This window comes from Benincasa hispida, chromosome 9 (genome assembly GCF_027475165.1).
Source record: "Benincasa hispida cultivar pf3 chromosome 9, pf3_genome.v1.1, whole genome shotgun sequence".
In the NCBI taxonomy this organism is placed as follows: Eukaryota; Viridiplantae; Streptophyta; class Magnoliopsida; order Cucurbitales; family Cucurbitaceae; genus Benincasa; species Benincasa hispida.
In genome coordinates this window covers 9,568,960-9,641,048 of record NC_143486.1, presented here as the reverse complement: position 1 = coordinate 9,641,048, position 72,089 = coordinate 9,568,960, and the positions used below count along the sequence as shown (strand labels likewise).

The 72,089-nt window shown below is 32.8% G+C and overlaps 5 protein-coding genes and 1 pseudogene across 9 annotated transcripts; 2 read left to right on the top strand and 4 right to left on the bottom strand.

Annotated features, from left to right (window-relative positions):
- Nucleotides 1-15,618: 15,618 nt before the first annotated feature.
- On the bottom strand, nucleotides 15,619-16,449 carry LOC120086546 (MAPK kinase substrate protein At1g80180 pseudogene; annotated as a pseudogene).
- Nucleotides 16,450-40,453: 24,004 nt separating this feature from the next.
- PSF1 (partner of SLD five 1) lies at nucleotides 40,454-43,804 on the top strand. Its single transcript, XM_039041383.2, has 7 exons — nucleotides 40,454-40,594; nucleotides 40,688-40,829; nucleotides 41,458-41,525; nucleotides 42,732-42,845; nucleotides 42,962-43,127; nucleotides 43,220-43,372; nucleotides 43,452-43,804. Exons 2-7 carry the CDS (start codon nucleotides 40,755-40,757, stop codon nucleotides 43,476-43,478), a joined length of 603 nt encoding a protein of 200 aa, XP_038897311.1. The 5' UTR covers nucleotides 40,454-40,594; nucleotides 40,688-40,754; the 3' UTR covers nucleotides 43,479-43,804.
- Nucleotides 43,805-45,633: 1,829 nt separating this feature from the next.
- On the top strand, nucleotides 45,634-47,238 carry LOC120086115 (uncharacterized). The gene is made up of 3 exons (XM_039042564.2): nucleotides 45,634-45,725; nucleotides 46,039-46,276; nucleotides 46,773-47,238. Exons 1-3 carry the CDS (start codon nucleotides 45,634-45,636, stop codon nucleotides 47,058-47,060), a joined length of 618 nt encoding a protein of 205 aa, XP_038898492.1. The 3' UTR covers nucleotides 47,061-47,238.
- A 225-nt stretch (nucleotides 47,239-47,463) lies between these two features.
- On the bottom strand, nucleotides 47,464-49,825 carry LOC120085314 (zinc finger CCCH domain-containing protein 39-like). Of its 4 annotated transcripts, none has more exons than XM_090317247.1 (4): nucleotides 49,615-49,820; nucleotides 49,458-49,523; nucleotides 48,576-49,359; nucleotides 47,464-48,040 (listed from the first exon to the last, which is right to left on the bottom strand). In XM_090317247.1, exons 3-4 carry the CDS (start codon nucleotides 49,225-49,227, stop codon nucleotides 47,982-47,984), a joined length of 711 nt encoding a protein of 236 aa, XP_090173373.1. In that variant the 5' UTR covers nucleotides 49,228-49,359; nucleotides 49,458-49,523; nucleotides 49,615-49,820; the 3' UTR covers nucleotides 47,464-47,981. The 4 variants fall into 4 exon arrangements, with proteins under 4 accessions (XP_090173373.1, XP_038897170.1, XP_038897168.1 ...); XM_039041242.2 differs by having other exon boundaries at nucleotides 47,464-47,997; nucleotides 49,615-49,814; XM_039041240.2 differs by having other exon boundaries at nucleotides 47,464-47,997; nucleotides 49,458-49,814.
- Nucleotides 49,826-52,112: 2,287 nt separating this feature from the next.
- On the bottom strand, nucleotides 52,113-55,855 carry LOC120085140 (Single hybrid motif superfamily protein). Its single transcript, XM_039041016.2, has 9 exons — nucleotides 55,471-55,855; nucleotides 54,485-54,673; nucleotides 53,902-53,981; nucleotides 53,408-53,467; nucleotides 53,040-53,282; nucleotides 52,874-52,936; nucleotides 52,563-52,631; nucleotides 52,389-52,434; nucleotides 52,113-52,301 (listed from the first exon to the last, which is right to left on the bottom strand). Exons 1-9 carry the CDS (start codon nucleotides 55,478-55,480, stop codon nucleotides 52,231-52,233), a joined length of 831 nt encoding a protein of 276 aa, XP_038896944.1. The 5' UTR covers nucleotides 55,481-55,855; the 3' UTR covers nucleotides 52,113-52,230.
- A 3,746-nt stretch (nucleotides 55,856-59,601) lies between these two features.
- LOC120086594 (RNA-binding protein csdA-like) lies at nucleotides 59,602-62,672 on the bottom strand. Of its 2 annotated transcripts, none has more exons than XM_039043324.2 (3): nucleotides 62,540-62,672; nucleotides 61,293-61,706; nucleotides 59,602-59,870 (listed from the first exon to the last, which is right to left on the bottom strand). In XM_039043324.2, the coding sequence occupies exons 2-3, from the start codon at nucleotides 61,700-61,702 to the stop codon at nucleotides 59,795-59,797; spliced, it is 486 nt and encodes a 161-aa protein (XP_038899252.1). In that variant the 5' UTR covers nucleotides 61,703-61,706; nucleotides 62,540-62,672; the 3' UTR covers nucleotides 59,602-59,794. The 2 variants fall into 2 exon arrangements, with proteins under 2 accessions (XP_038899252.1, XP_038899251.1); XM_039043323.2 differs by having other exon boundaries at nucleotides 61,293-61,725; nucleotides 62,540-62,651.
- Nucleotides 62,673-72,089: the final 9,417 nt, after the last annotated feature.

Sequence of the window (72,089 nt, the reverse complement as noted above, 5' to 3'; positions counted from 1 at the left end):
TCTTGATTTTCAACTAAGTTTAACTTTTGCTGATCAGAGAAGTTGTCCCTTATACTCTTATTTTTCTTCTTATTTTTTTCTTTCATATTGCGTCGATCTTGGAAACCCATATTCATTTTGGCTTTCTCCCACGGGTGTCATGCGAACATCCAACTACGAGTAGGTCCCTTTCACGACTTAACTCTTATCAGGTTGGGATTGTTTTGGAATTTCCCTTGCGTTGACATTGGAGTTTGTATGAACTCTTTTATATATATATATATCAATGAACGCATTTTTCTAATGACCGCATCCACTTGATCGCATCTGCTCAGACTTTCCCCACCCCCAAATTTAGAGATGTGCAAGGTCCTCATTGCATTGTTTTGGACAAAATAAACAAAACACTTAGTCAAAATTTTGAAAAGAAGGTTTGAGCAGAGTTTTGAAGGATAAAAGGTAAAGCAGTGGTATTACTACGAATTATCTAAGTGTTAGTCAGAAAATACAAAGTGTGGGAAATGTTTCTAAGGGTATGCATATAACTCATCATGGCATCGCAATGAATAACTCAAAAGAAAAGATAAAGAACATCGCAATAATTGACAAAGGATGATAAATAAGAGGCTAACGCATACGGAAAGAATTGTTACTCAGTTGTATGAAAAGAATTACAAATAACGCAATATAAAATTTGAGCATGTACAAAGAATCAAGAAATAGCTTCTATACATAGAAATAATGAATGGAATTATCTTTTGTATTTAATTCAGACGGGTGCAAGATTACAGGTTAACACCATGTTTCCATTAACGCAAATGCATATTTGCAGAGGACGGGCAACACGCATGTATCATCGCAACACACTCCTCAATGCAGTGCATTTCTGGAGGACGGGCGCACGGTATTTCTACTGGCGCAACACTACCTCAACATAGTGCGTTGTCGCTAAGGACGGGCAAAAAATACATACGAGCGCAACACACCCCTCAGCGCAATGCAGTTGGGTTGGATGGACACAAAATGTATCGTGTTATCACAAGATGCACCCATCATCGCAATGCATACCAATTTTTATTTTTCCTATTTAATTCATCAATAACGCAAGTCGAGAAGACTTTGCGATGTTCATCATTTTATTCAGTCATTCACAGAAATGTTAAGAATAGCGCTACTAATGCATAAAAGTAAAGAAATTAAACATGATATGGAAATACACAATTAAATTGAAAGTAAACACGTAAAGCAGTAAAGGTTAATTCTAATAAGCAGTAAATAACACAATTTAAAAATTAGTAAATGAAAGCTATAAAGAAAGCATTTAAACATAGATATAGGGATGCTGATTGAAAGAGTTTTTCAGAGTTACCGCAATAGCATCCCCGCAAGCGGTCAATCCTGCTTGCCTAAATCGATGGTCTCCATGCGGCGATCCACATCACCCCCATAGTAGGGCTTAATTTGTTGACCATTGAGTTTAAATGCATTTCTCCCATCTTCGGTTGTTAGCTCCACTGCGCCATAGGGAAAGATAGTCTTGATGTGGAATGGCCCAGACCAGCGGGACTTCAACTTCCCTGGAAACAATCACAAACGCGCGTTAAACAGAAGTACCTGTTGACCCTCAAAGAATGTCCCGTTGCTTATGTGGTCATCATGCCATTTCTTGGTTCTCTCCTTGTTGAGCTTGGCATTTTTATAGGCGTTCATTCGCCACTTGACCAGCTGGTTCAATTGCAACTTCCGGAATTTCCCCGTGCTCGCTAGATCAAAGTTCAGCTTCTTGCTTGCCCACATTGCCTTCTGTTCCAACTCGAGAGGCAGATGACAAGCTTTTCCAAAGACCAGAGCATATGGGGACATGCCAATTGGAGTTTTGAAGGCAGTCCTATATGCCCACAGTGCTTCATCGAGCTTGGGTGACCAATCTTTCCTGGAGGTACTAACTACCTTCTCCAAGATAGTCTTGATCTCTCTATTAGGAATTTATGCCTGCCCATTGGATGGTGGGTGATATACGGTCGCAACTCTATGGCTGACATTAAACTTGGTCAACAGGTTGGTGATGATGCGGTTGATGAAATGTGAGCCTTCATCGCTGATTAAGGCATGGAGCGTTCCATATCGGGTAAAGATATTCTTCTTGAGAAATTTCGCCACCGTGGCCGCATCGTTCTTAGCACATGCGATGGCCTCAACCCACTTCGATACATAGTCAACTGCGACCAGAATGTATTAATGACCTTCTGAAGGCGAAAATGGGCCCATAAAGTCAATTCCCCATACATCAAATAATTCGATTTACAAGATTGAAGTCAAGGGCAGTTCATTTCTTCTAGACATGTTCCCTGTTCTCTGGCATCTATTGCACTGCACAACATGGGCATGGGCGTCCTTGAACAGTGTTGGCCAAAAATAGCCACTCTGTAGGACTTTTGTTGCGGTCCGCTGCCCCCCAAAATGTCTTCCATAAGGGGACTCATGACAAAGCTCCAAAATGTGCTTGGCCTCATGCTCAGGAACGCATCGACGCAAAATATGATCAGGTCCAAGTCGATACAAGAAGGGGTCATCCCATAAATAAAACTTGACGTCACGCCTTAGCTTCTTCTTCTGCTGGTATGTGTACTCTTCTGGTACTTGGCCACAAACGATGAAATTTACAATGTCTGCATACCATGGAATATTAACGCATACCGACATCAGCAGCTCATCAGGGAATCTTTCTTCAATGTCTTTTTCTTTCTCCTAAACCTCACAATTTTCTAATCTTGACAGATGATCTGTGACTTGGTTCTCGGTACCCTTCCGATCCTTAATCTCTAGGTCAAATTTTTGCAGGAGTAGCACCCACCTTATCAGTCTCGGTTTTGCATCCTTCTTTGTCATAAGGTATTTGATCGCAGAATGATCAGTATACACCACAACATTTTTTCCAATCAAGTACTGTCGAAATTTCTTCAGCACAAACACCACTGCGAGCATTTCTTTTTTTGTGGTTGTATAATTTTCCTGCGCATTATTCAACGTCTTGCTAGTATAATAGATAGGATGCAAAACCTTATCCTTGCGTTGACTCAAGACTACGCCCACTGTGTATCCACTAGCGTTACACATCAACACAAACGGTTGCGTCTAATCCGGCGCAATCAAAATAGGTGCGGTGATGAATGCATTTTTCAGCGTATGAAATGCTTCGGCGCATGCATCATTAAAATCATATTCGCGGTCATCTTGAGGAGCGCACTTAGGGGCCTTGAGATCTGAGAAAAGTTACGGATAAATCTTCGATAAAACCCCGCATGTCCCAGAAAACTCCTAAGTGTTTTCACATTGACTGGTGGTGGTAACTTGGAAATTGCGTCGATTTTTGCTTGATCAACTTCCAATTCTGCCCTTGATATTTTATGGCCTAGTACAATTCCTTCTTCAACCATAAAGTGGCATTTCTCCCAGTTCAAAACGAGTTTCGTTTCAACACATCTCTTCAAGACTTTTTCAAGATTTGATAAACAGGAGTCATAAGTATTGCCAAAAACTGAAAAATCATCCATAAATACCTCAACTGACTCCTCCAAGAAATCTGAAAATATTGCCATCATACACCTTTGGAAGGTACCTGGTGCATTACAGAGTCCAAACGGCATGCGATTGAATGCAAATTTTCCGAATGGACACGTGAAGGTCGTCTTATCTTGATCTTCCGGCGCAATCGCAATTTGGTTGTACCTTGAGTAGCCATCAAGAAAACAAAAGAATTCATTCCCAACAAGTCGATCTAACATCTGATCAATAAACGGGAGTGGAAAGTGGTCCTTCTTTGTGGCCATATTTAATTTATGGTAATCCATACAGATTCTCCACCCCATAGTTGTACTTGTGGGAATTAACTCATTCTTGCTATTGGTGATGACCGTCATACCCCCTTTCTTCAGAACACATTGCACTAGGCTTACCCAGCTGCTATCTGATATGGGGTAAATGACGCCTGCATCAAGCCACTTCACTATCTCTTTCTTCACAACCTCCCTCATGGCAGGGTTCAATCGACGTTGCCTTTCTATCGATCCTGTTTTTCCTTCTTCCGGACGAATCTTATGCATGCAATACAAAGGACTGATCCTCCGAATATTCGCTACGGTCCATCCCAAAGATTTTGCGTTGTTTTTTCAGGATTTAGATAAGTGCGTCATCCATCTCTTTGCTTAGCGAGGTAGATATAATAACCAGTAAAGTGTTATTGCCTCCTAAATAAACGTATATGAGGTGCACTGGCAACGGCTTCAACTCTAACATGGGTGGTTCTTCTAAAGATGGCTTAGTACGTTGCGTTGTTCGTTCAGATAACTTGATTGTTTCAAAATCTGACTCAACTTGAATTGCGGCGCAATTCTCCTCCCACATTATGCCGATCCCAAAATCTTCTTCCTCCAATTCTTTTAGGGTCTCGTGCCAAGGTTCTTCCTGCAATTCCTCAACATATTGACAATTTTCCATATCACTTGGGTATTTCAACGCATTGAGAACGTTGAACTTAACTTGCTGATCGTCGACCTTGATGGTAAGTTCTCCTTTCTGTACATCGATCAGTGCTCGCCCTGTTGCAAGAAATGCGCAACCCAAGATGATAGGCACCTTAACATCAGCTTCATAATCTAATATGATAAAGTCAGCAGGGAAGATGAACTTATCTACTTGCACAAGTACATCCTCTATTTTGCCCTCGGGATGTGTTATTGATCTATCGGCCAACTGTAATGTAATTGTGGTTGGTCTTACATTGCCGATATTCAACTTTTTGAAGATTGACAAGGGCATTTGGTTTATACTCGCCCCCAAATCACACATCACATTTCCGACCTTCTTTCCCCCTATTGAGCAGGGCAATGTGAAACTCCTGAGATCTTTCATTTTGGTGGGGATATTGTTCTGAAATAGCGCACTGCACTTATATGTTAATGCGACCGTTTCATTCTCCCCGATCTTCCTCTTATTAGCAAGTATGTCATTGAGGAATTTCACATAGCTCGGCATTTGTTTCAAGGTTTCTATCAATGGAATGTTGATATGTAGTTGTCGGAAAACATCAAGGAACCTCTGAAATTGTTTACTCTCATCTTTCTTCCTCAGCCTGGACGGGAAAGGTGGAGGATCTCGCTGTACTTCCTATTCAATTGGCTGTTCATTGAGGTCCTGTGCTTGTTGTGTTTTAGGAGCTGGAGGTTGCAGTGATTTTGAAATTAAGTCTTGCTGAGACTCATCCTTTGTATTATACTTTCTTCTGAACTGGTAATTTTTTTGTTCGTGGTTGATTGGTCATCATTGATGGTTAAATCTATTGGTCTTGTTACTGAATCCGGTACTGGTGGCACAGGGATCGTCGTCTTGCCACTTCTTAATGTCACTACTTGACATTGCTCTTTATCACGTGGCCCTGATGCTCCCGAGCTGCTAGGCAGCGTACCAGGCACTTTATTCTTAAGTTCATTAGCAAGCTGTTCAATATGCTCCTCCAAATTTCTAAGGGAGGAGGCTTGCGATTGCTTAATTTCCTCGCTCTTCTCAATATAATGTTTAAATAATGTTTCCAAGGACGAGGTACTGCAAGAGGTGTCAAAAAAGAACGGTTGGTCGTAGGGTGGTATACTCTGAAGATTACCTAGACTTTGATCCTGATTAATGAAAATCAGAGGGTTGCCTCGATTCCCATGATAACTGTTCTGATGATTACCTTGGCCTCCTTAGTTGTGATTCCCGCCCCAACTGAAAGTTGGGTGATTCCGCCAACCAGGGTTGTAAGTGTTGCCGAATGATTCGTTATAAATAGAGTATACGGGTTGTTGATTCAATGAGCAAACTTCCACTAAATTTCCCTCTCCACATTGAACACAATTTATTGCGGCCATGTGTGACAACGCATTGGCTTGCGCTAAACCTTGAGAGAGATGTCCTTGCTGAATAGCCATCGTCTAAAGGAGCGAGGTCATTGTGGTCATCTGGTCTACCAGGGTGTTCATTGTATCAGCTGGTATAATGGCACCTTCTACTCTTCTTTGTTCCGAACCTCTTTCCTCATACCCATTATCTAACCACTCATCTGTATTTCGCGAAATGTGATCAAAGATGATCTTTGTTTCCGTATACGTCTTGTCCATTAATCCTTATGCCGCGGAGGCATCAGCAACTGCTTGCATTGATCGATCCAAGCCATTATAAAAAGTCTCCATCAGAATGCAATCGAGAATTCCGATGTACGGATAGTTCTTCACTAATTGCCGAATCACACCCAGGCAGTGCTCAAAGTTTCATAACCCTTCTGTTTAAAATTCAACACATCCCTCCGTCTCCTTGCGTTGACGGTTGAAGGGAAGAATTTATTCATAAATCTCTCGACCAACTGATCCCATGCATTGATTTCATTTAGCTCTAATGACTAAGCCCACCTCCTTGCCTCATCCCGCAGTGTATATGGGAAGAGATACAATCTAATTCCTTCTGGAGTCACACCAGGTATGGAGAATGCGTTGCATATTTCTTCGAAGCGGATCAAATGAGAATGTGAGTCTTCCCCTTGTAAACCTCCGAATTGTCCCGCATTTTGAATCATTTGAAGCATTATCAGCCTTATCTCAAAACTTTCATTCTTCTCAACTGTGGGTCTTGAAATTCCGGGCGAGAAGTTATAAAAATTTGGCGCTGCATAGTTCCTCATTAGGATGTTGCGGTCGGCAACAAGAAATACAGGGTCTTGCACTATCCAATTTACCCCTTGATTCCTATTAGGCCCCTCATTATTATTAGCCATGTTTCTTTTCTGCCTAATTCGGTTCTGATGTTCTCTCGCGTGAAAAATACACCTGATCTCTGGGTCAGCTTAGAATTTCTGGATCAATTCCAGTGCTCATAAACCATCAGACTACTCTTCACGATAAACAGCTAGTACAAAGAGATATGTCCTGCAAAATACCACAAAGTACTCAATACTAACCGTTACCAATCCCTGGCAACGGTGCCATAAACTTGTTGACATAAATTTATATCCTAGTTATGCATGCATTGTGATGATAGATAATGAGAATTTCTATGTGCGGTACTACATCTAAATATATGCTTGTAGTATGCGATGGAGTAGTGCGTGTCACAAGTTTCCTTGCGCTGAAACCAAGTATAATTCAAACGCAAGTTTCTCAGAATAATCCAAGGTCGAACACAGGGATTGTTTTTGTTAATGTGTTACTTTTGTGATACATGCGACCGATTTAACAATGAATAAAGAATTGGGTTTATACATGAATATAAATTGCGATGAAATAAAATTGCGTTGATAAAATAAAGTTGCGTTGATAAAATAAAATCCTAAACTAATATGATACAAGATACAAGATACATGATACTGAAGTCGAGACTGACTGTGAAGTTATACAAAGAATCGTGGTATGCGATGGCAAGTCTTTATGAATGAAGTAGAAGAGGAAAGAGTAATTAGTAAAAACAACGCAAGTTTGTCGATTGCATTAAAGATGCAACTAAGGTACCGCTTTCCCTTGGCGTACACCTCACGGTGATTGGCCGCATTCCCATATCTCTATGGTGAAACAAGGATGAACGTGATGAACGCAAGGTTGTTTCCATCTCTGGACATACTTCTTGCTTTAGTTAACGCATTCTTCCAACCCTCTCTCGATAGGCGGAATAACATCTTCACTTCTGCTCTCACAGGTGAAGATTCCGTCGAGCATGCTTTAGTTAAACTTAATTATTTCCTTAACACCAATTAACTCACTTGCTTAATTCTTGATAATTACCCAGGGAATTAGGAAAACATCATGGAGAAAATGGATTATGGATGAACAGAAAGAGATAGAGAGATGATAATGGTAATGATCATAAAATTTAATACTAAGATTAAGCGTTCGATACATGGTGTGAATGAAAGATTAAGAAAGATGAATACAAATGATGAAATAGAGATGAGAAACGAATACAAAAAGAGTGTCAACGTCTTGACACAGATCTTGAACGGAGATTATGCTTGTCGGCGTGTGAAAGTGGTGGAGAGGAAGGCTTCCCTCTCAGGCTTGCCTTCCCGGTAGAAGTGACCTTCATACAGAGCTTCAACTACGGGGATTGGAAGGATTCTTTGCCCGGAGACTCACCTCTCGGCCTTGTCTCGTGGTTCTTCTCAGATCTACTCTGGATCGTCGCCTCATACCAGTCTCTCTCTCATAAATCAATATATGCACGTCTCTATGTATTCAAGTATATTTTTCAGTGAATTTGCAAAAGCTATTTAGAGGCGAAGCTTGGCTCTTTGACTTTTTGGTCCCCACTGTATGGTTATGGTAGTTCCTAAAATGGTGGAGTGAATATTCTTTCTGTTACACAATCAACCCGTCAGAAATGCACAACTGAAAGTTGTACACTTGTCAGAATCCTCCGTGAATGCGTTGCTCTTTACATCTTCGATCTATCGCCGCATGTGGTGTTGTTTTTTATTACCGCATGCAGTTGAAATTGCGTTGATTGCTAAGCTCTTGATCGATTGTCGCATGCGCCACCATTGCATTGATCATCTCTTCATTCTCGATTGATGGGCGCAATGCGACGAGATGCGTTGTTCATTTTATCTTTGAGCCATGAACGCATGCAATGACTAATTTCCTGCAAAACAGAAACTGAAACATTCTATTCTACCATCACAATGGTGTTAGTGGGTGTATTGACGACATTTTATAATTTTCACATTTCTTAGCCAATTTCTATACTATCGACACAACTTTTCTTTCTTTTTGCTGCAATATCTAAATAAAACAGTATAAATAACTTGTATTTCTACAAGATATCAGTACATAAATTTCAGGAACGAAAAGCTGAGATTGATGAAGTGCTACAAGTGATGCGGGTGGTTTTGTCCATATTTAGTGGCGGTTTCTTGTCTCAAAGGAGGGAATGAGTTTTTTTTTTAAGTCAGAAAGGAAGAGAAAATGGAAGGGAGTTAGCTAGCGGTTTGTTTTTGGCTCTTTGATTTTGATGGCTTTGGTGTTGGTTGTTTGGTTGATTGTTTATGTTTGGTTTTGTTTGGCTGGTTGAATGATGTAATTTGTTTTTTTTTTTTCTGTTGTAAAGACTTTTGCTCATTCGGTTGTTACTGTTGTTGTCTAGACTTTATTTCTAACAACTCTTATTTTGATGATTGGTTACTAAATATTCTGCCTTAAAAAATATCAACCAAAGGGGGAGCTTGTTGGAGATTTGTTGATTGTCTTTATATTTTTTTCTAAGATAATTTTTGGTGGTTTTGCAGTTGTCACAAATAAAGTCTTAACATCTGCCTTAGACATGACTACTTCTTGGACATTTTATTTTGTTAATCTGGAATTTATATGTAGAATTTTTTATTTTTAATCTGAAAATTCTCAATAAATGTATATTGTTCAATATTTTCCTTTTATGGTGCAACCTTTTTTTTTTTTTTGACAAAAAGGGAAATATTTTTCCATAATTTCTTTCCTTAATTGACCATATTTTTAAAAGGAGAATAATAGCTTTCATTTAAGGTTGCCACATTTGTTTATCGTGAGAGAGTGTCTTTATTCTTGCTGGCCGGATTGTGCAACATGGTGTTTTGATCATTGCTCACTGTATTTCGTTGTGCAAATACATTGCTTGAGTAGTTCGAGAACTTGAAGATGATTTTATCTTAGGGGGAGCCTAAGGCATCGCTAAAGAGAAGGACTTCTCGATCTTAGAGGGAGCCTAAGTCTTCGTTCTCGAGAAGGACTTCTCCATGTTATGGAGGACCTAACATTTGTCAGTGAAGGGAGTTCACTGAATTACAAGGAAGATAATCAAGTGAAAATGAGTTTCACACACTTTCGAAAGTCGAAATGTTCAACACTAATATTATCACACTTAGGGGAAGTGTAAGTACAGTCTAGAAGGAGTCTCACATCTAGGGGAGCCTAGGTGACTTGTGAGTTGAACTCTACTTGAGTCATTGTAGTAGTCGGTATATTACAGATAAGTACTATGTTTTAATTGTTTAACTCTTTAATATTAGTGGATTATCTTTCCTGGGTACACTGCCCCACAGACGTAGGTGGTTTATCGCGAAACTGTGTTACCAACTTCTGTGTGCCTTTACTTATTTTCTTATTGTTAGTGTTTTGTTCTTACAGTGCTTGTTTGTGCTTTTCATTTAACATCCGTATTTCAAGTGACGAGTCATCCTATCACTTTTTCAATTGGTATCAGAGTAGGTCACCTTTATCTCAAGTGCTTCGATCATGGACGGAATCAAAGAAGGTGGCTCCACCACTCACCCTTGTTCAAGATGGAATAAACCATTCATACTGAAAAGCTTGAATGACTTCCTTTCTGAAATCAATTGATAGTAAAACATAGAAGACTGTAGTCATTGGTTGGTCTTATCCAACCACCAAAACTGATGATAAAAAGAAAATCTTGAAACCAAAATTACAATGGTCTGAAGCTGAAGATGAAGCATCATTAAGGAATTCTCGAGCATTGAAGCATCATTAGCATCATTATATTAATACTTTATTCATGTTTATAGTAAATTGTAACATTTATCTAAATTTAAAGTGTATTTTGAATCAGTTGATGACGAAAAGTGAAAATTATATGCGATAAATAGAGATTTTCTTTCTCGTCCTCTTTTATTAATTTATTAATTGGGGGAAAAGTCCCAGACAAAAGGAGATTAGGTTGTATTTTTATACGAATAGGGATGGACATTCAAATCTAAGAAAAGATAGCTTATGACCTATTTAGTAGAGAATTTGAAAACAGATGTTTGAAGATAAGGAATTCAATGAAAGTTGTATTTCATGTTTTCATATATGTCTTTGATAGCAGATTTGTAAATTAGATTCTAATTTAAACAATTGTTTTAAAATGGATTTGATATTATATATTTATAAATCATAAAAATAGTTATAGTTATCTACTAATATTTAGTTGATAACAAACTATTATTAATATGTTTATTAATATAATTTATGTTAAATACATTTATATGATTTTTATTTTGTAATATTATATAATTTATAATACATTACATAATCCATATTATAGTTTTTAGAAAATGAATTGAGTTTATAATATGGCATACTATATTTCTAAATGTTTTTATCTTTATTGAATATAATTCTGCATTTTAAAATTAAAAATTCGAAATAGAGATACAATGAAACTTGAAAATGTTGTTTTTCAGATTTTTAACTATTAAATCTTAAAATAGTTTTTAGAAACAGAATCTCAGTTGTCTGCCAAACACATATTTTTTTAACTCGATGAATCCAAAAAACATAAAACAGAATTTAGATTCTCTATCAATCAGGTTCTTAACATTTTAAATCAGTTTAAGATTGATTTTGATGACATCAAAAGTGATGGTAGGAAAATTTTTAAAGGTTCCCCCCTTGTGTTTGATAAAACTAATTGTTTATGTCTAGTTTGATATGGTTTTTTTCTTTATAACTCTAAATTTCTTACTTTGTTATATACTTTTTACAATATTATGACTCGACTCTAAATGGTAATAGTAACGTTAAGAAGACAACGTACCATATAAGTACAAAGTAAACAACTTCAATCATAATCAAAATACTTTTGAAAAATGTCCAAGTAAACATGATCAAAAGCAATGATCCAACTACATTAGTGATTGAAGCCTATTACGATTGATATACCAATGAAAACCTATTACAACTGCTACGTTTACTCCCACTGAAAATGTAATAGATCAATGGGAATAAAAAAGTGGGTCTCTTTTGATTACTTTTGGTGTTGTTTACTTATGTTTTGTATTTATATTGACACATAGGCCCCACATCCAAGTAATGAAATAACGTAATCTAATTGATGAATAAAGAGTACTCAATCCGATTGCGCTTGAGAATTACATCACATCATTATTATTATCGTTATAGTTACCATTGTGGCTAACATTATTGTTACGGTTACAGTTGAATATTATCAATTTTGACATTGTTATCGTTACCATCACATCTTGACGTTCAGAGATAGAGGTAGAGGTAGCGATAACAGTAAATTTGACAAATTTCATAATTTTAAGAAAACACGATCAAAATTAATCCAATTATGTTTGCGATTCAAGCTTATTACAATTGATCCATCAATGAAATTTCATTACAATTACACTTTCATTACGGTTTGGTAAATGTGACCTTATATCAATTTTAACTACAAATTACTAAACATGGCCTAAATGTATAACTATGTTAATTTAACATATTATTGCCAATTAAATTATAAATTTAATTTAAACCTTTAGAAAGTTAAAATAAAATAAATGTATATTAGATAGGGAAAAAAAAACAAGGGAAATTATTTAAAATAACAAAACTACTAAAAATTTGTGATAGGTTGCGATAGACTGTTATCTGTGTCTATTGTGTCATGATAGACACATATAGTAGTTTATCTGTCGCAGTCTATTATAGATAGACTATGATATTTTATTATTATTTATAAATATTTTAATTTATTTTTCTATATTTAAAAATAATCCTATTGAGAAAAAAATGATAATATGAGAAAAGAATATCACGAAAAAAGAGAGGAAAGAGAATGAAGCTTAGAAACCTTATTAATTATTAGTTTTGGAAGGATATGGAGGACGCCATTGACATTTTTCTGTAACAATACGCTTTCTCATGTCTATTCTAATATTTATTTCTTTGACCCAAACAAATACCATTTTAACCAAAACAACATAATTGAAATGACACATGGTATGGTATGCATTACCGATTAAAAATATGTGGTTAAAATTTTACAGTCTTATTATATTAAAAAAAAAACACGTGTTATTTCGATCTTCATAATCCTTCACTTTTCCTCCTATATCTTAAAATACTGATATGTATTTTTTTAGAAAAATTTAAAATTCGTTATTAAAACTCAACATATTGTTTAAAGTCCATACTATTACTAATATCATCGTTTTAAGAGAGAAAAAAAAACATTTGATATTTGCAATTACAACTATCGTGAATTTAATTTATACCTAACGGTACCGTTATCCCACATTAAAAAGATCGCCTTTTTGGTAGACAGTTGTTTTTTTTTTTTTTTTTTGGGACTATTTTACTACTTTCTTTTATTTATTTTATTTTTTACTTATTTCCGTTATAGTACTATAAGGTTTTTCCCGAGCAAACATATATTTTTAAAGATTTTGACCATTCTTATTCTCAATGACAAAATGGGAAGCATCTCATTGTTGTTAAAAATTTGAATAATTTTTCACCGATATAAAAAAAAGTAAAATAATATTTAGTAAATTTTAGTTTAAGTTTGAAAATATGGGTCGGGGTGTTTAGTAAATAAATAAAAAAAAATCTTATTTTAGATATAATAATTAAAATAGATTTATAATCAATTTATTTTTCAATTTTTTTATAATTTAAAATTTAAAATAATTATTTGCGGTCTTTTTAAATATAAAAAATATATTTAAAAATATTTACACTTTATACAAAAAGCTCACAAGCACTCTTTGGGTTCCTAATTATTTAGTATGATAAATTTTGTTTGTTATAGATTAATTTTTAAATATTAAAAAAATAGCCTTATTTAAAAATATTATGGAATACTTCTTTTAAAAAAAATGAGGCATTTAACTCATGAAAAATATAAAATAAATTTGATTAGGTGAGGAATATATAAATATATAAAATAAATCAAAAACTAAATATTAATGAAAAATTCTACCGGGTTTCAGAGGATACTGCTTTTAAAGTACCTCTGTTTTACCGTAAACAAACGGTATATAGCCTTAAGCCCAGCTTAACAGCTTTGCAACTTATCTAACCAAAATAACTTAAATTTGTTCTAAAAAAAGCTATTCGGGAGCCATAAGATTTTAGCTTTCCTATAAAAATTTTAACCGCTTAAGTTTTTTTTGGTAGAACAACTTATTTATTAACCTACCCATAATCACTTTTAAATTTGTTTTATCGTGTAAAAGCTATTTGGGAGCTTTCAGATTAACCACCAAGGCTATATGATAAATCAACTTGTTTATTAATCTACTCTAAATTGCTTTTAAATTTGTTCACTTATTTGATAAAAATTTTAAATTTTAACTTGCCTAAAAATTTGGTATCTTCCCTTACCCATTTCAAATTTTCATTCCATTAATTTATTTTCTCACATTTATTTCAAATTTTAACTAGTTCAATTTCTTATAACAATTTTTTTAAAGAATCTTTTATAAAAAATTTTAAATTAAACAAAATTAGTTGCAATTCAAATAATATATATTTTCAAATAATTATATTATAATAAATAATAAATTAATTATGAATATAGAAAGTAATTGAAATAATCATCTACTTTTTGTTCATATAGTTAAATTACACAAATGTACTAAACATCATAACCATTTTTTTCTAATTTAAAATTAAACTTCACCAAACACTATCTTATTCCAAATTTTAATCTGTTCAATTTCTTATGATAAATATTTTTAAAAAGAAAAATCTTTTATAAAAAGATTTTAGTTAAACAAAATTAGTTACAATTCAAATCATATATATTTTTAAACAATTATATTATAATAAATCATAAAATGATAATCTACTTTTGTTCATATAACTAAATGACACAAATTTGATATTAATTTACTAAACATCATAGCTAATTATTTTCTAATGTAAAATTAAACTTTACCAAACACTATTTTACTTTTTCACACCAGGATTTTTTTTAAAGCACGACTACCTCTACTTGCAATTATTTTAAAAGGTACGGATAATTTCAAACTAAGTCTTATTTTTTAGAAGGTCAATTTTATGATAATAGTACTTTGTTAACTTAAGTTCAAAACTCTACAAATAAATTTTGAGAAATTTAAAATATAACTTTGTATATTTTTTCCAAAAAGCAGAGTTCTTGTAGCCAAATACATTTTGTATCATCAATTTGAATGTCTTAAAAGCAAATGTTCTTTGGCCAAGCTTCAAATCCTCTATATATCTCCATTTCTTGAACTAAAAAACTAATTTTTACTTTTTGTTACAAACGTAAAAGAAATAAATTGAAAAAATTGTAAGACTAATTCTTAAATATGAAAGGATGGTTATTAATCACACTCTTCTATAGTTTCAAGTTAGTTCATTACCTCTCCAATTTTCTTGTAATTAATTTTTAGTCATTATAATCCACACTTTTTCCTTAGCACTTGTTCTAGCAATTCAAATACAAAAAGCCACTGGCACATCCAGTACCTCTCTCAACCTCCACCCGTTTGGGAGAAAACGTTTTATAAACAGGTTAAGCAATAAGTAACAACAATTTTACATATACTCCAGATATGGGGAAGATCTAAAGTGAAAACTTTTAAACACTAAAAAATATTCAATAAAATTCATACAACACAAACATTTGAGAGAAAAGTTAAAAAGAGTGATCATAGATAGGGAGAAGTATTTCAAACTTATATCTAAGCAGTTATTATTATTATTTTTGTAGTTATCTTGTGATTATTAAGAGTATACATATGTTAGTTTTTTTTTAAAAAAAAAAATGTCTAGTAACAAAATCAATAAAACACAACACATTTTTACATTTGAATAATTATCAATCAAATTTAGAAACATCAAAGTTTTGCTTCAATTGAAATAAACATTAAAGTTTCTTTTACCAATTATAAGAACCCAAACACAAAAGCAAAATTTGACCAAACCATAAACTCTTGATCTCTAATTTAAACAAAAACAAGCATCTCTCACTCTAAATTAAAAATTCCCCACCAAAAGAAAATCAAAATATTTACATTAGTTTCTTCAATTTTCCAATACTATCAATATCAACCCCTATTTTTCAAATAAAATTTTTGAAAAAGATTATCTTTTTAGCCCCTAAAATCTTAAAAGGTAACTTATTATTGAAGACTCAGGGACTAAAAAGTAATTTTACGAAATACGGTTTCCTTTCAATTTTCAAAACCTACCGTGATCGGCGCTTGCCGGCCACCGGCACTCTCTGTTTCTGGCCGCTCGATTTTCCGAAAGCGCTGCAGAGTCCACAAGCAGAAACTCTAGGCGACGGCGGTTCCACCGCCGGAGACACCGTCTCTTTACTCCGGAACCCCCGCCCTTCGCCGTGATTTGATCGGCTTGGGTCAGTCGTTTTGATCGGGGGAATATTTCTTGCGGTCCTCAGCTCCGCAACGGCGCTGGATTCTCCGTCGTCTTTCCCCGACTTTTTAAGCTCCTCCGATATGAACTTGTCGTCCCAAACAACACCGGAAGATCCCTGCCGGCGGAAGGACACCACAGATCTCTGTAGACCAGCCATGGTCGCCCCTTTTCTCAATCTGCTCCGTCTCTTTTTTGTTTTCTCTCTGAATTAAGTCTAAAACGACTTATCTGAAGAGGAGGAGCATATGATGGGATTTTAATTAGTTTTGGGAAACAGGGGAACTTAGTCAACAGATTTATTTTAAGGATTTTAATAGGTCAATTATTGATGCTTCTTCAATTAGGAGAATTTTTTAAAAAATAAATAAGTAAATAGCATTTTGGTGGAATATTTTTATTTCATTTTATTATAATATTTTACCGTCAATAAATCTTAAATCTAATTCGGTATGTTGTAAAATGAGGAGGAAATGTAACATATATTCAATGGTGTATTTCAAAGATCTTAGAATTTATAAGATATAAAAAGATAAAAAGATTTAGAAGAAGATGACAGAAAATATATTTAGGAACAGGGGACTTTTTAAATATAAAAAAAATATTTAAAAATATTTAAATTTTATAAAAAATATATATATAAAGATTTTAAAGATTTTTCTATTTATAAGAATTTTCCTCAATATCTTTATATATATATATATATATAATTCGAATATTTATAATATTATATATTTGATTAATCAGTTATAATTGTCCAAAAAAATAGTGTTTGAAAATAATTTTTTTGGATAAATATTAATTTTTATCTCTAGATTTTGAGTTTGTATCGGCTTAAATCTAAAACTAATAGTTGTATCAATTTAAATTCAAACTAATAATTGTATAATTTAAACTCTGAACTTTTATAAATATATCAATTTAAATCCGAAACTATCCTCAATTACTAGTTTAAATTAATACAATTATTAGTTTGAGGTTTAAATTGATATATTTATGAAAATTTAGAGTTTAAATTGAAACAATTATTAGTTTAATATTTAAATTGATATAACCCAAAGTTTAGAGGTGTAAATTGATATTTGTTCTAATTTTTTATCCGTTAAATATAATAATAATTTTTATATGAGACTTTTTTAAAAAAAGAAAAAAGAAAAATTAAAAATAAATTGCTGGGAGTAATTTTTAGTTTTATTAAAAATCCGGACGAAATGATATTTGAAAAGAAAAAAGAAAAAAGCTCCACACCAAAATATTTATATAGTTGAAAATTGTACTGTGATTATATTATTCTGATTTGTTTTTATCTTTTCGGTTTCATGTTAGTAGCAATTGGTTATTTTATTCTTAATCAATATTAATTTGTGTGCAATCAATTTGGAATAATTTTGATTTTGGAGATTTATGATTGTCTTTTTTATTTGTTTATTTATTATCAAAGAGATTTATGATTGTCAAATGGTTAAATATGAGATGTCATCTTTTAATTGGAAAGATTATGGGGAAAAAAAATATGGAGGATAACGAGATGATAATAGTTAGACTAAATTATATAAAATATCTATAAATTTTGTATTTTTTTTTTTTTTGTAAAAATATCTTTTTAACTTTCAAAATTTTAAAAAATGCCCTTAAACTCTAAAATGAGTTTAAAATATGTTGATAGCTAGTTTTGATGGAAACTGTTAGTATTTTATGTAAAAAAATACTCACGAATTTTCAAAAGTTTAAACAACACCTTTAAATTTTTTTTTTTAAAAAAAGTTTAACAATACTCTTACTGTTATACGAATAGAAACCATTAATATTGTTTTACTTCCCTATTTTTCATCTTTTTTCTCCCTTTTTACTCTTTTCTTCAGTACCTTTTTACTCTTTTTTTAAATGATTTGACATTTTTTTATCTAACATAATTAAATAAATAAAACAAAGAAAGAGAACAAATGTTGTAAGCCTATTTAAATGGTTTGAGTTAAGGTATTTAAATGGTTCTCTCATCTCCCTATTTAAATGGTTTGAGTTAAGGTATATGAAATATATTAAGAAAAAGAGAACAAAGAAAACACCAAGTCCTTTTAGGACTTAAATGTTTTAACAAAATTGTATATTAGTAATTGTATGTGTGTTAATAGCCAAATACATTTTTTATTCGATTACGATTATATATGCCCAAAAATGCAAGTGACTTTACATACAATCAACTATTTTAAGGAGAGATTTTAATTTTGAAATTTTGTGGGATTTTATGATTGAACTAAAACTTTGGTTGCTAAAAAATGTTGTAAGCCTAAGAAATGGAAAATTAAGAGAAAAATGAAAGTATATATATAAAAAAATGAAGATATCTATATAATTTGTTTTAAAATTGATTTTTTTCGAACATAAAAAAATTCAAACAAATTGATCGCTATATTAATGGTAGGAGTATTTTTAAATTTTATTAATTTCGAAGTTATTTTTACAACGAGGTATTAACGATTTTTGTTTATATACTAACAAGGAAGGTATTTTTTTTAACTTTTTTTTTAAGTTAAGAGTATTTTTGAAACTTTTGAAAGTTGAGAAATATTTTTAAACAAAACTTTAATGGTTTAAGGATATTTTTGAAATTTTTTAAAACTCAGAGATATTTTCGACACAAATACAAAGTTCATGAGTATTTTTTATAATTTAGCCTAATAATTAAATAGATCCATATACCCACATAAAAAAAGATATATCTATCTCATTTTCTTGAGTTGGAGGATAATTCTTAGTTGGGTTTGATTTTGCTGGTACAATAATTTAAGATGTAAGAATTTAAATTCCGAGACCGCTTAATTATAGAACTATACTTATGTTGACGATTCTTATTTATTAATATAATTCAAAATAAATAACATTTATATCTCAAACAAAAAATAATAATAATAAATAGCATTTAGGATTAAGCTAGTAGTAATCTTTTAAACATGATAAATATACAATTCATCAAGTATGTTATCTTTTTATATTACGTTATGTGGCATCTTCAAACAATATATACACATATAAAAATACAACGAATTTAAAAATAAATATTAATGGAAGAAGTTTTACGTTATATAAACAAGAAGAAAAACAATAAATTATACTCTTGACAATAAATTATACTCTTGTAATTAACTTAGAATATATTATTTAAATTAAAATAAAGTTGAAGTTTGAATGGTTGAAGTGACTTTGTAGAGTTTTAGACCGGTTTCGAATTTGTTTAAGTATACATTTAAATTATATGGATTAATTTACGGTATATTAAAATTGATGGTTTAGAAGATTGATCAATGTTTGACAAAAATGATTAAAATGGAATGATGTATATCATCTAATTAAATGTGAATATTGGAATATGTACATGTTTCAACTTTCATTTAAAATATATATATATATATATATATATATATATATAAAGAATAATATGTCTTAGGCTTATCATGGACTTTAAAAATTCTCAAAATACTTGTCACTTTAATTTGAATATCATAGGTGTTTGATACAACCTTCACGTGACAATATTTGTAAATTTATAATTTGATGAAGAGATAACTTGTGAAACAAAGAAAATGGCTCCAATTCCAAAGTCAGATATAATAACTATATTTATAGAGAAAATGAGATAGAGTTTACTTTTTTTCCTTATGATAAAAATGAGATGGATATTTCTTAATCCTAATAAATTAAGATTAGATATAATAAGATAATTGATTAGCTGACAATTGGACTTATTTGAAGTAAGTCCACTCTATCTTGTATTTATCTTCCCCTATTTTTTTTTTATTTTTTATTTTTGACATATTTCGTCATGTCCAATTTTACCCACAACAATGTATTATTTTATATTAGTTTTTTAAACAACAATTGTGAAATTGGAGATTGAAAATCCAACTTTGAGTAAGAGAATGTGTAAGAAATATTGTTGAGCTAAACTCATTTTAATATTGTTTGATATTAGTTAGCAATAGCACCATTGGAATAGTTGAAGTGTCATGCATAATAATTAAGAGACTGGTTGGGGGTTGAATTGAGATAAGATGTCTGAAGCTCATATGTCTGTAGAGTTTATATATCTATGGAGTTTATATGTCTGTAGTTGGGGTGCAAAGTTATTTGGTCTGAGTTCATATATATATGTTTAGGGTGGTTGAATTCATATGTCTGAGGTATTTGTTGCAGTTTTTTTAACTCCAAATAATCTGCTTTTATGATTATTATTTTTGTTTTGAAACTTTTTTATTCAATTACCCATCTTTGTTTGAATAAAATATGGATTACAATTTTTTTTCTTTTAATTTTTAAAATTTTTATTTCTTTCTTTATTTTTTTCTTGGTGTAATGAACAATAATTAACCAATTACATTTGTTGCAAAAATATGGTTAAGTAAAATGAGAAACCAAAAAAAAAAAATCAAAACTTTTGATTCCTAATTTTTCTCCATGAATTTCATTATCATCTTCTTCTTTTTATTTTTCTTCATGTTGTTGCTCTTTTTTTTACTTTGCCATGATTTGTTTAATTAAATCTCCCCCATCATCTTAGCAGCCAATGAAATCTCACCACGTTTCTTCAACAATTTCACTTTCAGTTCCTCTAAATTTGGAGAATCATCAGAGAACAAATTTTCACTTTTCACTAATTCTTGGTGGAATGTTTCAGGAAAAAATCTTCATTTAATGGTTTTTTTTTTTTTTTTGGTTCTATGTTACATACTTTTTAACCACATATATGTTTTTCGTCTAAATATTCTTAACACTCATTTGATTTGTGAATTTAATTAAATAATTTACAAATATTTATATATAAATATTGCACAAAAATATGATTATTTATATAAACAATAACCCTACAACATACTTTAATAGTCATCAGTCTTATAATAGTCAGAAGTGGTTAGTGAAGATGATTTTCGCTGGAGATTGTAGTCAGAAGTGGTTGTCAGAGCCTAAAGTTGGTATTGGAGTAGGTCATCGGAGTTTGTTGTCGAATGTAGTTTTCGGAGCCGGAGATCGTGCAAAGGTGGTCATCGAGTTGATCATCGAAGATGATTTTCGCCAGAGTTTGTAACTGGCGATGGTTGTTGGAGCCCAAAGTTGGTTGCATGAAGGTGATATTAAAGTTGGTTGCCAAAGTTTGTTGTTGAAGATGGCTGTCGAAGCCCCGAGTTGGTCATTAGTTTGCTCGCTCGAAGGTGTTCATCGAAATTAATCGCCGAAGGTGATTTTTCATCGGAGTTTTATAGTCGGAGATGGTTATTGGAGCCTACAAAGATGGCTGTCGGAGTTGGCCATCAGAGTTTATTGTAGGAGGTGGTTGCCAAAGCCTAAAATTATTCGTTGAGGTTGGTTGTGCGAAGGTGGTCGTCGAAGTTGATCGCACGAAGGATTTCATCAAAGTTAGGTCACCGGAGTTGTCATCGGAGGTGATTGTCGGAGTCCAAAATTGGCTTCCGGAGTTGATCGTGTGAAGGTTGTTGGAGCCCGAAGTTGGTTGTCAGAGTTGTCATTAGAGGTGGTTGTCAAAGCTCAGAGTTGGTCGCCATATTTGTCACCGGAGGTGGTTGTCAGAGCTTGGAGTTAGTTTTTGGAGTGTGACAGTGATAGCCGCCGACAGTAGCCAATAGGTAAAGCCATTGAAAACTTTGAAAGAAGGGAGAGTTGGGTTGAGTTAGTAAAATATATTAACTCAACTCCATTAACATTTAAAGTTTATGGGCCAAACGTTGAGTTGGTATATTATACCAACTCAACTCAACTCATGCTAGTGAGCCAAATATCACAATTGTAGACTTTTGTGTATGAGACAGGCGATTGTACGACACTTACTCTAATCCGGTGAGGAAATCAACCGTGTGAAAATCGAAAGTCGTGGACAACGTTGGTATATAACGTAGCCTCCACTCACGTTTTGAGAGAAAATGGAAGCATTGAAAATATCATTAAAGAATGCATTGAAGACTGACAGTTGCAAGAAAGCTTTGCATGCAAAAAGTTCATCAATACATCGGTCAGAGGACTAGTGGGTCTCCCCTATAGTGCATTCTAAGCAATTTCTAAAATGCCTAGTGTGCATATCAAAAGTGGCAAGCGGTCACTCGCATGAAAAACAACTTAAAATAAAAACAACTTACTAAACTAATTACAAGACTCAAAGATAGAATGGTTGAGGATGGTTTGGATATGCGGTCATGGGCTAACATTACCTTGGACAAGCATGCCAAGACATTGTCCCCCACTTAAACAGTTGATGTTTCTATCGACTGACGTAGCTTGAATTCAATGATTTTCTGCTTCCGAGCTTCTAAATCTTCAACATGTTCTCAACTTGTTTCTTCCACGAGGAGGTTCTTCCACTTAACTAGGTATTCGTGGACTCTCCGAGTGGGTCTTTTGGCTTTTTTCACTCTGTTGGCAAGAATCTCTTCTACTTCCTTCTCTTCCTGCTGCTTCAAGTCAATACTCGGTTGGACAATCTCATCACGGTGACCATCTTCAGCATTAGAATGATAGGGCTTTAAGTTGCTTACATGAAGTACAGGGTGGATTTTCATCCATGCAGGCAATGACACCCTATATGAAGTATTCCCAATCTTCTTGAGAATTTCCACTAGACCTTCATACTTTCTGACAAGATACTGATCCTTACGGCTTCGAAATTGGATCTATTCTGGTCTTAACTTTACGAGGACCTAGTCCCTTGCTCGAAACTCGAGAGGGCGACGCTTCCTATCAGCCCACTTCTTCCTATGATTGGAGGCATTCTCCAAGTATTCCTGAGCAATGTCGATGGTATGATTCCAATCTTTGGTAAAGTTGTGAGCTTGAGGATTTTTCCCTACATATGAATGGTTAACAATATGAGGTAATAAAGGTTGCTTCCCACTTACAACTTTAAAGGGGCTCTTTCCTACTAACAAGCTTGTTTGAAAATTGAAACAAAATTGAGATATGCCACAATTCTTTTCTCGAGCAACGACAAAGTGGCATAAATATTCCTCCAGCAAGCAATTGAATCTCTTCGTTTGGCCGTCAGTTTGTGGATGGTAACTTGAGGATATGTTCAAACTTGTCCCGATGAACGTAAACAGCTCGATCCAAAACGTGCCAATGAATCTACCACCTCTGTCGCTAACAATACTCGTCAGAACTCCCCACGACTTCACTATATGTCTGAAGAATAATTGGGTTGTCAGCTCAACAAAACAGTGTTTTAGCGTAGGTACGAAGGTTGTATATTTCGAGAACCTGTCAATGATAACCAAGATGGTCTCATGATCTCTCACATTCGGGAGATGGGTAATAAAATCCATGGATACACTTTCCCAGGGTCTAGTTGGTACAGGCAGGGGCTCTAGAAGCCCAGTAATTTTTCGCTTTCTAAACCTCGTCTTATTGACAGCTAAGACAAGTCTTGGTATACTGCATGACATTATAGGGAATGTCCTAAAACTCGCAATTTGTAATCATGTAAACATATTATATTTATCAATAAAAATATTATTGAAATTTCATTCTCTTATAAAACCCAATAAACGAACCTAGAGCTATAGTATGAATATCTTAACTTTATGTAGAGACATAAAAAAGGATCAAGTTATAGTATATAGCTTAAATGGTCTATAAGTATATCAGTGAGATTGGGTACCTTGTCCTAGGGACACTATGGATGTGACCCACTTTGTATACTGATACAAATGATGTGATCCCGAAATCGTTCATGTGGAGACATGTGAGTGGGGGCATCCTACGCAAAAGATGTTTGCATAAGAATGAACCACAAAATAGTCACTTTTCTTTATAATAGTCGTTTACTGTTAAAACTGACTATTTCAAATTCGATTACCTAGGGTAACTCGATCTTAATCCTGAGCTAACTATGAACTTTTGTTTATCCAAGATTATCCTTTGATTTGCATAGGTGAGAGTAGTTCAATAGCATTGCTCGACAAGCCTCCCATTTTGGGGATAAGACCAGATAGATAGTTGGGGACATAGTTCTACATGATGGAATTCACTTCTACCCAAATTAGGGTTAACAGATAGGTTGTTTTCTTAAGTACTGATTCCTGGTCTTGAACAAATGGGCCCCGCCCTCTCATGGCCGAGAGGGACATGGTTTATTAGTTTGACTATAAACCAATTGTTCAGTAGAGAATCAGAGGTGACTTAAGGAGCAAGATGTATTTATAGAGGTAAAACGATAATTTTGACCCAACTGTAAATACGAACAACCTGTGAAGGATTAACTTACTGATTATGGTTAAATCAAGTGAACATAAATATATTTACAGTGAGGAGAGTGTAAACATCGAGCTATAGTGGTATGTCTCGGTGGTTAACGAATATTGATTAATTCGGGTTAAAGAGTTTAACCAATTAATCTCAAATCGCTAGAGCTCATGATCGGTAGGTCTATAAGATCCCTCTACTAGCTTGTAAAAGATTAACCTTGGATTAGAAAATTGAGTGAACTTGAAATGTTCAATTTCAATTTAGGGTTTGAAATTTGAAATGTTCAATTTCAATTTAGGGTTTGGATAATTATATTCGATATAATTGACGTTTAATTAATTTGTTGAAATTAAACGTAATTGGAGAGTTAAAAATATTTAAATATTGATTACATGAATAGGATTCATAATTGAATTAGGTGTTTTATTAATTTAAGATTTTTTATTAAATTATTATTATTTAATTAATTAAATTTTTTTAATTAATTATTTAATTATATCAATTTCAAATTTCTTACATGAATAGGATTCATAATTGAATTAGGTGTTTTATTAATTTAAGATTTTTTATTAAATTATTATTATTTAATTAATTAAATTTTTTTAATTAATTATTTAATTATATCAATTTCAAATTAAGAAATTCAATTTTGAATATTGAATTTTGGTTTGATTTAATTAAATTAGAAATTGAATTATGTTGAGATTGGTGTCCTAATTCTCCCGGAGTCTCGTTGTTTGTAATTATACACATTATTTTACAAATAAAATAATTTTTATTTCATTCTGGCATTTACTCATATCCAATAAGCAAAGTTCCATGGTTATCTTATGTAAACTTAAGCATGTATATGTGATATACAAGTGTATCATGCTTTAAGTGATAACCTAGATAGGTCTGTAGTATAAGGATTAAAGTGGGATACTTGATCCTGGTGATACTACGGATACGACCCGCTTTGTAAAGATTTGTAGGTGTTGTAAACTACTACAAATGGTAAATCTTTACCATTCATGTGAAGATATGCGAGCAGAGGTGTCATATACAAAGAGTTTGTATAAGACCGGACCATGAGATGACTAGACTCTTTATATAATATCGTTGATACTGGAGACTTACATCTCACCTGAACGACCATAGGTGACACAACCTCAATCTTGAGTGTTTGGGAACTCCTGCCTTTGAGGGTGGTCCTTTGATTAGTATGGGTGAGAGTGGCCAGATTGCCAACTCAACATGCCTACCTTTTTGAGGACTTGTCTGATTTGGGAGTCGGGAACTCAATACACAAGATAGAATTCATTCATTCTCTGAAGCAGGGTAAGTAGAGAGATTGCTCCCTTAAGGGCTGATTCTGGGGCTTGAACATAGTGGTCACAACTTCTATTTGGAAGAGAGGACTCGGTCATAGTAGGACTATGACTTATGTTCATTAGAGGATTCAGTGGTACTTAAAGAGTTAGATGTCACTACAGGGCTATAACGATTATTGGCAGAGTTGTACTTACGAGCGATCTATGAAGGGTTGTTGTACTGTTGATTGGTTAAGATGGACACATAATACATCTGTAGTAAGGAGGGTTCAGCTGTTGGTCTTTAGTGGAGTGCCTGGCAATTACGAATGGTAGATCCCGTGACTAAAGATTTTAGTCAGTTATTCACGTACCGTTGGAGTTTCGAGCTACAGATCCATAAGATCCCATTGGTAGCTCAATGGATTCAAGTTGAGGATCAGTTCTTGGTGTTGATTTGAAATGTTCAAAATGACAAGAGGTAATTCGATTATATAAGATATGATCGGTATGGTGTATGAGATACATCTAGTGGAGGATTAATGTAAATGAGATTTACATTAAGTGTCATGGAATAGAAAAAGAGCTATGGTTTATATGTTTCATGAGATGAAATATTAAAACTATAGGTTATTAATATATTATGGTAATTTAGTTATCATTTATATTTATAATAATATTAATTATTGGATAATTATCTCTTTTTCTCTAATAACCAATTGAGTGGGAAGTTATTGGTGGTTTTCATAGTAACCGAGAGATAAAAGGAAAAATATTTTCCTAATTTTAGTAAGATTTGTAAAAATGTTGATTTGAGATTTCCAATCTCGGAAAATACTCACGAAGAGTTGTCAAGTAAATTAGATTTACTAAGCGACAACATGGAGTTAGCTAAACGATCGTGGAGTGTGTTTAGGCGATAGACACTCAGCTAAGCGATGAGCTAAATGATCGCAGCTTTTGCTAGATGATCGCCTAGCTTTTCCTAAACGATTGGGCGTCAACCTAGGTTCTTCCATCCCCCACTTGCTCAATCGTTTATATGATTGCAGTTCCTCCGTTTTGTTGCCTCAAACCAAGTTCACACAAAGCCCACCCTCTGGATTCTCACACCGAGAATATGAAGGTAGCCTTCTTGGTGGTGTCATAATCAACTCGACACTATCAAGGTTCTGTGGAGGTCGTTCGTGGTGTTCAGGACCTTAGCGATTGCTTAATTCGAGCGTGCAATGTTTGTGCAGTGTAGCAGTCGTGTTGGACGAGTGTTCGTGTGTTGTTGTGTTGTTGTGATCGAGTGTTCGTGATCAAGGAGCTTGAAGATGAGTCTTCAAAAGTGTGTTTCTCTTGTCCTTGATCTGTTGTATAACATGATGTAATTTCTGTATTTTATGCATAGCCGTATGTTTCTGTTTGTGATTGTAATTTTAAAGTTCATATACGATTGTACTTTGGAATGATCCTTCTGCTACTCGTTGATAATGGGCAGAAATGTACGTTATTACAGTACTAAGTTATTAAACAATGCAGGTTTGCATTGATAAAATATATAAGATTGCGTCCAAAAAGCATTAAGTTTGTAACATTGTGGTCGCATGCGTTCATCGCATAAAAACAGTTAACTTTTGTATTTTTGTGCAGAATATGAGTTGACGCAAAGCATAAAATGTGATCACAAGAAAGCAACGGTCGAGCGCAGTGTTACCGTAAGGCTTTGCGGTGATTTGTGCTCGCAAAAATCTGCTTAAGAAGGATTGTCGCATAGAGTTGTCGTAACTTGGTGGGCGCATTTGGGTGAAAAGCATAATAAATCACAATGGGACAGAAAACTGATGACGGTCGATTCCAAATTAAGTTGACAAGCCGCTAACGAACTACTGTAGCAAGTACACTCAACTTTTCAATGGCAAATATTCAACGCATCAAATAGAGAATTAATGTCATCCCATCAGTGCAATCATAAGAGAGAAGCAGCCTTTGACCTCGAAGCTCTATAAATACCGAAGGCAACCTTCAGTGAAGGAATTCGGATAGCTAGATAATTTTTCCTTAAATAGAAGTAGTTTTTCTTTTAAGGCGGAGTAAGAGAAGGGAAGAGACGCCAAAAGATCGCCCTGGTTAGCTCGAGAGAGAACCCAGAGGCGTGGAAAATCAGAGAGAGGGTCGAATCTCGCAAGAGCGAGATTATCTTTGGAACAGAGTAGAGAAGAACAGTGTAAAAAGCCTTGGGAAGCAAGAGATTGCTACCAGGCTCTTTATTCTCATCTTGCATTTTTATTTTGTATTTCAACTCTTTATCTATAAAATGGAACTTTCTATTCTACATCTGTTCACTCTCTTAAAAGCACGCATGAGTAGCTAATTCTATTGAATGGGTTGAGAAGAACTAAGCTAACATGATCTAGGATCTTCATCGCATGCGATTGTCTTGACTTATGTTGCACCCAACACCCTTTAGATCTACTCGAAAGAGAGTCTAAAGAAATAACCTAAGACTTGAGAGAGCTAAGTTAGAATCTAGACTCGAGAGAGCAAGATTACATCTGCATAAGCAAGAGATAGGGACTTAGAGATAAGCTCTGTTTGCCAACATGCATCGCATGCACCCTAGAGATAGGTTATAATATTATGTGGTTGCCTTGTTAGTGTGTGTGTCATTTGTCACCGCATAGACAAGAATAGAGGTTTATGTGTAGGCCTTATAGACTTATCGCATATATCACATGCGTTCTAAAACTAGAAGTCGTAGCATTTGCGTTGAAAGATGATTTGCTATTGTATGTGTGTTGCATGATCGCATAACATGAACGCATCCTAGGAAGTCTTAGCTGAACCCCTTCTCAACCCATTCCCCGCATATTCATCTCATCTTCCATAATATCAACTCTTTTCGTAACTCCGCCGCATACATTTATTTTATTACCGCAAACAACAACCCAAAAACAACTCTTGATTTATTGGTTACCGCAAAGTCTTCTTAAAAATTATCACCGCATACCGTTTTCCCAAGTCCCTGAGTTTGACCCTGGACTTACCAGAAAACTTAGCGGAATTTATACTTGGATTCTGCTGAGAAAACTTGTTGCCCAATGCATTTCCATCACCGCATTCCATTCCATAATTTCACCTCATAAAATAACGTATTACTCATGGAAATCCTCGTGTTCGATTTCCTTCAAATTAAACATTATTTTATTTGAAATTAGTTTTAACGGGTTTATCCAACATTTTGATGTTGTTAGTGGATTAATCCACAAAATTACACCTAGCCCACTAACTAAATGCAATTTGAAGTGTCAAATTGCTGAGAGGTTTAGTACTTGAATGCTTGAGCTTGATAGATACTTCAGTTTTCAGAGGATTGAAGTTCATGCATTCTTAATTTTGAAAAATTTTCAGCAACAACGGTTTTGCTCTCAAGCTTTCTCAAACCTATCTCAATCCCTCTTAATTCTGAGTTTCCAACACTCAATCCAAAGTTGAGAATAGTAGAGAAGATTCTCTTGGTGGTCTACTCAAGAAATTGAAGGTCAATTCTGTGGAACTTGCAAGGATTAAGTGGAATTCTTCAAAAGTATACTTGTTGAAACTCTTTTATGTTTTAAAACTTATTTTAACATGCTTTGTACTCAAATTAAGTGCAATTAGAGTGCTTAATAATTATGTTAGCTTCTGTTTTATGCATTTTTACTCTATCAGACATCGTCTTTCATATTGGGCAAAAAATAGCCCTTCTTCAATAATGCATAGGTCTTATGCCAGCCCAGGTGACTGGCCCACAAGGTATCGTGGCACTCATAAAACAAATTCTTCCTTAAGTCACTCGCTCTGGGAACATACAATCGATTTCCCTTTTTCAACAACAAATCTCCCTCAACCTAGAACTGCCTGATTTTACCAGCTTTAACTAGAGTGATGATAGCTTGGGCAAATGAGTCCTTCTGTAAAACTCTTTGATGATGTCCCGCATTGACCCATCGACCTTACTTGCATGAATGTGGGCTAACATGCACAGGCTTGCATGTTCACCCTTCCGACTCAGAGCGTCGGCTGCTTGGTTACTCATTCCTTTTTTGTGTTCAAACTTAAAATTGAATTAAGCTAGGAACTCTTTCTACTGTGCCTGTTTATAAGTCATCGACTGTTCGAAGAAGTGACAGATGACATTGTTATCGGTCTTCACTACAAAAGAGGACCTCAATAGATACTGTCTTCAGGCCCTTAGACAATGGACCATGGCCAACATTCCTTCTCACAGACTGTATACCCCCTCTCGACACTGTTCAATTTTCGACTTTCATAGGCCACAGGATGACCTTCCTGCATAAGGACACCCCTGGGGGCGTACTCTGACACATTCGTCTTTATCTCAAACGGCTTTGACACATCAACTAGACCAAGGATAGGACCTCTTGTCATGGTTGCCTTTAACTCTTCAAAGGTGTTCTGACATTCTACCAACCACTGTCAAACTGTGCCCTTCTTCAATAACTCAGTCAGTGTGGCAGCTCTTCTTGAAAACCCTTCAATGAGTTGGTGATAATAGTTATCTAATCCCAAGAAGGAACGTAACTCTGTCACAAAAGTGGGGGGTCGCCACTCCTGTCTAGTCTACAACTTCTCGCTTGGCCGGAATAAATCTTATTGGTGTCACTCCCAAAAGATCGCCGCACAAATAATTATAATTCACCAAATGAACTACTTATACTAACTAGTAGTACAAGCGGCAAGTCCTGCGTCGATCCACAAAGAGCCAATTTGGATTTCTCAAGTTTGAAGCTTATAGGATGTAACCGGGAGGGGGAGTGAAAATCGTAAATTGTGCAAAAAATAAAAATGCACGACGTAAATTGAGAGAATATTGTGTAAAAGTATTAATTGAAACAAAACACTTAGCTTGGTTTATTCTAGTTTATACCATTACTTTTCAATTCTATCATAGACTTATTCAAAATATCAATGCGAGAATATTCCAATTAAAACTTAGTCTACTCGATTAGAATCATAACTGATAGTCCGTAAAATCAAGTTAATTCAAAGAAAAGTGAGAATCCTCAACTAATCAATAAATCAACAAACATTAAAATTAAGGGAAACACTAAGTCAAACAAACGATTTTCATTGTCTAATCAATTATTTAAGCAAGAAATATCTAGGTTAGAAAGTAATGTTTATTAAATGAAATCCCAATTTAACTTCACAAACTTTACTTAACCCTTGCTTCTAGGTGATTACTACCTAAGGATTACAAATTAGGGGCAATCAAATCAATTAATCATACAAACATAACCAATTAGTTAGATTATCTAATGCAAGACAGATTGAATAACAAATTCAAGATAAATCTCATACAATTCAGAATAATCTCAACTAATTACAACAAAAGTCTCAAGAACGAAATGGAATGGAAATAAACTACGAAACCCAAGCTAAGTACTTACCCTTTAGCCACAAATTCAAGATAAATTATGAGTAAGAAATTATGATAATCTGGTTAGAGAAGAGAGAAAAATCGAGTAAAAGCAGAGTGGTGGCTGTATATTTCTTTGTGTGTGACCTAAGTTTGGACTAATGGTATATTTATAGAAGTTTTTGCAGCGTTGCAACGCTGTCTTATCTTTGCGCGTCCGCCTTCATGTTCGTAGCATTGCAACGCTGCCCTGTTCTTCACGGAATGGTTGGCTACTGCTTTTCAGCGTCACGACGCTCAATTTGAGCGTTCCAATGCTCTGGCTGGGCAAAATTAAGTAAATTTCTTGGCCTACTTTCTCCATTTGTGCAACTTAGCTCCTATCTTGGCCATTTTAGTGTCTTTTTATCCTGAATGCTTCGTTCAACCTCTTGTACACTCGAATCCTACAAAACCATCAATTTAAACACATTAAATAACTTTACGATCCTGAATTAAATAGAGGAATATAGCACATTTTCGGTGCTATCATCACTATCCATTCCAATCTTTCTATATTCAATTACGTGTCCTAAGAAGTTTATTCGTCGTTGCGCAAAAGCACATTTCTTTTTCTTGACATACAACTGATTCTATCACAGCTTATCAAAAACTAGTCAGAGGTGAACTTGGTATTCTTCCAGGGTAGGACTATAAACGATTATGTCATCCAGATAAACCACCAAAAACTGGTCGAGATACTCATGAAAAACTTGGTTCATCATGGTACAGAATGTTGCTGGAGCATTCGTCAGACCAAAAGGCATAACAAGAAATTTGAAAGCTCCATATCTTGTCACGCAAGTGGTCTTCGATTCGTCACCTTCTGCTATGCGAATTTGATAATAATCCGATTAGAAGTCAAGCTTCGTAAAGTATCAAGTTCCATTCAACTGATCAAATAAATCAGCTATAATCGACAGAGGGTACTTGTTGCAAACCGTGACTTTGTTCAAATCCTTTTAATCGATACACAGCTGTAACGTTCCATCCTTCTTTTTCTGAAACAGGATTAGGGCCGCATAGGGCGCTTGCTGGGCGGATAAAGCCTGCATTCGGTACCTCATCTAGTTGCTTCCTGAGTTCAGTGAGTTTCGGAGGAGCCATCCGGTAATCATTTTCCACTGGCAGTTTGGTTCCCAGCACCAGTTCAATCTCATGATCGATCTCCCATCGAGGTCTGGTTCCCCACCGCACACATTGTTAAATTCACTTGTGTCTTCATTTCTGTCATCTCAGCTTTGATGGCATCTATGGTTGCTCTAAATTCGCCAGTCAGGTCATTGAACAATTTTAGCATGTTCTTCTACGAACTATCAAGCTTTTCGACACACTCCTCCATGTATGTGACAAACCTCGTGGAGTTATCCCTACACTCAAGACTACCAGGTGGTGTAGTCTTGTGGTTCAACGAGTCAACTCTCAGCGTCAATTCTTTTATTAGTAACCCATCTACTCGGGCATTTAGTGCCTCAATTCCTTCAACTTTTTTCCTCTGATCCATCAAGGCGATTTTGGACGTATCTCACCTCGTCGGGTAATTCCCTCATATACAAAAATTGCTCTTCAATCTCAGTAAGTCGTTCAGATAGCGACTTTGACAATTGCTTCGTTGCAAACATGATTGCAGACTTTACTAGCCAAGGAGCTAACTAAGCTCTTATACCACTTGTCATAATCGCAGACTTTCGTATATGGGACAGACGATTGTGCAACACTTGCTCTAATCCGGTGAGCAAGTCAGCCATATGAAAATTGAAAGTCGCGGACAACATCGGTATATGACATAGCCTCCACTCACATTTTGAGAGAAAATGATTTCATAAAATGTGAGAGAGGAAAAGCATTGAAAACATCATTAAAGAATACATTAAAGACTGACAGTTGCAAGAAAGCTTTGATTGCAAAAGGTGCATCAATACATCGGTCACGGAGTTGACTAATGGTCTCTCCTATAGTGCATTCTGAGTAATTTGTAAAATGCCTAGCTTGCATATCAAAAGTGGCAATTGGTCACTCACATGAAAAATAACTTGAAATAAAAAAAAAATAACTTTCTAAACTAATTACAAGACTAAAAAATAGGATGGTTGAGGATGGTTTGGACATGCAGCCATGGGCTAACATTATCCTAGACGAGCATGCCCAAGACACCAAATACCCCTTAATGGTTTTCATGTATACATACATATTTAAGTTGACCCTTATTAATACAAAAGGACAATCCATTATTCATGTAGATACATTTTTTTTTTCAAATGACCCATATGAAGTTTATAACTTATTTTTTAGTTCACTAATGGTGGGTAGGAATTGAAGATAGTTCATATATTAATCCATTAAACTATACTCTAATTGAAAAAATCTTAAGTAAAAAAATGTGGAGTATGGAAAATGACGATGAAAGCTCCACTGCTTGTAGACAACCAGGCTTTATTCTTTGCAAAACTTGCACACAATTTTCTTTCTCTTTTCTTGCAAGCAACGATGGAGAAGCATCCTCTTGTTGTACAGATAGTAATATCACCAAAAGTAAAAAAAAATATAGAACTTGATATACCGAAAAGAATCTGAGCCCAACGACTCCACGTTGTCTCCTTAAGACAATTTTACTCACTCTAGTGTCTGAGTTTCATGAGTAATTGTCTCCTAGGATATAATAGATTAACTTTCTTATGGAAGTAGCACCCCGTCCACAAGATCCAATGAACTTCACTTTGTGGAAATAAGCCGAACTTGCAAAATTTTATTAAAAAAAAAGGAGAAAAGTTTTATGAGAGAAAAATTCTTATGAAAAAGTTGTTAAACGCAATTTGAAGAAGAGACATATTTATAGACTATTCGTGGCCATTCGAATAGTCGTGTCTCTTCTTCAAGTTGGTTATTTTCAAAAGGACATATTTATTCATGAAATAATGCAACTTTACACGAAATGACACATATCATTTATTCCAATAATCTCCCATAAATGGTAAGTTGACAATTTAAGATCAAACAAAAGAAGACGTTCAATATTTCCCAATGAAGAATCTGCTTTGAGATAAGTAGCAAAACTTTGAACTTTTCCTAGTGACTGATAACGGGCAGAAATGCACGTTATTACAATGCAAAGATATAAAACAATGTAGGATTGCGATGGTAAAAATATGTAAAATCGTGTCCAAAAGCATTAGGTTGAGAACATTGTGATCGCATGCGCCCATTGCATTAAAGCAGCTAATTTACGTATTTTGTGCAGGAAAATGCGTTGGCGCAAGGCAGAATTGTGATCCAAGGAATTCAGCGTCCGAGCGTATTAGAAGATTATGACCGCAATGATATGCGATCGTATGTGTTCGCGAAGATCTGCTCAAGAAGGTGGTCGCATAGAGAAGGCGCATCAAGGTGAAAGCTTAATAACTCATGATGGGACAGAAATCTGATGATGGTTGAATCCGAATTTAGTTGACAAGCCGTTAACGACATACAAATACACTCAACTTTTCGATGACCATTAATCGCCCATCAAAAAAAGATTTAATGACATCCCATCATTGCAATCATTTGAGAGAAAAGCCCTTCACCTTGAAGCTCTATAAATACTGAAGGCCACCTTCGTTAACAGTGGTTCGGCAGTTCAGAATTTTGGAGTTCTCTTTCACCATATACATAGAGATAATAAATAGTCATAGCCTGTAATTTTTATACTTAGAAGGCGGAGGCGAGCGAAGAGAGAAGATGCCAAAATATCATTCTTAGTCAGCTCGAGAGACCCCCTGAAGCATTGAGAACGGAGAGAGGGCCAACTCTTGCGAAAGCAAAAATATTCTTTCAGGCAGAGTAGAGTAAAAACACAGTGTAAAAGCCTCGAGAAGCAAGACATTGCTACTAGGCTCCCTATCCTTACTTACAATTGTCATTCTGTATTCTGATTTCATTTATAAAATGGAATTTGCATCTTTACATGTATTCACTCTATTTACATTACGCATGAGTAACTAAACTTTCGAATGGGTTGAGAAGCACTTAGCTAGCATGACCTGAGATCTTCACTTTATGCGATCATCTTGTATTATGTATGCGTCCATCACCCTTAGAGATACTTGAGAGAGTAGTCTAAAAAAAGAACCTAGACTTGAGAGAGTTAGGTTAGAATCTAGGCTTGAGAAAATTAGATTAGAACTGTATAAGAAAGAGATAGAAACTTAGAGATAAGTTTTGTTTGCTATCGTGCATCGCATGCACCTTAGAAATAGGATATGATAGTATGTGGTTTCTTTGTGTATATGTGTGTTTCATCATCGCATAGACAAGAATAGAGGCTTAGACATAAGTCCTATAGATATTATTGTATAAATCGTATGCGTTCTAAAATTAGGAACTATAGCATTTGCATTGAGAGATGACATGCTGTTGTATGTGTGTAGCATGATCACATAACTTGAACGTAATCTTAGGAAGTGCCAGCTAAATCCTTTTCAACCTATTCTCCGCATACGCATTATAACTTTCACTGTTATTAACTATTTCCTCAATTCCACCGCATAGGATTTATATTTTAAACAAACACACCAACCAACTTATTGTTTTGTTTGTCGCCGCAAAGGAATCTAAAATTACCGTCACATATTGTCTCAGTATTCCCTGTGTTCGACCCTGAACTTACCAGACAACCTAGTAGGATTTGTACTTGGATTTTACTAGGAAAACTTGCATGTGTAACGCATACACCACCATCGCAAAACACACCATTATGTCATCATATTCACAACGCATCAATGACATCAATCGAGTTTACTTGGTTGATTAGTGGACTTGATGCCTTGCATTGTCAACTGTTCTAGAGTAAATTAAGACAATTGAAGTCACACAATTTCTCAATATAACAAAGTTTGTTCTCATAACTATGTTCATTGTGACTTTGAACACCGTCTGGTCTCATGAGTGTTTTAGAGAATTCTCCTTAGAATTCTCATAGAAGCGACCCCTTTACACTCACATAGGTGATTCCTATAAAGAACATCGTATATGCTCTTTTCATAAATAATTATTTAAAAACTTATAGAAATCATTAAAAACACAATGCTTACCCTAAAACCATACTTGCATTGTCTCGTCATCCTTAGAATGGGTAAAAACAATTCATGCAGTGCTCACTAAGTTATCTAGAGATCAGTTTGCCTATTGAACCTAGATATTGGGATCTCCAGTCAACTAGGTTGGGTTACCTCTCTAGTTAACATTTTAAAATTAAAGGCTTTAATCCCAGTCTCCTCAATGAACTTTCAACCAACTTTCTAGTAACCAACTTTCTAGTTAGGCTTTTTACAAGCAGATCTGCAACATTATTTTCTGACCTTACAAAGTCAATTGTGATAATCCCACAAGAAAGTAGTTGTCTAATTGTATTAAATCTTCATCATATATGTCGAGACTTATTATTATTCACTAAAGAGGTTTAGGTTGTATTTATACTTTAGGAATATCATACAAAAATTTTGTGATCTCACACTTTAAGAATACCATACAAAATTCTGTAGCCAACTCAAACATATCCTAACCTCTTTTTAAATTGTCATAGGAATATTCTCAAACTTGGATTATCAAGTGAGGAATAGTTACTTTTCCCAGATACCTCACAATAAATAAAATTTTTAGAAAGGTTTTAACCTTTCCATAATTCACAAGGAATTTCCTATACTTTTCATATATGGGATTCCATATAAAATATAATTAACCTTCAACCATGGGGAGACATATTCACAAAATGTGTCTTAACTTGATTTTGGAATCCATTATTTTATAGATCAGAAAATTTCTGACTATAAATTTCATTGCTATGACATCTTTGTCTTATATATATTATTTTTCTCTAATGATGCCCGTAGATTTTTCCATAAATTTTTGCCAAATCCACCAATATAAACATTATATAATGTGTTATCTAGTCCATTCAAAATGTGGCTCTTGCATAAATATTATGCATATGTTTCTATGCCTCAAATGCAAAGAACTTTTCTTTGTTGGTTTCTCCTTCAAATATTATAATAGTATGTTCTTTCGAAAATCTTGACAAAGTTGAAGATATTCTTGTCATCATTTGGAATTATGACCATTAAATTTCTCCATGATTTCCACAAAAAATAGTGCAAGATTTTGTATCGTTGATGACATTTATGTAAAAGCGACCACTAAATAATTGTGAACTAAAGTAATAACTTTAGTGAACAAGTTCTTACGAAATAAAATCAATGAGGCAACAAATAAACTTGAGACATTATTTATTAGGCTTGAAACGTAAAATGACATGAGAACATTATGCTTGATACCCATTATGCATAATATACCAAAATAAGCCAATCATCATTCTCATACACATAACTCTATAAATGCAAAATTCTTGTATAACATCAAACAATAATCTACTGCACATACGCCAAATGGTGAACTCATGCTAAAAGAAATATTGGTTTCAACCTATGGAAAAATACTACGGAGGACCATCTCTTCTAAAATAGAATATGAAATATCTCACTCACACCATATAATTGTACTTCCAAAACACAATCAATTTGAAAGAGAGAGATATTTTTGTAATTTTTTAAGTTAAGCCAAGAGAGAAAAAAAATCATAATCAATCAGCTTCCAGTGACCAATTAAACTCACTTTCAATGAAGAAAATATCACAAATAATTCAATAATTCAAGTTTGCATAACAAAATTTTTTAACAAATAATGATAATACACCAACATATTGTATCTCATGTATGCAAAAAGTTTGTTAAGAAATTAATGCAGATACCATTTAATTTATTTTTTTTTAAAAAAATAACCTTTTGAAGCAAAACCACAAAAATGTGACTCAATCACAAAATACAACCTGAAATTTCTTGCAAATCACAGATGCAACAAATTGTCAACAATTTAGAGAGAGAATTCAATTTTTTTAAAAAAAAACCAATAAAGCAATATCAAAATCAAAATATTATATATATGTATAAATAATTCTAAAATATAACATCTTTATATAGAGAGAAAATTCAATTTTTTTTAAAAACCAATAAAGCAACACAACTTTTCTTTTCTCTCCCACTAATCTTCTCTCCGTGGATTGCTGGTAAAAGAGAGAAACTGGTGCAAACTGGTGTTTTTCTTTAAATCTTTTTTTTCTAGTTTTTCAAAAGATATTTATATTCAAAACGTTGTGCAGATTTCACTTGAATAAAAAAAACATAATAATTGTATTTTCACAAATTTTCCTAAGACAAAACAATTAAAAAGGAAAAACAACATGCACACAATGGAAAGTACTAAATCTAGAACAATAAGAATATGCACACAAGGACAAAATGGATTACAAACACAACAACAACGACATGGTTATGTACAAAGTCTATACAACGAGATAAAGTGAGAGGGGAAAAATTGAAACAAAACAGAAAAAAAAAAAGTAAAAAATTGTCTTAAGACTATTGTAAGGATAGTAATATCACAAAAAGTTCGAAAATATAGAACCTGATATACAAACAAGAATCTGAGCCCAATATTTTCACGTTATCAGCTTGAGACAATTTTACTCACTCTAGTGCATGAGTTTCATGAGTAACTGTCTTCCAAAATAGAAGAGATTAACTTTCTTATGGAAATAGCACCCCGTCCACAAGATCCAACGAACTATATTTTGTGGAAATAAACTGAACTTGCACAAATTTATAAAAGGAAGAAAAGTTTTATGGGAGAAAAATGCTTATGAAAAAGTTGTTAAATGCAATTTGAAGAAGAGGTATATTTATAGACTATTCGTGGCCATTCGAACAGTTATATCTCTTCTTCAAGTTGGTTGTTTTCAAAATGACATATTCATTCATGAAACAATGCAACTTTACATGAAATGTTACATATCATTTATTCCAACACCTCTATTGATAAGGACGAATGGAATAGATATGGAATCGATAGAAGAAATGTCTAGAAAGCATGAGCAAATGAATCTGGCCCACAAATGAAACTCCAACAAAAGCGAAGAGAACAAAACTTCATGGATTTGACAACATTACGACAAGCTTTCCAAGATATATCTAGTCGACCGACCTTTAGTTTAGATCTACTGAAGGTTTATATACTTTGTATTATGTACTATATATACTATGAAAATGTAGTAGATAGTACATGTACGTGGTTTATTTCTACATTTTGTTTTCAATTTTGAATACTTAGTTTATTTCAAACAATCCGAAAATATCAACTATCTTAGTTTTTGTCTTAATTTATCAAGTATTAGCATTATTGTTATATAATATGAGCTATATATTTGCAAAATAGCTAAATATACCTATGTATATGTGACAGGGTACTCGATATATATATATATTAATATGGGTACATATCTAACTTTGAAAACTTGTTATAAATACATTTGATATAAACATCATATATATGTAAAATAAGTTTCGTATACATAAAAACGAAATGTAGATGAAAAACGAAAAAATAAAAAATGGGATGGTTTTTGTTGGAGAAACTCAAAGTGGAATGAAATAATCTAGTTAGTGGAAATTTTCCAAAAAAAAGAATTTTTTTTTAAAAAAATTACGCATTAAATGAATATGAAACTAACTTAAACAAAATCTACCAAACTCAAGGTAATGCAATTATGAAAAAAAAAATTGAATTAAGAAAATGAAAATAAAAATTTATTAAAGTTAGTTAAAATAGAAAATATGTAATCAATATTACGAATATGTTGAAATTAAAATGAAAAAGGTTAATTTGGTATAAAATCGTAATCAATAAGTTAAATTTTCGAATATTTATGAAATATATGATGTAGAAATAATATTTTGTGGAAAAAAAAAACTCTTTAAAAAAGGGGAAAAAAAACCCACCAACCCAATTTGCATCTTCGACAAGTGGAACGTAACATTAAAATTCGAAAGAATCCAAAATTTAGTCAGACCGATCTAATGATTTGGTTTACATATGAACCGAACTAAACCGGGTCGAACCAAAATATTATAATAAACATTTTCATCACTTATCCGGTTATCCTAGATTCCCAAGTTTTCACCTTTCTCCTCCAAGCTCCCCGCCGTCGTCTTCTTCGCCGTAGCGGCGTCGCAACAGACGGACAACCATTGCAACCTTCCCCTTCTCTCTTTTTGGTTTGATTTTTCCTCAGATTCACAATTCTCCAGCTCTAATGGGCAATAAACGGTCAAAGCTGAGAAGAACCGACCGAGCGGTTCGGTTTGATCTCGGTTGGGACTACAAACCGAACCAACTGTTGCCTTTCCTTGACCCACAACTTGATTTCCCGCCAGTTCATCTCTTAAATCGATATTTACAGAAAGCAAAGTTCCAAATCCCTAATTCAGAACTTCGTTCCTCCAATTCCTCTACTCTTTTTCTCTGCCCAACGGAACAGGAATTCAATTACCAGCGGATGCTCAGAAGTTTTTCGATAGGTACTTTCAATTTGCAATCTAAACCCTATTGATTCTCTTTCTCCACCATCTATTTCTGATTTAGATTTCATTTGCGCAATTCCTTTCGTGTAGGTCTCGATCTTGCATAGTAACGAGGATTTGGAGGGGAAATTTTTCGTGAGGTAGGTGAAATCTGAATATGTATGGAAGAAAAGCATGCCAGTTGGTGAAAGAGTTAACAAGCGGCGAGAAAGGACAGCTAACACACTTCAATGTGAGTTTACTTGTTTTATTGTTGCATATATGTACCAACTGAGGTTGTGACCATCTGTTCTTGTTCTTGAGTTGAAATTAATCAAAATCCTGGACAGATAATGAAACAATTATAGTTGGTGAAATGTTTGAACTACTTGACGAATGTTTTATTTTAATAAACATAGGGCGTATTTGTGGATTGACTTTGTAATTGCTTAAAAAAGTGTTTTTAGGTGTAAATATATTTTGCTTGTTTTCAATACTACTGGGTTCTTTTAAAGTGCCTGTTATACACTTGGAACTAATTGATCGAACAGCATAAGCATTGTCGACCCGTTAATGTTTTATTGTGTGTGTGTGTGTGTGTCTACAATTAACTGCACGGTTTTTGTTTAGTTTTTAAATATTCTCTGTTTTTGGAATCTGGATACCCATTTGTTATGGTGATGACTTTATAAGGAATTATGGTTGCTTGTGATCGCAGTCATTTGTCTCTCAATTCACCTTGTTCAATGTCCTTGAGTCAAGCTATGCAATATATTTTTCTACTTTTCTGCCTCTTCTCTCCCTCCATCTTTAGAAAATTTATATTATTTCTAAATTTTCCCCTTTTGTTTTTCTACTTGTTGTTCCCTGTGTTTCTTCAGAGCGACCTATTTGAACAGGTTATTTCAGAATGCCAGCAGCATCATCTTGAGCTTCAGTCCTTGATTAGGTTAAAGATTCTACCTTTTTATTCACATATTTCATTAATTGATATGATATTTAGTTTTAGCTGATTGTTGCAGGTTACCTTTAATTCGTTGCTATTAAACTGTTTGGTAGAAAAAAAAGAAGGTAGTTAAACTGCTTGTAAGAGTGTGCTCTTTTGGTTGAATAACAGTTCAGCTGTATATAATTAAGGAGAGCAGTCTTGAGAAATGGTAGAGGTTCACATTTTTTTCATAGCGGTTTTATCACGGATATTGCATATGGTCTCGTATGGCCTTCTTGTGAACACCATCAACTGATATTTCTTTTATCCAAACTCTTCTCACTATGGCCTCCTTATATGGCATGGAAGCTTCAATAACAGAAGCCAACTCAATGCTTCATTTATGTCAGTAGCTCTTAGGAGCTTTCTTTATCCTATGGACAGGTGTCTTTGGTTGAGGCTAACTATAAGATATGAACTTGAGGTAATTCTGACTTAACAAGTTATAGTTTGAGAATTTTTCATCCATGTTCCTATGAAATTCACGTTCTATAGTTGCAATCTGCATACTAGGAATTATCCCCGTAAATTAACTAATCACGATAGTCCTGAAGTTTACTGCAGTATATTTTTTACTCATTGTGTCACATGGATGTCACAAGACATTTTCTATCTCATTGAAGTACAAAAGTATGAAAGGAGGATTTTTCATCCCAATCCTATGCATTATGCTCACATTTGGTTGAAGGTACATCTAATAAACTTGGAAGGTTGATCCAAATTCTAAGGGAACATCTACTTGATAAAGGGTTGAGAGGTCATGGGTTGAATCCATGTTGGCCACCTACTTAGGATTTAATATTCTACGAGTTTTCTTGACACCCAAATGTTGTAAGGTTAGGTGGGTTGTCCCGTGAGATTAGCCGAGGTGTGCATAAGCTGGCTCGGACACTCACAGATATCAAATAAAAAAAAAAAAAAGTTAATCCAAATTCTACATCTTGTCATGTCTCTTAAACTAAAGACCAAATGGTGAAAGTTGAACAGCCATGTATTCACTGTCGCTCTGGTTGTGAGAGCTCCCAAACCAATGAATTTTAACGCAGCCATTATTCTCCATTCTAATTAGTCTTCAATTATATGCTTTTAAGTGCTGGTCTAGATGCATTGGCTGTTATTATTACTTTCAGGATGACTCAATATATAGCTGATGAAAATATGAAACAGGAAAGTACAGGAAGAAGGATTAGATCTTCAGACAACTAAGAATGAAGATCATTTTGGTGCACTCATTCACCACCTTGCATTAGTTCGCAATAAACGTTGCCTTATGGCTTATGTGTAAGTGTAATATTGTGAGATAACTTTGAGGAACTGCCTTTTTTTTCTGGTTTGGTGGGTTTGAGATAATTCTACTATTATTTTCCAATCAAATGGCTTTATACATGAACACGCAGGCATAATCGAGCTGAGATTATAAGAAGTTTGATATGGAAGATAGTAGGATCTATGATTCCACCGGAAATACAAGAGAAGCTCAGCAACTCAGAGGAAGAGTATTTCAAGAAGCATTCTGCACGTGTGAAAGAATATATGTCAAAACTAGAGTTGGATTTGACTGTGGTAATTTCAAACACCAGACTTTACAATAATACATTCTTTACATTTGGAACTCAAATTCCTCACACTGAGATTTCCAAATTTATCATTGGCAGGATATGGTGCCACCTAAGGATCCTTATATCCAGGTGAGGGTGCTCGATGATATCGGCGAAGGAATCGTACTGAGTGATGATAAAACAGCAAATTTTGCACTTCATTCCATACATTTTCTTAAACGAACAGATGCTGAACAATACATCTCACGGGTGGGAATCTCAGTAAACTTTGGTAATTCTTGATATTGCTTGTTTAAATGTCTTCTAAACTTGTATTATTTCAAAACAGGGGTTGATGGAGGAGCTTAGAGGCTGACCGTTTCACTGAAGATGGAGTTTAGTTGGAGCTGTTTGTTGTATACTGAGAGCCAAATGAGATAAGAGGGGAAAGAAAGTGTGAGCCATCCCATTTCTGTAAATTACTTTTAAAGTGGAGTTTCTTTTCCTTTATTTATATATATATAATATGTTACGGGAGGAAATTGAATCTCTAATCTCAAAGTTGATAGTGAGTTTTATGTCAGTTGAGTTATAGTCGTGTTGACACCCATTCTAATGGTTTGTTAGTACACCCCATCTGAAGCGAGTCAAATAAAAAGCTTGTCCAGAAATTCATACTAATTTTTCTTTCCAGTGGATTTACTTAAGGCGAGTCTCCCTCAATTTTTCATTTTATTTTTCATTTTATAGATGATATTAATCAGAAAAATGATTAACCCACTCTCACCCATCTTGAAGTCCATGTTAAAGATTACTGTTCTAAGGCATATTTGATTTTCATGTTTTAATTACTTGTAGAGATTTATATACATTTTTTTTAACAATATCTAGATTTAGTTTTCCTATTTCAAATACTTTTATAAATTTAATAGCATTCAAGTTTCAACTACTTTTGTTTTATATACATTTAGTTTTCATTATTCTTATTATATGTTTTAGTTCCTTGATTGTAGATTTAGTTTGAAATATTTAAATGGAAAGGTACTATAAATGAAAAGATGTTTCATAGATCCTTGTTGAAGAACTAGAATTATTGATTACAATGGTAATATTTGATACCAAGTTTGTAAAGCATTTTTTAGTAGGATTTATTCGAGGAAAAAATATCTTTTTGATCCAAAGTTTCTATTTAATCTCTAGGTTTTAAAATGTTATACACTTAGTTCTTAGGTTTTAAGTTTGGTTTTAATTTAGTCTTTAGTTTCAAAATGTTATAATTTTATTCTTGACATTTATGTTTTGTTTCAATTTGGCCTCTACGTTTCAAGATTTATACTTTTAATTTTGATTATTCACTATACTCATTTTTTGTCTTTAGTGTTAATTTATGTTAATAAATTTAAAATCATTAAAAGAAATATAATTAATTGAGTTTCATTCTTTTAAAACTAAATTTAAAATTTAACTTCATAATTATTTTTAATTAATTGATAGAAATTATTGTCAATTACTAAATGTGAGTGTTTAATGAAAAAGTGCGGTTAAAAGTGTAAATTCTTGAAATCTAGGAACCAGATTGAAATAAAACTCAAATTTCAAAACTTATATTATGACATTTTGAAATTTAGGGACTAAGTTGAAACAAAACTCAAAACTTCAGGACCAAGTGTGTAACATTTTAGACCTAAAGACCAAATATAAACTAGACCCAAAGCATAGTAACCAAAAAAGTATTTTCTCATTTATTTATAAAATAAATAATAGAGTTTCTATGCAGAGATTTCATAATACGAGATCTTGTGATATTCAAAATTAAGATTTCAATCAATTTATAAGAAAATTTCGTACGAATAATCCACATTTAGTTTTTGCTTATGTCATAAAGCATTAGCCAATGTGAAATTTCTCATTTGTGATCGCAGGTCACATCTATCACGTATGAGACCCTAAACTTGATTTTATCTTCGAGAAAAGTCTTGATCATGAAATTTTAATAAGAAGAAGAATTTCTAATTTTATAAAGAAAATCATGATGCACCTTGAAATCATCTTCAGGATCTCATCAATTCATGATGGGTGTGAACCCACACGATGTGGATAGGCTCTAAGGAGGATTAAACTTTGGCCAGTATTTTGTGGCATAAGCCAAATATTAGTTTTCATTGTCTTTAGAATCCGAGTCATTTGACATTAGTGCAACCAAATTTCGGTCATCCTTACCAAAAGAAAAATATATATATATATAGATCCTTAATTGCTTCTCTCTAAATTTGATACCACCTCTTCTTTTGGGGTTGCATATTGGTGACAGAGTAAAAATAGTAAAAAGAAAACAGATTAGTTTAGAAAAAGCTAGCTTCATGTCCTAAGGGATCCCATAAGACCAAGTGTTAGGTCTACATTTAAAGAAAGAAAAACTACTATTCCTTGTTCTGAATCTTTCAATTCCCATCAAACAAACTAAACAGCTTAATATTGGAGGGCCATTTTTCTTGTCATGTTGTTCAATAAACCAACATAATTTCTTAGTCATGGGTTCTTCCAAAAGATGGGCAACCACCATTTCTCGCACTGCCTCTTCGTTATATTTTGTTCTCATTTTCTTCCAAATTCCTCTTTTCAGGTAATTCCAATCGTCGATAAGCTAAAGGATCATTCTTTTATTCTTCTTTTGATCTAACATATTGGAATACCTTAAATCTGTTATCTAGTACTTTAAAACCTAAGTTGTATTCGTATTTATGTTATTTACGTCATTTATTATTCTGAACCTCTGAATCTATAATCTAACTACCCTTTCTCTATTTGTGAACGTAGCTAACACACTATTAGTGAATCACGTAAATCTCTTTATTGGTTTTTTTCTATTACTTATGTTTTCTGTTTTCTTTGTTGATCAATTTTCTTGTATTACTTAATTTTGATGGAGGAAACAGAGTGGGATGCAGAGGGACATTATGCACAACACCACTGGAATTGACATGTTCTCAGTTGTTAGCAAGCGAGGCGTTTCCCGTTTATGTTGTGAAATCAATTCTATATCCTGGAGCCATTGCAAAAGCCATCTTTAAGAACAAACCCATTCCACCATTTAATAGCTTGCCAAAGCTATACAAGTTTATCCATGTAAAACCAACAGCTTCTCCTCTCACCTCGGATCTCCATCGCCTAGAGGTATATCACAATCAATTGTATATACCCCTAAACAGAGGTTGTATTGATTTCAACCATGAAACTTTCGTAAGTGTATCAATATAGACACTACTTTAGATTTCATTCAAAAAATATAGTGTGAAATTTGTAATTTTTTCAATTAAACTCTTAAATTATCACAAGTGAATAATTTAGACCATTTTATTAAGATTATATTGGAAAATTATCCATGCACCAATTCTTACACGCATGTAAACTTCTTCAAACACAATGGACGATTGGAATTGATGCATAAATGATTTTCAAATGAAATTTTAACTGAGAGTTTAAATTGATTCACTTGTGAAACTTTTAGAGTTTAATTGATAAAACAGAATGCAATAGAAGGTAAAAATTGGTACACTTACAAATGTTCAGGGTTTATATCGATACAATTATTAGTACAATGACCTAAAAGTTTAGGGGTATAAATTGGTTTTGTTTTCAAAGTTTTGATGCTAATGTTGAGTTGAAGCAGGTTATTGCAGGAAGTTATTTGGCAGTAGGAGGAGGTATGATGGGAATGGTTAGAGCAGGGGGTGGGAGAATGAGTCTGTTTGGTTGCCTTATTGCAATGTGGGGAATTGTTTGGAGGAAATCTTCATATTTAAATCCCAATAAGGAAATAAGCCAAATCTATCCAACCATGTTTCTTGCTCTGCTTTTGGCTTTCATGTCTGTTAGGAAGGATGTGAGGAGAATAGTACGTACCCTCAAACCTCAATCCAATCCTTTGTCTTCATCCAACAAAACCAAACGCAAATGAACCCAAGGTTTCATGTTTAAGATGAAAGATGTCTCCCTTAAATTGTAAGTTTAGTGTCTACTGAAAGTATTGAAACTAAAATTAAACATTTGAAAGTATACAAAGATCAAAATTAGACAAATTTTAAAGTACCAAGACTAAAATACTACTTTAACCAAAAAAAAAAAAAAGGTTGCATTTAAAAGTTCAAATCCTCAAACAGGTTTATTTAATTACTCTAAATACCACCCTGCATCACTTCTCAATTCTCATCTACATGTCCCACATGAATCTGGAGTCCTCTGTCTTCAGCCTTCTAATAAAGTCACAGGCTATCTTCTAAAGTCCTAATTAGGTAACAGGCTATTATCATTCATAACTATAACTATATTATCAGTCATTTCAATGGTTGGATGGGAAACAGTTTTTGGTTAGAGTTCAAATCTTCATACTACTACTTTTATATCTCTGTCAAAAAGTAAACTAAACAAGCCGAAAGATGGAATGTCATGAACAGACTAATCATCTTGATTCTTGCCTTTGCTACTATATTCCGGAGTCATGCACAAAAAAGAGAATTGTCATATTCTTGTTAAGAATGGTATCTATTATCCATACGCTATATTCAATATCAATATGAAGTAATGAAGTTCAGGAAGAACCTTCATTTTCTCAACCAATTTATGAGAATTTGAAAAAGCCTCGGCATTTGGTCAAATCTCTGTTCTGTAAGTCATGCAGAAAACTCAATCTTCGAGCCAGTCAGCATAAATGCCAATCAACTTCTTAGACTCCTTTGATTCAAAGAATTGGTTCATTCTTGGCCCTTTATTCTTACAGTCTGTTCCAATTCCTGTGCTGCTCCTTAATCCAGCTTCGGTAACAGTAGAAGTTGTTAAAGAGGCACCACCTACGCTCCCACGTTGTGCTGCACTGCAGGGCTCAGGCTTCTGTAGTTCTATTTTCTCCAAAAACAAAGAAGACAAGGGCAATATCAATGCCTGTAATTGAATCACCAACTCTTTATTTCATGAAAACGATTCAGACAGTGATGAATTAGTAAATCCACATGGTGGACATTTACTAAATCCTCTTGCCTATTGCAGTGTTAGAATGTCCATTAATACATATGGTTAAGCAATCACTGTTTTGCGTTTCCGTGTCATGAGGAACAATATCTAATCTATTCTTTAAATGATATGTGGGTTGGGGAATCGAATCTCTAACTTTGAACTATGTCAGTTGAGATTAACAATATAAACATTATGTCAGTTGAGCTATGCTCATTTTGACAATATCTAATCTATTCTACCCTTAAAAAATTGCAAACCCCCCAAATGAGATAGCAAAGGGGATACATTTGAGTCGAGGCAGGTTTTTTAAGGCAAATTTTCAATTTCTCGGAACAAGTAAATGGAGAAAGAATAGATTTTATACATGCTGAGGCATTCATTCTTGCCTGGAGAGCTGTGAGTCACTTGGAAACATATGGAATTGTAAACTGGTAGTGGAAATGAAAGAGGAATCTCGAAATACCTGCTTCTCCATGGGCAAAGCGACAACCCGCCCCATATGGGCAGCGACCAGTCGTCTGCCAGGGGTAACAGGGCCTTGTTTTGCAAATTAAAGGCTTTGGGATCTCACCACGGACAACAATTTTCGTTTGTACTTTTGATCTGACTTCTTCCAATTGATCAAACCCACTTCTTCGATCCACAACATGACCAGAGGCTACTGCTCTAACCTCATAATTTTGGCTGGAGGAGCCAAACTCCCTAGTTTTCTCAGGAATTTCATGAAGGAAACGACACTGATCCCCATATGCACATTTTCTCCGGCGTTGGAACTGTCTGCATACTTTCATTTCATTTGAGGTTCCAGTTCGACAATCAACAATCGAACGCTCTGACAATTGACCTTCATGGAATTCAATTCCTGGTGTGGAAGGCAACCTTCTGTGAGTATCATTAAAACCTGGAGTATACAAACGCCCCAAGTCCAACTCATGGTCATACCCAACGTTCCGATTGTTCCATGGTGGAATCCTAATATTTGAAGGCATCCCCCAACTAGAAACAGTTTCAGACATCGTAGGCTGATGGAATGATTGGAGTCTAGCATCAGGATATGGAGGCAATGGCCGCCAATCGCCCCGAGCCTCAGGGACAAACCGATTAGGAGCACTCATTTCAAGGGCCAAACCATCCAATTTCAAGATTCAAATTCTTTGAACGGAAAAACAAAAGGATTCTAAACAACATTTCTTTTCCAAAAAGTTACAATTACAAGAATCGCTTAAATCTCTGTACATTGTCGAAATCTGCAGATCGCAAGAGAATCAAGCGAGAATTGTTACATGCAGTTTAGTAGTCGAGGTGACCAAATTTCGCGCAAAAGAATCAAAACTCCAGGAGATACCTGATGAAAACTTTTCCAGTAAGCAACCAGAGCGTCGGGGGGAAAAAAACTTCCAGAAGAGCAAACCTAAGTCCACAAATTTGGAAGAAATCTATGAAATTTGAAGATAGGTAGAACAGATAATTGTACAATATTTACAAGGAAGGTGGAGAAATACGAGAGCGAAACCCTAGCCGTCCATTGGAAAACTCAGCGGAGAAGATGAAATGAACTCCGCCGTGAGATTGGACGGTGGAGTTCCGATCATAAATCGCGGTGGCTGCTTCGGTTTGGGGGGTCCTTTCGTTTCCCCCCTTGACTTGTTTCGCGGTCTAATTTTTGAACTGTTTGGATTTCTTTTTTTCATTTTCATCTTCTAAATATCAATTTTCAAGTACACTACATTAAACAATATTCAATCTTTATGATATTTATTTTGTTACTAAAAATGGTTCAACAAAATCTCTCTATATATAAATCGATTTTTGTGGCAAGTTATATCAATTTTTATCTTAAATAAATAACTACCCAAATGTTTAAGTTTGTAATTATTTAGGTCTCCTTCGATAAACATTTGATTTTTTTGTTTTTGTTTTTAAAAATTTAGTTTATTTCATTCACCTATGTTACAATAATTTACATTTTTCTTAAGTAGGATGGTTAAATTTTTAGACAATTTCAAAAACAAAAACAACTTTTTAAAATCTGCTTTTTTTAATTTTCAAAATTTGGCTTGGTTTTTTAACCATAGGTGAAAAGTAATAAAATTTGGGAGAGGTGAAAGTAGTGTACATAGACTTAATTTTTAAAAACAAAATAGTTATCAAACGGGACCTTAGTAAATAAAGTTTAAAAATCACGTGATGGATCCATAACCCTTCAATTTTGCATTTAAGAAATAACTTTGGACTTTTTTGTATTTAAAGATAACTTCCAACTTTTTTGTATTTAACATATAACTTTCAACTTTGTGTTTAATAAATCTATGACATATTTAAAAGTTATGCATAATAATCGATCTATTTTATATAAAATTTAATTCTATATTTGACATATCTATGAATTTAAAAAGAAAAATAGTTTAAAAAGGAAAATAGATAGGTCAATGACATATTTAACACAAAATAAAAATTAAAGTGAAATTTAATAACCATTTGAACTATGTTTGATAGTGAATTCATTTTTAGTTTTTAATTTTTGAACTTTATATTTGTTTCCTCCTAATTTTTTTACTACTATTTTTACTTATCTTTAAAAAAATAAACATTTTAATTTCTAGTCCAAAATTCTAAAAAAAAAATCTACTTTCAAGTTTTCATATACTTTAGATGTAGTGTTTATAGGTTTAATTTTTAAAAATAAAATAGAAACCAAAGATCAAATTAGTTTTTTAGACCTCGTTTGGTAACCATTCGGTTTTTTGTTTTTGTTTTTGAAAATTAAACCTATTTTATCTACATTTTTTACAATGATTTATACATTTCTTAAATACAATGGTTGAATTCTTAACCAAATTTCAAAAACAAAAACGACTTTTTGAAAGCTACTTTTTTTAGTTTTCAAATTTGGCTTAGATTTTTAAACTATTAGTGAAAAGTAGATAACAAATGAAGAAATTTAGAGATAGAAGTAACGTCTATAGGCTTAATTTTTAAAAAAACAAAAACAAAAAATAAAATGATTACTAAACGAGACCTTAAATATTTAAATTTTGAAAAACGACATTTATTTGTGTTTTTGAAAAATCAGAAACAATAATTAGAAGTTTGAAAGTAAAAGTTTTACATGAAAAACAATACGTTATTTATGTTTTTGAAGATTCAGAAAACGACACCTGACTTTGTTCTTTTCAAAATTCGCACACAACTTTGAAAACATTTCTGTAAAATGAGAGCCAAAAATGGTAACAATTACCAAATGTTTGATTATTGAAAAATAAATAAATAACTATTGTACCAACTCTTAAAGTTACAATATTGTCTTATACATCTTTTTACACTTATTAAGACTCCATTTGATAACCACTTTATTTTGTAATCATTTTATTTATAATTTTTATTTTTAAAAATTAAATTTATTTCACCCACATTTCTTACCATAATTTATATATTTCTTAAGTCCAATGGTCGAATTCTTAACCAAATTCTAAAAACAAAAACTCCTTTATAAAAGCTACTTTTTATAATTCTCAAAATTTAGCTTAGTTTTTTAAATCGTTGATGATAAGTAGATAACAAAAGAAGAAATTTGAAGGTAAAAATAGTATCCATAAACTTAATTTTAAAAAACAAAGACTAAAAACAAAATGGTTATCAAACGAGATCTTAGTTTTTTGTTTTTGTTTTGAAAATTAAGCTTATATCTACCACATTTTGTATAATGATTTACATATTTATTAAGCACAATGGTTGAATTCTTAGTCAAATTCCAAAAACAAAAACAACTTTTTGAAAACTATTTTTTTTAGTTCTCAAAATTTAACTTGGTGTTTTTTAAACCGTTGATGAAAAGTAGATAACAGGGAAGAAATTTAGAAGTGGAAGTAGTATCCATACGCTTAATTTTAAAAAACAAAAAAAATAAAAATAAAATTGTATTAAAATAGACCTATTAAACCCAACTATGAAAGTTTTGGAGATCAAACTTATAATTAAGCGGTTGCAAAAGAAAAAAAAATGAGAGAAATGAAATGGTATCTATAACTTGCATATAAAGATAAATTGAAGAGATTAATTATAATAATCTAGAGACATGGACTCTGAGAGAGTATTGATTTAATTTGGAAACAAATCAACTATTGAAGCTTCTTTATCCCAGGAAATGAAGGCAGAACAGCAATAAGAGCATCACCATATCCAACAGGCTCTGTCATGAAAATGGTGAATTGCTAAGCCATTATTCCTGTAACTTCAACGATATTAAAGGGAAAGAAAAGGTCAAAAACCGACTTACCGCCATCTTTTCGCAGTATCTTTACGACCTCTCCAGATATGTCAGACTGCAAAAGGAAATGAAGAAACAAATGTGCAAGAACAGTGAGCTAAAGCTTTATGTGATATAATAAGTTCAGTACAACCCAAACAGCAGAGGACAATGACAATAGAAGTTTAAGGTCAAGACTCGAACCTCGATAGGGATCTCGGCACCTAATTGATCAATGTAACAAAGAACTTGACCTTCTTTTACTACCTGGTTCTGTTTAGTGAATCAATGTTAGTAAAGTTTGGTGTATGATCATCATTTATTTCATCAGGGAAATAAACATGTCACAAGGTAAAAGCATATGGGAAGATCTTAATGCAAAAGACCAGAAATTGCTAAAATAATGCAGTTAAGCCTTCGCATCACATTATAAGCATCACATTGTAATTTATGAACTGTCTCGACAATTTCCCTTTTTCTTTTCTCCTTTAAGGGGGTGGGTGGATTTAACATACCTCTTTACAGGATGGGGGAGCACGCTTGCCTTTTATGGTTCGAGACCGCCTAAAAAACCCAACCTGCATTTCAAATCTCACCTTAACATCCATAACTATGGGCAAGAGAAAAAATAAACAATACGTTGGGCAAGAGAAAAAATAAAACAATACGTTGAATGCTTACTTTAGGAGATGGAAGTATTGATAGGCCTTCATCTGTAGCTTTCTCTACAAATCTGGAGATCCCTTCTGGAGAAGAAATAGGCTCTGGTTTGAATAAAGCCAATGATGTTGTTTTCACAGATCCGTTTGAATCTGATTGTATAGAACTTGTATTTTGAATAACAGAAGCTGCAGCTGGAACTGGGGGAAGAGGTAAATTTTCGCTTTTTATGCTCCTCGTCATCCGCAAGTTGAATCCACTGAGCTAATAGCACAAGGAGGAAAATATTTGAGACAAAGAACTTAGAGTAAAATGTCCTTCTCTTTCTGTAGAACAGTAGAAGGAAGAACAAAGAAAGTTCAAATTATTAAATATAGTTCAACACTTACTTTCAATTCAAATTCTGCAATCGAAGATGTCTCACATATGTTTGTGAGCAGGGTTTCCACCTGCATTCGATATAGAAAATTATGTTTCAAATTCCCAAAAGGACATGGTTAAGTTGAATAAATTCACTATTCCGTATGACAGGATCACCATGCAAATCTAAAAAGCATATAGGTTAGATGTTAGAAAGTAAGAGCTTGTTGAAAATATTCATTTTTCCATTTTCAAGCTGTTATATAAATGAGAATCCAATGCTCGATAAAGGAGAGGAGTAAAGTTACCAATATGGCTGGATCGTCTAATAGTCAAAGATGTTCCAGATACTCGATAGAAAAAGGTCCACCATACTAATCAAGTTTGTAATTGTTCAACTATCACAACTTTCCGTCCCCACCGTCACCCTTTATATTTCCTCTTCCCAACCAATAGGGAACAAGCCAAAAGCTAGAACGTACTTATGTTGAATAAACTTTTAACCCATAAAAGCCAATCTCACCTCATGCAAATTTGGGATAAGTTGGCTGACCAGACTGGAAGGCTTTATTTCTTCAGAACCTGTTTCTGATCTGGTTATGGCTGTACGTCATCAATAAGACAGAATAACAGATGCAAATTAGAGAGAAGCTAACATTCCAACAGGACTTAGGAAAGTAAGTACAGCTATAATGATGCATGTGTGTTTGCAAAATGTGGTTTGTGTTAAGTACTTTACAACCGAGGTTGACAACCTCGGGGAGATCGATTTGAGAATGCAAAAATTTAAATATATTAAAGGTGTACATGAATAACCAAACCTTAAACGTTCAACAGTAATTAGCATTTGAAAGTTGATTCAAGATGTTTTGTTGGCTTTTCCCAAGCCGTGTCCAATTCTATCCAATCATACCAGCTTACCAGTTTGTTCATATAAAATCCCTAATATAATTTTCTTTCAAAAGAAAATCCAATGTAAAACAAAGAACAAGAGAAACTATGAAATCTATATGAAGAAAAAAAATGCAAAAACTGACTTTTGACTACAATAACATTATGTTGGGTTTCATGAAGATTAAAAGATTACAAGTAACGAAGGCACATACTCCGGGTCTCGGGCGATGCACTACAACACACATACAAAGCATTTTGAGATGAATGTGATATAACCAAACTCGAATATCGATGTGGTGTCCTTCCTATCCAATTTCTTAAGCTACAAGGTGGTAAAGTAGAGACTCTTCCCCTACTAATATCCAACTTTAAGACTTTAAAATCTGCAGTTCTCAAGCTGCCTGCAATATGAGGAGGACAACAACAGCAGTTAAACTATGCCTATGGTCACAATAAATAAAATTAAGCTTCAATTATAAAGAATACCAAACTTTGTACCACTCTAATTCTTTCAAAAGTTGCAATATTATCTTTGCCCTTTCATAAACATTTCATTACTACCTAGGAATTTCTTTGAAACCTTGAATGAAAATTGTGACCGAGATTTGGATCATCACTCGTTCTGGGTCACATCACACCATTCCAAGTTTCAACTCCGAAATTTGAAAGGATTTCTACTCCCGTGATAGTTTTGACATCTTTATGAAAGTTCAAAAAAAGTACGGGTGTTTTTGCAACAAATGTCAAAGTACAAGGGAAGTTTTTAGAATTTAGCCTAAAAGTAAATGAAATAAGAATCTCAAATGAGTTCCACAACAATCTTAAAACTAAAATTGGTATGTCAAGAGGATTCATGCATTCTCATCCCCACTTCATATCATTGAAATTCAAGACTCGGGTTTAACTGGGGATAGCAGAAAAAGAGTTTGAAGTCAGACACATTCATTAAAGTCTATCACAATCCCAGCGAAAATACAACTTCAACGTAGCCTTGATTTTCAAAGCATTCCAGAAGGGTAGCTTCTTCATCCCCAAAAAAGAATTAAAACAGAACTCAACCGAGATACACATTCGCAATATCAGCTGAATTCATCAGTCACTACACCCATGCTCAAGACTAGTAAGTAAATAAATAAACAAAACAAAAGGACCCAACATAAGAAAACACTACGAAAGGCAGAGAGAAACAAACACTAACAGGACGCCATTGTAGAAGAAAGAAGCTGGAGGCAGGATGGGCAGAGGAGTTCAGAGTATGGTCCAACACTGCAAAAATATAAGATTAAAAAAAGAAAAACCTGTTGATTTCTGCTGAGACAGAACTAGAAAAAGGGCAAGAATTTTGGTGGACTGCAAAATCCCAAGATAAGAGAAGATTTTGCAAACAAAACGGGCTTTGGAATAGAAATCTGACGGAAACCCGTTTCAATTCATTTACAAAAAAAGAGAAAAAAAAACAAAGAAAAACCCCCAAAATTCGAAACGTTTTGTTTAGGTGAACAGTTGGGCCTAACAAGCGTGTCAAGCTTTTGTTCCTCTCTAACTTTAATCGCTCCCTCAAAGGTGAATATTGGAAAAATATCATTTATTTTACGTCATTTGTTTCTTTTTATAATTATGACTTTAATTAAATCAGAAATAATACTTTAATAGGTCTTTTAAATTTTTAATTTTATTTCCGATAGATCTCTTAACTTAAAAAAAATCTAATGACCCAAAAAAATGGATCAATCCAATCCTGAGATATCAACTCATTTGGTAAAAAAAAAAAAAATGAAAATTTTATGGATTGGGTTGGTTCTGGGTTCACTTAATATAACCCAAACGATCCCGAACCAACCGAAATTTATTATTAACTTTAAAATATTTTTTATTACTTATAACACAATTATTTATATATATATATTGATTTTAATTTTAATATTTTTTTAATAACTTATTGTTCAACAACTCTTAAAAGTAGTTTATTTGAATTTTCACTATATAAATTGAAATTGAGTTGTTGATCTTAATTCAATATTTAAAAATAATTAAATTAAACTTTTACATATTTACGTTTTACTCCTTTTTATAACAAAATTTTGAATAAATGATCCGATTAACCCAAACCAACCCAACTCAAATATTTCATGGTTGTGTTGGATTGGGCTCGTTTTTTAATAAGAGTTATTTGGGTTAAAGTAATCTGAATAATTGGGTAGGGTTTAAAATGTTTTTCAACCCAACCCAATTCAATCTATGAACACTCCTATATATATATATATATATATATATACACACACAAAAACTTAATACACATCAAATTGAAAGTATAAAAAATTAACACTCTCCTAAAGTTGAAGACATATTGAACACAAAATTGAGAATTTATAATCACTTAAATACTTTTTGAAAATTCAAAGATGAAATAAAAACTAATTTAAAAGTTTAATAGCTACTTATATGTAATCTTTGATTTTTTCTATATATCTCGTAATATTGTTTTTGTTAGATAAGCCTTTTTTTTAGCAAAATGTGTGACATAAAGAGAATTAAATCTCTAATTTTGAAGTTAATAAAAAATTATTATTATGTTCATTTTGATCTAAGTGGAGCATGATTATAAATAAAGCAAATCGTTGGAAAATATTAAATGGAATAGAAAGACATTTGAATTTATTTAGTAATTAAACTGTCTGTTCAAGCATTAATTCGACCTACAAACTAATTTAATATACTATTCATTCAGCTCTATTTAGAGGGGGAAATTTTTTAATATTCAATTATTTTTACCACTATACCATTAAATAGTTAAATTCAATAATATTAAATGAATCATACATCATTTTTTTTTTTTTTTTTGGAATAAAATCAAACAATCTCAATTAGTTTAAAATTAATTACCTTTCAACAAGTGGAGATAAAGTACAAATCTGTAGCATATATTTTGGTGTATATAGTAACCAATTGAGTTTTTTGTCTTGTTGGTAAGATTTTAATTTTTACCTAATAACCAATAATTTGATACCCATTTGCCCCTATAAGTAATTATAAAATTATTGCATTTGTTATAATATGATAATTGATTCAACAAAACTAATAATTTGATGGGTAAAAAAATTTTTATATAACATTTGTTCCTTTTAAATTTTATAGAATATGCAAACCATTGTTTAAAGGTGTATTTGAAATGATTTTTAAGTGTAAAATTAAGTAAAAGAAGACATTTGCATTCCAAACATGTCATTAGTTTTATAATTAATTTTTTGTTAGCATAAATAAATATCAAATCAAAGTCAAACAAGTTTTGCTTATGAAAATCTAGTTTATACATGGTTAGTGTTGAATGATATCATCTTATTTTCCAATGTTGTATTATATATATATATTCTTTTCTTTATGTGACGATTCTTCTTAATTCATTTTTGTGATGGTTAAAAAAAACAATAATTTACAGAGATGATGATAATAATAATAAGAAAAAAAGTATGGTTATGGTACTTAAATTTTGGGTCTAGTTTCTGTTTGGTCCATAAATTTTAAAATCTTACACATTTAGTTTTTAAGTTTTGATTCTTGTTTCATTTTAGTCCTTAGGTTTTAAAATATTACAATTTTATCATTGACATTCGAATTTGGCTTCAATTGGGTCATTATGTTTCAAGATTTATAATTTTAACCTCGATGATTCACTAAATATTCATTTTTTATCTTTAATGTTAATTTATGTTAATAAATTAAAAATCATTAAAAGAATTATAATTAATTAAGTTTCAATATTTTTTTATCACTTTTAAAATTTAAAATTTCAATTCATAATCGTCACATCAATGATTGAAATTTGAAAGTGAATAATTTAATAAAAAAAAATTGATGTTAAATATGTAAAATCTTGAAGTATATGGATCAAATTGAAACAAAACTCAAATCTCAAACATAAAGGTCTCGTTTGATAACTGTTTTGTTTTGTTTTTTTTTTTAAATTAAATCTATATCATTCACATTTTTTTACCATGATTTGCATATTTTTTACGTACAATAGTGAATTATAAGCCAAATACAAAAATAAAAACAACTTTTTGAAAGCTATTTTTTTTAGTTCTCAAAATTTGGCTTGTTTTTTTAAACCATGAGTGGAAAGTAGATAACAAATGAAGAAATTTAAAGGTAGAAGTAGTTCCAATAGACTTGGTTTTTAAAAATAAAAACAAAATGATTACAAACAGGGCCAAAATTACTACATTTTGAAACTTAAGGACTAAATTGAAACAACACTCAAAACTTAAAAAATAAATATGTAAGATCTTAAAACCTAGAGACCAAATAGAAATTAAACTCAAAATCTAATAAAAAAAAGTAATTTTTTCTAATAATAATAAGGTGCATTCATATTATCATGAGATTTGAATAGTTTTCAAACACGAAGAATTTAAGACTCTATTATTTTTTAATTGTCAATTTGAATATAAGTTATTTGGTCAGTAAATAATATTTTCGACCATGAGATTAAAGAATCAAATCTCATAGCTAAAAAAGTCTAAATTATTATTTATATACGTTAAATCTCTAAATTATTATTTATATACGTTAAATCTTTTAGTGTGAACAAAAATATTTTAGTGAAGAAATATATGAGTATTTGCCTTAATTTCTACTACATATTTAAATCTCAACTTGTCTAAGTCATCTTTCACAAGTTAAAGAAAATTAACTCTTTGGAGATAAAAACACTTTCATTTGTATAGAAAGAATCCAAACTCTCTTTTCTTTCGTCCAAAAATATATGTCAAAAACGAAAAACATATGATCTCCTAATTACTAAAGGTCAATTGAGATACGTTTATATCAACTCAATTCATAATTAGGTAAAAAAAAAAATAAATACTTGGTTTAAATACTATTTTGGTCCATATATTTTAAATGTTTGTTCATTTTGGTCCATACACTTTCAAAATGACCATCTTAGTCCCCATACTTTTAACTTCGGTTCATTTTGATCACTATACTTTCAAAAGGTTCGTTTTGATCCTTACACTTTCAAAAAATGATCATTTTGGTCCCTTCATTTCTTTTTTTACTTTATTTTTAAGGGATCAAAATGGCTATATTTTGAAAGTTCAAGGACCAAAATGAACACGAGTTGAAAATACAATAATCAAAGTGAATATTTTGAAAGTACATAAATCAAAATGTAATAGAGTTTAAAGTATAGGGACCAAAATGAACATTTTAAAAGTACAATGACCAAAATAAATAAAAGCTAAAAAGTATAGAGACCAAAATAGTATTTAAACCAAAGTACATCTTTAAAAAGACGACATACATTTAAAAATGGACTACCAAGCAAAAGTGAAGGGAAAGTAAAGAAAGCAATAAATTTGAACAAAACAAAAAAGGAAGAATCCCTAAAGCAATACACAACTCAATTATGGGTACAAGTTGGGAGCATAGAACAAAAATAAAATGAGAAAGGAAAGGAAATAAAGTATGTAATATCATAAAAGAGAGCTACAATTTGGATGAAATATTAGAAATTGAAATCTTTAGAACAAGTCTCTTGGAGCATTGCATCTGAAACATTCCATTCTACTTGCAAAGTTATGTACGTTGCACCCTGACCTGTAAATCCATCCTCAAAATTAATTTCTTATTATAACTTATTTTTTAATTTCATCCATATTTTCGAAAACTAAAAAGAAAAAGTAGTTTTTGTTTTTGAATTCAAATCATTGTAAGAAATGGAAGAAAATATGTTTGATTTTAAAAAACTAAAAACAAATAACGAAATGGTTACCGAATCGGGTCTTTAATTATCCATTTAAAAATGGTTCGAAGTAGAAAGAAGGGGAATATCATTGATTTTTACATATATGTAGTGAGTACGAACTCTTGCCACTAAATAATAGGTCATTGTTGTAGCATGAACTTAACATATTATAAAAATTAATTAAAATTCAGGTTGACACATGCGTACAAATTAACATTTTATATGCGCGTGAATAAACACAGTATAATTGAAAAGATGATGTTAAAATAGAGGAATTAGAGCTCCTTGAATAAAGATAAGAACAACATTTTAAAAATTCAAAATAGTTTTTGAAGTGTAAATAAAAATAAATTTTTTTACAAACATTTTTTTTCAAGTAAATCTGGACTATCCTAAGTTTTCTTTTGAAATTTCATGGCTAGCCCATGAAATAAAATATATTATCATTTATAAAAACATCTATAAAACATATACCTATAGAATAAAATTGATAAAATTTCAATGAAAAATGATATTAGAGTTACATTTTTATTATTTTTTTAAGTTACTCAAAAGTTAATTTGTGTATTAATCAAAATTAAGATCTTCCAAACTTCAATAATATTGTTATTAGTGAGTTTGGAAACAACATTAAACATTGTATCTTCTTAAAACTAATGAGTAAATTAGTATAAATTGAATAAGAATAAATGAATCAACGAGAATTTTATGTTCAATTTTAATGAAAAACAAAAATTTAAAATGAAAATTGATATAATGTGGCAAGTTTAGTGATAAAATTTTAATTTCTCCTTGTTAAATAAAATGGTAATAAAACAGACTTGAATAATTTAACCTGAACAAGATTAAAATACTAATTTAGGCCTAATGCTTAGGATTTCATTCTATTTCAAGTAGTTGTACTCATAATTGTTCAAATTTAGTCCATTAATTTTCAATAATTCTTAAATTTTAATACGCAATAAAATTTCTTTTATCAAAATTAGTTAAGTAATAATAATATTTTTCATGCAAATATGTTAAAAATTTATAACCAAAATGCCATTAGGGATAAACATTTTTTTCCCTAAAAAGTCATCAAATTAAAACAATCACTAGACTATTTTTAATATTTATTATAAATATATAAACTATGTCAAAACTAGTTTAGCTAAACGATAATTGATACCATATTTTTTCTTAGATGTTGAAGGTTTGATCCGACAAAAAAAAGGACAAAAATTATATATAAATTAATAATAATTAAAGAGTTGAAATGGGTAAGAAAATCTGACCTGGAGCAAATCCAATCACCAGACATCCAGGAAGACCCGCCACGTAAGCCATTACTACTGCCAAATCCAAAGCTTCTAGAACCACGACACGTCACATCAAAATCAAACCCTCCTCCACAGGCAGCTGCTGCTGACTCATCCTTAAACGCACCGCATTTGAAGCAGGTCGACCGGTTCGCAAAGTTGTGGGTCCCACAATTGCCTACACCGCAGTACCAATCCCCGGGCCGGACATCGGATCCCGGCGAATAAGCAACTCCGCCGTATGACGACGGAATGGCTCTTCCTCTGCCGCCAAACACCCCTAATTCAGCTCCCAATTTTAATTCCCCACACCGTTGACAGCACTCTCGCCGTTGGAAGTTCAAGTGCTGACATGATCTGCAGTTCCAATCCCCCGGCCTGTTCATTTCTCTGCTGACCACCACATTCACTATAAATTTATAATTTGCACATGTCAAATTTTTATTACTTTTTTTAAAATATAATTTTTAGCTTTATTTTTTTTTCTAATGTGTAGATCAGAGATCGACCTCTTACCTTGAGGTTATCATACACACTTTATGTTAGTTGAACTATGTTTATTTTGATTTTATTTTTTTTTATTACTTGTGTGATTAGAGTGAGCGGCTAAAAAAAGATACAATCAAGATTCGAAATATTGAAAAAATTGAGATCATGATTTTATGAAAATTATGAAATTTTATTAAAATTGTTATAATTAGTTAATGAAACTTTTATTGTGTTTTAACTAGACTATATAATTGGTAAGTTTTGATCATCATTTTATAAAGTAAGACAACATTAGATATAAATTATAAATGTCTTATAAATGTCAATGCGAGAGTAAAAAAAAATAAAAAATCTCAATTTATCTAGATTTCGTCGAAGTGAGGGAAAAACAGAATAAAAAAATTCGAGAAATATCGAAATTTCCTCAAAATGGAGGGTAAAATGAAATTTTCCCACCGAAATTTCAATGGAAAATTTCTATTATAAATAAAATAGAGATGCATCAAAATAGTGCTCGTTTGAACCTTTAAAATTTAAAACTAAATCATACAAATTTTTATACATACATCTTAAAAAGCTTTCTCACTAAAATCATTATGAAGTAGTATAGGTACAATTGAATTGATTGTAATTCATAGTCTTTTAAGTTATTGATAATTTAATAATATATAAAATTTCTTGGATGGAAAGATCATGGACACAAAAATAAAATCACAAATAATGTAAAATAGTACCTTTCTTTATAGCCAAAGTGTGTAAGAAATAATATGGAAGAGAAAGAGAATTGGTTGATAGAAGAGGCAAATGAGAGGAGTTGTTTTTATAGCCAAAAAGGGAAGAGATATAATAAAAACAAAGTGTTTTGTGTACTTTTTTTTTTAAAAAAAATATTATATTGGTTTGGTTGTTGTTTCTTTGTCTTTCAAGAAATGATGTTGATAAATGAGAATGGAAAAAGAAATTAAAGCAAGGAAAAAAGGAGAAAAAAAGAAGGCAATAATTCAAACTATGGGCGCTTCAAAAGAGATATGAGATATAAATCTCGAATTTTGAACGCAAAAATGTTGCTTTATTGATTTGTGTTTGCATGCATGCAATGAAAAACCCTTTTGAAAAATCATTGTAATTAGTTGTTTGTGGAAAATTACCAAAGCTTATTATTTAATGCCATTGACAGATTATCTTTTAATTTCATTGTCGGTGTGGAACGATATTTGAATGAATATTTTCGTATATTGATTTGAGATTTACATAGCAAATTTATACTAAAAAATGATTAACTGATTCCTTAATCTATAGCTTAAATATATGCATAATATATAAATTAAGACATAAATATGACAACAGGCTGCATTTATTCCTTTATACTTTATGCTAAATTATATTTAATCTTATTCTAATTTATCATTAATATATTTTGATCCATTTACTACATTTGAATAAGGAAAATTGCAATGAGTGACAATTTAAGAATAGTGTTTTACAACCATGTCTTCTACCGTTCAGATTTTGCAAATATATCGCATTTCAATTTCTCTCATTCTCTCTAAAATCTTCATGCATAGACCGCATCTCTCTCACTCTCACATTCATGTGAGTGACAATTTAAGAATAATGTTTTACAACCATGTCTTCTACCGTTCAGATTTTGCAAATATATCGCATTTCAATTTCTCTCATTCTCTCTAAAATCTTCATGCATAGACCACATCTCTCTCACTCTCACATTCATGTGAGTGACAATTTAAGAATAGTGTTTTACAACCATGTCTTCTACCGTTCAGATTTTGCAAATATATCGCATTTCAATTTCTCTCATTCTCTCCAAAATCTTCATGCATAGACCGCATCTCTCTCACTCTCTAGTACCGCTAATCTCTCTTTAAAATGGATTGCTACCTTCCATTGTCGTACCACCGCTTATCCGTCGATCATCAGCCACATTGCTCGCCGATCACTGGTTACTGTTGTCAGTAAGCTCCCTTTGCGAGTTTCTCTCCCCTCCCTGTGTGCGGCCCCTCACATTTTCAACTTAAGATGATACATAAAGGAGCCCTGATTAAATGAAAATCCATCTAATTACAAAATTGTCATAAGCCTTTATTTACTAAAACGACCTTAAATTTAGAACAATTAAATTATTAGTCATTTTCAACCATATATCAATAGTATATCAAATGTATCAAGTGGTTATCAATAATGCATCAAGTGTATATCAGCAGTGTATCAAAGGCATATTAGTAATGTATCAAGTATATATTAGTAGTATATCAAATGTATATCAGTAGTTTATCAAGTATATCAAGTGTATCGAAGGTATATTAGTAGTAGTAGGAAGGTAAAACATGTGATAGGCTTGTTCTTTTTTCATTTTTGTAAAGGTAATAAATCTAGACTACACGCCTAATTTTTTAAATGTATTTTACCAAATAAGCAAGTGTATGACCATTATGGCAATCCTAGAGATGGGTGAATAGGGTTTAATAAAACTAATTAAAACTTTTTCTCTATTGTGGGCCCAATTAAGCAAATCAATATACTTTTGGCTGTCAAATAATTTAAACAATAATTTCATACAAAATAATTCAATTTAAAGAAGTTAAGAAATTAAAATTAACACTTTAAGTACCCTCTATAATTTTAATAATAAGATTAGTACAATAAGTGTGCAAAGATAAATTCAACCAACTTAAATAGACAAATGTGAGCAATTAATCTCAATGACAAACTATGGCAACTAATTTCATGCAAATAAAAAAAATAACAAATTAATTGCAAAATTAAAGTAGGAGAGGAATAGAGAAATTAACACCAGAAAGTTTATAGTGGTTCGACAAAAGCCTATATCCACTTCCCAATCTCTTCTTGGATATGTCACTACGAACTTGACTCTTTCCACGGCTTAGAGTCGAACCGCTACAATGTTCTTTTTTCGGGTGCAAGAACAAACTCGATTCTTTCCATGATTGAGAATCAAATCGTTACAATACTCTTGTTATGGGTTCAAGAGTAACTTTTTACACTAGATTTAGAAATGAAGAACAATACGAGAAAAATTCTCTAAAAGAGTGGATTTACAAATTGTAGCACTCGGCAAATTAATCCTCACAATACAATAAATCTCTCAAGAATAAGATGAAAAGAAAATATGAGAGCTCTGAAAGAATAACAATGGTGGCTTTGAGGATTGTAAATGTTGGGTTTTATATCATAAAACTCATGGTTTATAAACAATAAGCTTATTCTGAAATTCTATAATGTTATTATTGAAGTTTGATTCAATAAAGTTGTTATTGAATATATGAATTGTTTATTTTTTTTTTAGAAATAAATCCAATAAACTAAAAGATCTATGACTATTAACTGAGTACTTGAACTATATGTGGAGACATAAGAGTGGATCAAGTTCGAGTAAATAGTCAAAATGATCTATAGTATACGAATAAGGTTGGGTACCTTATTCTGGTAATACTAAAGGATGCAGCTCACTCTGTAGTTGTTACAATTTGTTGTAAAGTACTACAAACGAAGTGATCCTGATTCGTCCATGTGGTGACATGAGGAGTGAGAGCGTATTGTGCAATGAGTTTGCATAAGATCGGACCAAGAAATAAGTCATCCTTACTTTATAACACTGTTTATTGTTTAAAGACTAACTATATCACAACGATGACCTAGGTAACTTAACCTTAATCCTGAACTAACTATGAACTCCTGCTTATTTAAGATTATCCTTTGATTTGCATAGGTGATAGTTGGCTCAATAAAACCGGCTCAATAAGCCTCCCATTTCAGGGGTAAGACCAGGTAGATAGCTGAGCACATAGGGTGCAAGATGGAATTCACTCCTACCTGTTTTCAGAGATAGTAGAGAGCTTGTTCCCTTAAGTGCTGACTCCGGGTCTTGAACAAGGGGCCCCACCTTTTCATTGGCCCGAGAGGGACTCGGTTTGATGATCAAATCACAAACTAATTGTTCATTAGAGGATCAGTGGGACTTAAAGAACAAGAGGTAATCTTGGGGATAAAACAACCTTTTGACCCAACCGTTATTACGAACAACCCGTGAAGGGCTAGCTTACTAATTATGGTTATATCGAGTGGACACAATATATCTACAGTGAAAGGAGTGCAATTACTGGGTTTTAGTGGATTGACCCGGTAGTTAACGAATGGGGGTTAATTCGATATAAAGAGTTTAGTCAATTAATCTCGGATCGTTGGAGCCCATGATCTGTAGATCCATTAGGTCCCCTACTAGCTCACAAACAGAATAAACCTTAAAATAATGTGATAAATTATTTTGAATCGTTCAAATTCAAATTATGGGAATTAGTAATTATATGTGATATAATTACATGTTTAATTTTGGAATTAAACGGAATTGGAGAATCGATTAATGTTTAAATATGATTTAAATATTAATTTTATGAATAGGGATTCATGGTAATGGAATTGGTGACAAATTAATTTGATATTTGATATTAAATTAATAGAATTAATTAAATTATTTAATTATTATTTTTATTAGAAAAATTGATTATTGAATTAATTTTTGTAAAATTAATAAAATTTCAATTTTAATTAAAGAATTAAAAATTGAAAAAAGTTTTAATAAAAAAGGAAAATTGAAAAATGAGAAAATCCCAATGTCAATAAATAAAAGTGGATTTGTTATCGAATTGCATATGACATCTAATTTTAGGTGATTTAAATTGCGTTGGAACCGTTGTTCCAAGCTCAACGCAATGGACACTTCAAAACACTCAAATTGTCAATAAATAAAAGTGAATTTGTTATCATCAAAACATTAATTAATTAAACTTGATTAATTTGAGATTAAGGGTCAAAAAGCCAACAACAAGAAACCCTTTTGTTTTTTTTGGAATTTAGAATGCTAAAACAAAGTACATATATATTTATTTTTAAAACTAGAAGATAAAAGGTTAGATTAAAAAATATTTGGTTAAAACCCAATCATTTAGACATATTTGATAATTGTTTTGTTTTTTTTTTTTTTTTTTTTGTTTTGAAAAGTTAAGCTTGTTTCTCTAAATATTTTTTATGGGTAAGTTTTTCACTTTTCTTAAAAAGTGGATTGTTATATATATTGCAAAGTAATAAGTCAGAGCCAAAGACCTAATTTTTAAAATTTATTTGGTCAAAACTGCCAGAAGTCTTTTTAACAAATCATAATTTACATCAATTTTAAAATACTACGAAATAAAATTTAGAATGATAACAAAGTACATATATTTTTGTTTTTAAAACAAGGAGATAAAAAAGTTAAAAAAATATTTGGCAATTTGGATGTATTTGATAATTCTTTTGGGTTTTTTTTTTTTTTTTTTTTTTTTTTTTTTGGGGAAGTTAAGCTTATTTCCTCAAATATTTGTTATGGATAAGTTTTTTTTCACGTTTCTTAAAAAAAAAAAAAAAAAAAAATCTGAATTCTAAGTTAAATTTCGAGAAGTAATCAAATTTTTAATTATCTTTTTTCAAATTTTAAAATTTGGCTAGGTTTTGAAAAACAAATAATAAATTAAAGCAAAAAAGAACTACATATAAAAAATCAAAGATTTATCAAATTACAGGATTTGTAAAACACATTTGTTTAAACAAGTCCTAAAGGCAACCTCTTCCTTCATATACAAAGCCTTTTATTTTTGAGTGAAAATAGAAAGTAAAAGTTATGTTAATTTATGTCAAAATGGGAATTTTTTTTATACACCTCTCAAATCTCCTCTTTTCCCTTCTCCCATAATTTCAAATATGTTTTAAATTCTAAACTTCATTCTTTGCTTCATTCTTTTTATTGTCAAATCTTTCAATATATACCATTATATTTCTAAACAAAATTCATATCTTAAGCTAAAATATATAATATATGAACCCATTAAAGTATAGAAAGTTAACCAACATAAATAGCTAGACAACATAAATAGCTAGTATCTTTTTAAGGTTAAATTATACCTTATACCTCGATATTTTTTTAATACCTTATACCTCAATATTTTTTTAAAATAAATATTCTTATTCTTTCTAATATATCTCCCTCCTTAAAAACATTTTGGATAAAAGTAATTAAAAGTGAAATTTAACACAGCTCTCAAATGTCCTCTTTCACCTCTCATCCTTTCACATCATATTTCTATTGCTAATATAAATTCATTATTTCCTTCTTTACTTTTCATTTTTCATCATCGAATCATCTTTCAATGTATCGTTATATCTTTAAACATATTCACATTTAAGTTACCCTCATATATGTTGCCATATTTTTGTCTTAATTCGTGTAATATCTATATATTTTGGCTATAGATTAAGAGATTATTTAATCATCCTTTTGTATAAATTCTCTATATCAATCTCAAACCAATATATAAAAAATATTCATTCAAATATCCTACATATAGTATAAGAGTCATACATTTAGGTTTTAGCCTCTACTTTCCACTTGTTGTCTTCATCGACCAATTTTGCCATCGACCAAGTTTGTTGTTGACCTTTAGACCGTCAGATCTGAAGGAAATCGAAAACACGATTTCTGTGAGCATTAGAAGCAAGACAATTCCAAATTACAATCATGAATCAACAAATTATTTACAGTCAACTTGAAAACAAACGGTTATACAAAAAATTCTAGAAATTATAGTATGAACAACAAATGCACAAAAAGAACTCTACGCACATATGCAGAAACGTCTCCACGCTCTGATGCACGACTCTGATCGAACAACCGCAACCACGAGCGCTCGATCTACACGACCACAAAACCGCATGAACACAGCACGAACAGTTCGCGCTCGCCCTCAACGATCTCCTCAGTCACGATCTCCTCCGTAACAGCAAACGGCCTCCAGAAAACCTCGACGGTGTCGAGTTGAGTCTGACGCCACCAACAAGGCGACCTTGGTATTCTCGGTGTGAGAATCCAGAAGGTGGGCTCTATTCGAACATGGTATGAGGCAGATGAACGGAGGAAACAACGATCACGTACACGACTGGGCAAGTGGGAGAAGTCGAAGACCTATTGTATAAGTCGGTGCCCAATCGTTTAGATAAAACTATGCGATTGTTTAGCTCAATCGATTCTACACGATTGTTTACCTTAGGCCAGTGATTGTATAGCAAAGCTATGCGATCGTTTAGTAAACACTGCACGATCGTTTAGCTAGCACCTGCACGATCGTTTAGCTCGCCTAGCCGTCGTTTAGTAGATCTGTATTTACTTGACGACTTCCATGAGTTTCTTTTCACCGGAGAGAAAACTCAAATTTTTTTCAATGTTTTGTAAAAACCAAAAACGTTTTTTCAAAATAGGAAACCACTTTCCTTTTAAACTTAGGGGTTACCATGATCCAATAACCACCCACTACTTTGGTTATTTAAAAGAAAAGGTATTAATTATCTAATAATTAATATTATTATAAATATAAATGATATCCAACTTATCATACTATATTTATAACCTATAGTTTTGATATTTCATCTCATAAAACATATAAACCATAGTTCTTTTTCTATTCCATGGTACTTAATGTAAATCTCATTTACATCAATCCTCCACTAGATGTATTTTATACATCATACCGATTATATCATATATAATCAAAATACCTCTTGTCAATTTGAACATTTCAAATTAACACCAAGAACTTGATCCTTAACAGAATCTAAGCTACCAAGGGGACCTCATGGACCTGTAGATGCGAAGCTCCAACGGTACGTAAATAACTGACTAAACTCTTTAGTCACGGGATCCACCATCCGTTAACTGCCAGACACTCCACTAAAGACCGACAATTGAACTCTCTTCACTACAGATATATTATGTGTCCATCTTAACCAATAAGTAGTGGACAACCCTTCACAGATCACTCGTAAGTACAGCTGAGCCAATAACCGTTATGCCCTTGTAGTTACATTTGTCTCCTTAAGTACCACTGATCCCTCTAATGAACATAAATCATAGTCATACTATGACTGAGTCTTCTCTTCCAAAGAGAAGCTGTGGCCACTATGTTCAAGCCCTAGAATCAGTCCTTAAGGGAGCAATTTCTCTACTTATCCCTACTTCAGGAAAGGAGTGAATTCCATATTGTGGATTGAGTTCCCAGCTCCCAGATCAGACAAGTCCCCAAAAAGGTAGGCATGTTGAGCTGACAATCTAGCCACTCTTACCCATACTAATCAAAAGACTGCCCTCAAAGGTATGAGTTCACAAAACACTCAGGATAAGATTGTGTCACCTATGGTCGTTTAGGTGAGATGCAAGTCTCTAGTATCAACGACGTTATATACAAAGTCTAGTCATCTCGTGGTTCAGGTCTTATACAAACTCTTTGTATAGAACACCTCTACTCCACGTCTCCACATGAATGGTCAGGATCTACCATCTGTAGTAGTTTACAACACTTGCAAACCTCTACAAAGCGGGCTGTATCCATAGTTTCACCAGGATCAGGTATCCCACTTTCATCCTTATACTACAAACCAATTTAGGTTATCACTTAAGGCATGATTCACTTGTATATCACATATATATGCTTAAGTTCACATAAGATAATCAAGAAGCTTTGTTTATTGGATATGAGTAAATGCCAAAATTAAATAACACTTATTTTATTCATTGAACAATGTGTATCTTTACAAAATAATGAGACTCCGGGAGAATTAGGACACTAATCCCAACAATCTCCCACTTGTCCTAACGACTTGGGAGACTAATGTATAATACAATATAAAACTGTACAATATACAATAAACTAGGACATACCCCAGTATCATCTCCCACTTGCCCTAGACAAGATGCCGCATGTCCCGTAAACCCAGACATTCCAGGTGACTCTCGAACACTTTAGCCGTGAGGGCCTTTATAAAGGGATCAGCAACGTTGTGCTCCGATGTGGTCTGCTCAACTATCACATCACTGTGACGCACAACCTCCCTGATTAGGTGATATTTCTATTCTATGTGCTTACCTCGATGATGACTCCGAGGCTCCTTCGAATTTTCTACAGCCTCGTTGTTATCACAATAAAGAGTGATAGGCAAATCCATATTTGGAACAACTTCCAAATCTGTAAAGAACTTCCTCAGCCAAACAGCTTCTTTAGTTGCTTCACAAGTCGCTACGTATTCGGCTTCCATAGTGGAGTCCGCGATGCATCCTTGCTTGATGTTTCACTAAACTACGGCTCCTCCATTCAGAGTAAACACTGGTCCCGATGTCGATTTGCGAGATCTCGATCGGTCTGAAAGTCAGAGTTCATGTATTCTGTAAGGACCAGATCCTTATCTCCATACACAAGCATGTAGTCCCTTATTCTTCGAAGATACTTGAGGATCGTCTTGACCACCGTCCAGTGATCAAATCCTGGATTGGACTAATATCGACTGACAATCTCTACTACATAGCAAATGTCGGGTCTAGTACACAACATTGCATACATCAAGCTTCCTACAGCAGAAGCAAGGGAATCCGTCTCATCTTCTCAACCTTTTGAGGTGTCTTAGGACATTGATCCTTAGAAAGAACGATTCCATGCCTGAAAGGTAACAAACCCCTCTTGGAATCCTGCATCCTATACCTGATCAACATTTGATCAATGTACGATGCCTGAGACAGGGCTAACTGTTTGTTCTTGTGATTTCGAATGATCTGGATCTCGAGAACATACTGTGCCTCACCCAAATATTTCATTTGGAACTGGGCAGCTAGCCAACTTTTAATGTCACTCAGATATCCTACATACAGTACCAGGAAAGCTACTGAGCTGTTGATGATCTTCTTGTAAACACAAGGCTCATCAACATTCTGGTCAAAGCCAAACGACTTGACAACAGTGTCAAATCTAATGTTCTAAGATCGAGATGCTTGTTTCAGCCCATAAATGGACCTATTAAGCTTGCAGACTCTTTGCTCTTGATCTGGAACTAAGAACCCCTCTGGTTGAGTCATATAGATGGTCTCTTAAAGATTACCATTAAGAAAGGCAGTTTTGACGTCCATTTGCCATATTTCATAATCATAAAATGTGGCTATGGATAGGAGAATCCTGATAGACTTAAGCATGACAACAGGTGAGAAAGTTTCCTCATAGTCAACTCCCTCAACTTGGGTATAACCTTTTGCCACGAGTCTAGTCTTAAAGGTTTGCACCTTTCCATCTACACTTCTCTTTCGCTTATAGATCCACTTGTACCCAATAGGTTTGACCCCATCAGGTGGATCGATAGTTCCCAGACGTTATTAAAGTATATAGACTCCATTTCTTGGTT

What these genes read in the sequence shown, in the direction of transcription:
- LOC120086594 (XM_039043324.2), bottom strand. Translation starts at nt 61,702, where the DNA reads ATGAACAGGCCGGGGGATTGGAACTGCAGATCATGTCAGCACTTGAAC. An exon ending in GGTGATTGGATTTGCTCCAG is followed by an intron (nt 59,871 to 61,292) that starts GTCAGATTTTCT and finishes ATGGATTTACAG; the next exon opens with GTCAGGGTGCAACGTACATA.
- LOC120086115 (XM_039042564.2), top strand. Translation starts at nt 45,634, where the DNA reads ATGGGTTCTTCCAAAAGATGGGCAACCACCATTTCTCGCACTGCCTCT. An exon ending in TTCCAAATTCCTCTTTTCAG is followed by an intron (nt 45,726 to 46,038) that starts GTAATTCCAATC and finishes TGGAGGAAACAG; the next exon opens with AGTGGGATGCAGAGGGACAT. An exon ending in CGGATCTCCATCGCCTAGAG is followed by an intron (nt 46,277 to 46,772) that starts GTATATCACAAT and finishes GAGTTGAAGCAG; the next exon opens with GTTATTGCAGGAAGTTATTT.
- LOC120085140 (XM_039041016.2), bottom strand. An exon ending in TTGCAGAATTTGAATTGAAA is followed by an intron (nt 53,283 to 53,407) that starts GTAAGTGTTGAA and finishes TTGTGCTATTAG; the next exon opens with CTCAGTGGATTCAACTTGCG. An exon ending in CTCCCCCATCCTGTAAAGAG is followed by an intron (nt 52,632 to 52,873) that starts GTATGTTAAATC and finishes TTCACTAAACAG; the next exon opens with AACCAGGTAGTAAAAGAAGG.
- PSF1 (XM_039041383.2), top strand. Translation starts at nt 40,755, where the DNA reads ATGTATGGAAGAAAAGCATGCCAGTTGGTGAAAGAGTTAACAAGCGGC. An exon ending in CGTTGCCTTATGGCTTATGT is followed by an intron (nt 42,846 to 42,961) that starts GTAAGTGTAATA and finishes ATGAACACGCAG; the next exon opens with GCATAATCGAGCTGAGATTA. An exon ending in CTGAACAATACATCTCACGG is followed by an intron (nt 43,373 to 43,451) that starts GTGGGAATCTCA and finishes ATTTCAAAACAG; the next exon opens with GGGTTGATGGAGGAGCTTAG.
- LOC120085314 (XM_090317246.1), bottom strand. Translation starts at nt 49,227, where the DNA reads ATGAGTGCTCCTAATCGGTTTGTCCCTGAGGCTCGGGGCGATTGGCGG. An exon ending in CTTTGCCCATGGAGAAGCAG is followed by an intron (nt 47,998 to 48,575) that starts GTATTTCGAGAT and finishes TGGAGAAAATAG; the next exon opens with AACTACAGAAGCCTGAGCCC.